At 53.7% G+C, this 68986-nt stretch overlaps 3 protein-coding genes across 10 annotated transcripts in view; 1 reads left to right on the top strand and 2 right to left on the bottom strand.

The window, feature by feature from the left end:
- TRNP1 (TMF1 regulated nuclear protein 1) overlaps positions 1–3579 on the bottom strand; it is an 8230-nt gene extending 4651 nt beyond the window's left edge. For 2 of the 6 annotated variants that reach the window (XM_062190722.1, XM_062190720.1), the window contains exon 1: positions 2655–3579. In XM_062190722.1, coding sequence (XP_062046706.1) covers positions 2812–3495 — 684 coding nt within the window. In that variant the 5' untranslated portion in view covers positions 3496–3579 and the 3' untranslated portion in view covers positions 2655–2811. Of the gene's footprint in view, positions 1–2025; positions 2216–2654 lie in introns of all 6 variants that reach the window. The other 4 variants (XM_062190718.1, XM_062190717.1, XM_062190721.1 and 1 more) reach the window with 3 other exon arrangements.
- A 26825-nt stretch (positions 3580–30404) lies between these two features.
- KDF1 (keratinocyte differentiation factor 1) lies at positions 30405–39358 on the top strand. 3 transcript variants are annotated; one of them, XM_062193193.1, is made up of 4 exons: positions 30405–30443; positions 36746–37816; positions 38273–38347; positions 38830–39358. In XM_062193193.1, the coding sequence occupies exons 2-4, from the start codon at positions 36778–36780 to the stop codon at positions 38910–38912; spliced, it is 1197 nt and encodes a 398-aa protein (XP_062049177.1). In that variant the 5' UTR covers positions 30405–30443; positions 36746–36777; the 3' UTR covers positions 38913–39358. The 3 variants fall into 3 exon arrangements, with proteins under 3 accessions (XP_062049177.1, XP_062049175.1, XP_062049176.1); XM_062193191.1 differs by having other exon boundaries at positions 30428–30503; XM_062193192.1 differs by lacking the exon at positions 30405–30443 and adding an exon at positions 32622–32769.
- A 2146-nt stretch (positions 39359–41504) lies between these two features.
- On the bottom strand, positions 41505–65416 carry NUDC (nuclear distribution C, dynein complex regulator). The gene is made up of 9 exons (XM_062190714.1): positions 65222–65416; positions 61419–61496; positions 44234–44437; positions 44085–44150; positions 43569–43685; positions 43288–43482; positions 42439–42522; positions 42227–42345; positions 41505–41787 (listed from the first exon to the last, which is right to left on the bottom strand). The coding sequence occupies exons 1-9, from the start codon at positions 65300–65302 to the stop codon at positions 41736–41738; spliced, it is 996 nt and encodes a 331-aa protein (XP_062046698.1). The 5' UTR covers positions 65303–65416; the 3' UTR covers positions 41505–41735.
- Between the last annotated feature and the right edge of the window lie 3570 nt (positions 65417–68986).

Genomic DNA, 68986 nt, shown 5'->3' with positions numbered 1-68986 from the left:
GATCCTCGCGGACACTGCAGGCTTGCAGCCTCATCTCTAGGCGGCCACCTCGGTTGCCAGGCGGCGGCAGGGCCGGGTGTTCGGCTCACTTAGACATGTTAAGAGCTCAGATGCTGAGCGCCAAACGAACAACCTCTTTGCAAGGAAGCCCCTTCCCCAAGCGAGTCCCCAGAACCACCACTACCCGCTAGTTCTGCCAGAGGTTTATAGTTCAAATTCCAGTTAGCCCCGGACAATCTGGAAGGACATGGGTGGGGGCGAGAACGCTGGGGACCGAACCTGTCCCAGGCCACGCCCCTAAGACTCACACAGTAGCCCCACACTGCCCTCTGGTGGCGGCGCCCACACACTGCTGGGGCAGCCAAGAGAGGGAAGGGCTTATCCAGGTGAAAGGGGGGGGCGGGGTGTCTCAGACTGGCAGCCTGAACTCCCAGCCCCAGGCATCAGCCTGAAGAAAGGCCCCTGTTACCCTCATTTCCCTTTGCTAAGATCCCAGATTCACTGGTGGCCATCAATGTCCTCAACGCCCAGGCCCCCCCAAAGATCCCCATGCTGTCCACGGGGCGGGGTGTGGGAAGATGGGAGCTAAGTCCCCTACCCAGGGGATAAGTTACTAACAATGGCATAGCAACAGTGCTCCAGCAACACACAACGCCCAGCGGCTGCCCCAGGATGACAGCCAAGGAGGGCTTCCTGGAGGAAGGTGGGAAGACAAAAGCCTGGGTCCCAGCCTGGTGCCATCAATGCTTGTGGACTGAGGGGGAAATGCAGCCAGGCCAGGACATTTCTGGGGGGAGCTCTGGGGGGACCGGAGGGGAAGGGAAGGTGACTTTGTCAGCTGGCTGAGGGGTAGTGGGCAGTATGCTAGGCAGGAGCTGGGGTTCAAGTCACCATGCGTGGTAAGCCCTGGCCGAGACCCCTGGTGGAGAGCAGGGGGCAGCAGCATTGCTCAGGTCACCAGGTCCAGGTGCCACGTGCCCAGAGTGGTGTCTCTAATTCTCTGCCCTCCCACCCCAACCCCAAATCGGGGGAAAGCTGATTATCAACAAATCCCAGAGCAGAGCGAAACGGTGGCTGCCCAGAGCACTTTACACCATTAGCTAAAAGCTCCCCTGCACCCGGTGCCCTCCCGTGCAACCCAGAAACCAAACAGTCCTGGCTGCAGCCCAGCACTGCGGCCTGAGCTCTCTCATCAGGTCACTCCCACAGAGCGCCCTCCCTGGGCCTCTAGACCCCCCATGGACCCAAACTGTTCCAGAAAGCGCTCCTTCTCTGGGGAGACCAGAGGACGCCAGCCCCCACCCCCGCCATGCTCCCATGACCCTGCTGAGACCCCACCCCACCCTGACCGCTCTTCCCAGGCTAAGACCTGGTTCAGGGACGCCTGAATACTGGCTGAGAAACCAGCCCCAAACTCTGGTACCCCGGGAGAGGACCAGCTGATGGGATAGCATCTGGGGAGGGTCTTGGAGCGGAACCAGCATCCCAGGCCTCTGACAATAGCCCCCTCCTCCTCCACCGCATTTCCAGGCCCCAACATGAGGACAGCCAGCCAGATCCAGAGAGGAGGAACGCAGCAAGCACCAGAGAGGCCAGCATAGTCCCAGGTCACACAGCAGCCAGCAGCCGGGCCAGCGCCCCCCTCGCCCCCACCCAGGACACACACAGGCCTGGGACCCCGCTCTGCCCCTTGCTGGCCTGTGACCTTGAAGGATCCCCTCTTCGCTCCACAAAGGGAGGACTCTACCCCTGGCTCCATGAGCAAAGCAGTGCCCAATCCTCAGTGCGAGTTAAAGAATGGAAGTGCCCGCCGGGACTCCACCTGGTGTTGGCCACCCCATGGCCCTTCTGGGAGGCGACCACGCGCATGCACTTCACGGACCACAGGTGAGGCTGCCTGAACTCGGCTGTGAGCAGCAGAGCCGCAGCTGAGTGGGGGAAGGGCTGAAGGACATCTGGACAGGAAGAGATCTCATTTCCAGTCTGGCCCTTTAAGGCCCCCTCTTCTGGAGGCTGATGCCATACCTGCCGCTTGGGGCCCGCTGAAGGCCATCGCCTGGCTCCAACCTGGCTCCAGCCCCGACCCAGCCAACCTAGAGCCAAGCTGGGGTGGGGGGCCCTGGGCAAGCAGGTGCCAAACTCCTTCTCGGTGCTGGGAGTCGGGCTGTGGCCTCAGCACAGTTGCGGGAGTCCTCAGCCTCTCTGGGGATTCCATCTCCACAGATGAGAAACAGGGGCCAGAGGAGGAGAACTCAGTCCTGCAGCCCCGGGCCGGCCCCCGCCCCATCCTGAGACCCCATCATTCTGCCTTCCCCAGGGGCCGGCAGAAAGCTGCCTCGGGGGCCAGGCTTCTCATAGCCCCCAGGAACCTAGGGCAGGGAAGGCAACTGGCGCTGGGGGTGGCGGGGCGACATCCGGACCGCGGGCTCCAGCAGGGGCAAGTCTGCCACGAAGCCCCTCCTGGGGTCTGAGCGCCCCCCCGGCTCTCACCGTCCAACTCTCTAACGGGGATTTAGGACCAACACCCTACTCGGTCCGGTGGTCAGGGAGGGGCGGAAAAGCGGGCAGCTTCATCAAGAACCCCGCAGACTCCAGAAGCCCCAGGAAGTGGGGGTCCCGGGCCCTGCACCCCCCGCCCCGCCTTGCGAACGCACCAGCCGCTAAGACCGCACCTCATGCTTCTCTCCTGGGCCCCTGGCCCCCGGACTGTATCCGCCTGTGGTCGACCTGTTCATCCACGTAGGTGTCGCCGTCCATCCATCCACCATGCGAACGTCCCGTCCAGGGTGGCCAGGGGTCCAGGCGCTGGGGTCAGCGCTGGGGGGAGGCGGGGCCGCGGGGCGGGCTGCGGCGAAAGGGCGAGTCGGGCTCCGGGCCGTGGCCGCGCCGCAGGCGCCCGGCGCCCCAGGGCACGCAGCCTCCGAGGCCGAGCGCGGAGGCGAGCAGCGCGGGCGGGCGGCCCCGGCGGCCGCGGCGAGAGCCCTTCTTGAGGCGGGACCCGTGCGCCGCCAGGTAGAGCTCGGCCTGGGCCACGCCACCGCTCAGGCGGCCCAGGCTCTCGGCGCGGTGCGCCAGGCGCAGCTCCGCCGCCAGGAAGACGCGGTGCAGCTGCAGCACCCGGCTCTCCAGCTCCGACACCAGGCGCCGGCGGCCCTCCACCTCCAGCAGCCGCCGCCGCGCTTCGGCCAGCTCCAGCGCGCGACCCCCCGGCCCCGCCGCCGCGCCCGGGCCGCCGCTCGCGCCCCCTGCCGGCCCGGTGACCCCCGCGCCCGCGCTAGCGCCCTGGCGCCAGCGCTGCAGCTCCTGCCCCTCGGCCGCGCCGGCTGCTGACCCCTGGGTCGCCTCGGGCTGCTGCGGGGCTGGGGTCAAGGTCGGAGTTGGGGGCGGGAGCTGAGGGGATGGCAGGGACTCCCGGGGCGGTGGCGGCGGGGACCCGGGTTCTGCGGTCCCTTCCTGGGCCCCCGGGCCGCAGGCGCTAATGCGGCAGCCCGGCATCCCCCGCCCCCGCAGGTCTGCGCCCGCCTGTCCGCGCGCGCGGGGAGGTGGTGGACACCCCGCACCCGGAAAGCAGAACGCGACCGCAACCCCCAGCACCGGCGCTGCGCCCGCCGCCGGTGCGTCTTATAGAGCACGGGGCGGAGCGATGGCCAGCTCGGCCAATCGGAGGCGGGCATGCCCTGAGCCTGCCTCCCGGGCCCCCGCGTGCGGGGCGTGCCCCAAAGACGGCTAGCGCCGCTGCTTAGAAATCACCGCACCCAGTCTCCACGCGGGGCACGCGGGCCGCGCTTTAGCCCGAGACCCCGCTGAGGGACAGCGAGCGCCGGGATTCAGGCTCAGCAAGTTGCCTCCCTGAGCTGCGCCCCTCCCCATACCTGACGCTGCCACCACGGCCAAATCTGTCCTCCGTGGTCTCCCAGGCCACAGGATCCACCCGGCCGGGCGAGGAGTGCACGCGGCGGGGTGGCTGGGGTTCTGGGGGAGGGGCACCAGGCAGACCCTTCGCAGGCAGAACGGACGCCACAGCGGAGCGGCGGCGCCACCCACCCCCCAGGAGCCCTAGGACCCCCGGGGCATGCCAAGTTCTTTCCCGCTCTGGAGCCCGCGTGCGCCGCCCCGCAGATGTCCCCACACCTTTCGCGAGGAGAAAGCAAACCCTGAAGGTGTGGCGATGCATTGCCCAAGGTGGGCTGGCGGCCACATCGGGTACCTGCCAGCGGGGGCTTCGGGTGCCTGGGGTAGCTGGCTCTGCGCCTCCTTATCTGGGACCCTAATCATCCCCGCAGAGTGGGTAGGGGTGACCCTGTCACACCTTTTCCAAACACGGTCCCAACGCCTTGGCCCTGCCTCTGTTTGCGCGTGCGAAGGCTCTGTGGGGATGGGCGCCGGAGGGCGAAAACCAGCTTTCAAACCGACTGTGCGGGGCTGCCACCTGCCTGGGGCGAGTGAGGACCGTGGGGGACCCCTGCCCCAGCTCTAACAGGAGGCCCATGGGGAGCCGGGAGCCTTTGAAGAGAACAGAGCCTCATCCCTGCCCCCAGGTTCTGAGTGCTTTCAGGTGCCCTAGACTGAGTGACAGGGAACACGTGGGCGAGACAGCTCGGCTCCAGAGAGGCTGGGGGGCGGGGGACACGCCGGGCTCAGCAAAGAGGAGGGAGGGCACTTAGAGGGAGTGAGGGGGAAGGCGCCCAGTGACCAGTGGTGGAGGCTCACGGCGTGGGTGGCTCGGTGAGGGGAGAGGGCTCAGTGACTCAGTGAAGGAGCTGGCGCGGGGAGGGGGGCTGGTTGGGCATGGGCGGACAGGTGTGGTGAGGCCCGCGGTGGAAGGGAGGCTCAGGGAGAGGAGCCAGGCCCCCTCCCGCACCCCGCCCCCGAGGGATGCTCTCACTTTTCCCGTCTGCCTCCTGTTCAGCCACCTCCGGGTCTTTCTCTGAGCTGAGGTCCCCATCCCATCCCGGTGGGGAGGTGGGCAGGTGGGGAGGTGGGCGGTGTGCTGGTGTTTTGCCTGCATCAGGCAGATCACTGCTCCTAACTCCTGGGGGAGGAAACAAGGGGAACAAGACCAGGGCTCACCCCTACCCCACCATCAGCCAGGTCCAGAGAACCGGTCAGATCTGATTTAAAAAAGAAACCCTCGCACTGCCCACCGGGGTGACTCAGCGAGTAACCTCTCCGGTGGGAAAAGGTGCGCAACCCTGTGTCCCAAGGCGTGAGGTGTTCAGCTGCCTTTTCCTGCTGAGAGAGGAAGAGCCCCACCCCCACCCCCACCCCCGTCACCCAGCAGGTGGGTGGCCAAGCAGGGGTCCAGCCCCAAATCATCCCTCCCCTCCCTGCTACTCTCCAGCCCCGTCCCCTGCTCCTCTGCTCTGCGGCATTTCCCACAGGCCACGGGGGTGTGTGTGTGTGAGACTAGCAGTGATTGCCAGCCTCTCCCCTGCCCTGGTCCTCCCACCACCAGAATGCCCCATTGTTAAGCACAATGCTGGGCCCTATCAGACAGTCAGTAAGCATTTGTTTGAATGGAACATAACACAGGGCTGGCGCTCACTGTGACTAGGAGTCCCCTTCTCCACTCATTCATTTTTTATTTCACTCGTTCAACAGTTTGCTTCCTGCCTCTGCTGGGCTGGCCTCTGGAAGCCCCTGTCCCGGGTGAGTCTGGGGGCACACAGCAGGGGATGGCACTTCGGTGGGATTTCCGCCCTGATGAGGGAAGCAGAGGTGGTGGGGACGCGGAGCAGCACTGGGCCCAGATGGACCGGGAGGGTTTCCTGTGGGAGGTGATATTTCAACTGAGACCCGAAGGATGTAGAGATGGTGGGCGGAAGGGACACTGTGTGCAAAGGCCCAGAGGTGAGACAAGTTTGGCATCTGCCGGTTTCCTTAGCTGAGCTCCACACTCTCAGGAATGGGCAGGGGCCACAGTCCTCCGCCTGCTGGTACGTAGCCACCCTGGCAAACACATTTGGAATGAGGGATACATTTTATAAAATTTATTTATTTGAAAGAGAGACAGAGATTTTATCCATTGGTTCACTCCCCCAAATGGCCACAACAGACCGGGCTGGGCCATGCCGAAGTCAGGAGTCAGGAGCTCCATCCAGGTCTCCTATGTGGGTGGCAATGTCCTTCGCATCCTCAAATGACTCCTCAAATTCACTCCCCAAATGACCGCAATGGCCAGAGCCAAGCTGATCAGGAGCAGAGGAGCTTCCTCTGGGTCTTCCACGTGGGTGCAGGACTTGGGCCATCTCCCACTGCCTTCCCAGGCCATAGTAGAGAGCTGGATTGGAAGTGGGGCAGCTGGGACTTGAACCGGCGCCCATATGGGATGCCTGTGCTGCAGGCTGGGGCTTTAACCTGCTGCGCCACAGTGCTGGCCCCCAGGGAAAGTATTTTTAAGCTCTATGGATTATTGTGGTTTCTTTTTCTTTTTTCATAATAATGTTGATTACAAAAACCAGGCTGGTGTGGGGACATGGGGACAGACCAGTCCATTTAGCCTAGGTGGCTCAGGTGCAGTGCCTGGCTTTTTCACGTTGATGCCACACTCACTGAGGGTGGCGGTCACGGCCTCCATGGTTAGTTAGGGTGTGCTTGGGGTCCTTGCCCTTGCTCCAGGAGCTGCCGGGACTAGTGTCCCTCGTTCCGCAGCACTGGAGGGCGTGGTCGTTGGCAACATCTGAGACAAACCTCCGGGCAGTTGGAAGGTTGAGCCCAAGGGCGCCTGTCTCTGCACTAGGACAGCAAGCGGGCAATCCTCTAGCTGCAGCGAAAGTCACCAGAGGCTTGGGGAACGCCGCTGGCTCCCAGCTCCCTTGGCCGTGCTGGGCAGGCCCTAAACCCTGTGAGCTGCTTCAGCCATGGCCCGCTCCAGGGCACTGCTGCTGACACTTGGCCTCCTAGCCGTGCTGACCTGGTCTGTGCCCCCCACCGTGGCCCAGCCCCAGCACCTCCCTGCTGTCCCCGCGGGACTAGCCTGATCTCCAGAGCAGTGCTGGTGGGCAGTTTGGGTGGAGCTGAGACCCTGGGTGCCTCGGGGCCTGCACCCCAGCCACTGCAGCTCATTGGGCTGCTCTGTTGTCTTTTTCTGATCTACATAAAACGTACACATTCCTGTTGTAGAAATGCTGGAAAATAGGGAAAATACTAGAATATTTTTTTAAAGACTAGAGAGAGAAAGGGCCCTGAATCCAGAGAGACTCGTGTCTGAAGTCCTTTCCCAGACATGCGAGCCGTTGGAAGGCGCTTTTCTCTGAACATCCGGGTCCTCATCTGAGAAAGGAGACTGCAAGCCGTGGCCCAGACAAGGACACTGACAGATGCAAGGTCTCTGCCTGAGCCTGCGGTCTGAACCCGGGACCCTGCGAGAGAAGAGGCAACACAGACAGATCAGATTCCAGAGTCCCTTCCCCTCCCGGCGCCACCCCCACCCCGGGAAAGCAGATGGCAGAGACAGAGCCCTGGGGAGGGGACAGTGAGTAGAGCTGTTCCCCAGCTGAGAGTGGGGTGAGGCAGGGGGCAAGGCCCGAGGAGTCCATTTCCATCCCAGTCTAGAAGATTCCAGGCCTCTGCAAGGAGATCCAGCCCCTCCCTTTCAGTCTCTTCCTGGCAACCTGGCCTGGCACCCTCTAGGATATGATCTCAGTTTAATAATTTAGCAGATGCAGACAAAGATAGCAGCTCTGAAAATAACCCCGGCAGGGCCCGGCCTGCAGCTCCCCTTTCCCCAGTGGACTGCCCTGCCCTTCCCCGCCTCTCCCCTGCACACGGTCCGGTGCCCCTGACCTGCCAATGGACACCTGACCCAACGCCTCCTCCTCTGCCTCCTCCCTCCTCTTCCTCTCCATCCTATTAGGAGCTGTCCCATTGATTATGTCTCAAAGGGATCTTGTCCGAGAAGCCAGGAGACACAGGTTTCATTCACTGTGTGAACCTGAGCAAGTCCCTTCTCTCTGAGCCCCTGTTCCTGTGTTTGTAAAAGAAGGCCTCTGGATTCCTAAATGTGGCAGGAACCGAAAGGCCAGGGTAGGGGCAAATTACTTGGGCGGGGTGATGGAGGTCTCCCCGGGGAGGGCCCACCTGTGGTGTCCGTGCCGTGCCGCCAGCTGCCAGCTGTTCTGCTGCTCCATCCAGAAAGCTCAGGTTTTCTTTGTTTTTAATTTCTCTTGTGATGAAAATTTTGTCCTAGTTATTATTCCTAGAATAAAAGACTGTGACTTGTGTTCACAAAGAAGGTAGCAGGTGCCATGTGGGTTTTTTTTTTTTTTTTTTTATGCTTCATCATGTTTCTGACAGGTAGGAATTATACCCTTTCCCACTTGAAGCACTGTGCAAATCACACCAGCTTTAGGGTCTCAGTTTTCACATCTCTGCAGCAGTCAGGTGTTGGAGGCTAAGTAGGACGAGGTAAGTGCCATAAGGGCCACGACTGTGTCTGCCTGCACTGCACTTGTTCAGCAGCATCATCAGGCACCTACCAGGGACCAGCCTCTGCACAGGGTGCTAGGGGCACATCCGTAAAGAAGAGGCACCTAGGTGGGTGTGGTGGGGCATTGGGCTCGGCTGCCGCTTGGAACCCTGGCATCCCATATCTGGTGCTGGTTCAAGTCCCAGTAACTCCACTTCTGATCCAGCTCCTTGCTAATGTGTCTGGGAGGCAGCAGATGATAGTTACAGCACTTGGGCCCCTGCACCATATGGGAGACCGGGTTGGAGTTCAGGGCTTCTGGCTTTGGCCTGGCCTAGTCCCTGCTGTTGCAGCCATTCAGGAAGTGAACCAGTGGATAGAAGATTTTCTCTCTCCCTCTTCCCCTCCCCCCATTTTTTGTCACTCTGCCTTTCAAATAAATAAATAAATGTAAAAAAGAGGAGGGAGAGAGAGAAAGGAACAATCCCTGTTTCCATGAAGCTTACATCTCAGGAATCAAAATAATCAAATCTTGTGCAGCACACCATAAAAGAATTACAAAATAGCTGCTGTTATTTGCATAGTGCTTCCTCTGTGCTGGTGCTGATCCTGTGATGTGCTGTCACCACGTACCCAATTCACAGATGTGGAAACCGGAGGACAGGCTGGTGAGTGGCTGCTGCTGCACGGTCAAAGAGCAGCTGACCCACGCCAAGGACACGACGCCCAGGCCGTCTGCCTCCAGAGTGCTTCCCTGGCAATCACGAACAAGCAAGGAGTGTGTGACATGACAGAAAAGGGAGGGCTTCTCCTTAGGAGGTGACGTTTCAGGAAATGGGCGGGAGTTGGTCATGTGGAATTACGGAGATTTCCCAGCAGAAACACAGCAAGTGCAAAGGCCTTGAGACAGAAAGCCCACTGCCTTCAGAGCCCATGAACCAGCAGGGAAGTGGGGAGGCGGAAGGTCAGAGATGCAGACAGCCTTGGGTGAGCGTCCCAGATTTTACTGTTAGTGCAGGGGAAGCCTTTGAAAGATTAGGGTCCAGGCTCAGCCTGGTCTGATCTGTTTTTGAAAAGATCGCACAGTTACTGTGCAGAGAATGAAAAGGCGCAGGAGGGGAATGGGAGGACCCCCTAGGAAAGAACTGGGATTCAGTAGACGGAGCGCCGTGCCAGGCACGGTGGCGCAGGGCAGGAAGAGGGCAAGTTTGAGTATCAGTTTGGGGAGACCTGTGGATGGATTAGTTTGGGGGTGAGCATTGTTCTGGGTTTGCAGATGAAGCGGTAGAGTGGATTATCCACGAGTAATTGATTTATAATACGCATTTTCATGGACTTTTAAAAATATTTGTTTGAAAGGCAGAGTGACAGAGAGGAAAAGACAAAGAGAGATCTTCCATCTGCCAATTCATTCCCAAAATGACCACAACAGCAGGTGCCAGGTTGAAGCCAGGAGCTGGGAATTCCATCTGGGTCTCCCACGTGGTGGCAGGGGCCCAAGGATTCGGACCATCTTTCTCTGCCTTCACAGGCACATTAGCAGGAAGCGGGATCAGAGGCAGAGCAGCCAGCACCGTGACATGGGATGCTAGCTGAAGCCCTCCGTGGACTTTTTGATGATCCTTCATATGTGTGGATTTCACACATTTTTGCTCCAAAATATACTTATCTTTTAATTCCATTTTTGAAGAACTTCTGAAGTTTCCTCACATACCTTGCAAGGGTGTGCACATCATTCAGTTGCAAAGGTGGAAATGCTGTCTGAAACAATTGGCACCAACACAGCATTGAGATAGCCCAGTGCGAGTGATTGCCCACTGGAAACTGAGCGTCTAACTTGTGAAATTGTGTTCATCACATGTCTGATGTGGGAAGGCAAAGCTCAGCCAAGAAATAATACAGAGGTGAAAACAGACACGTACATTTCTGGAAAAGGTCTGCACACACAAGAGAAAGGCAAACCTGGCAAAGAAAGAATTTACGCTTTAGGGGCCGGTGCTGTGGCGCAGTGTGTTAAAGCCCTGGTCTGCAGCCCCAGCATCCTATACGGGCACCGTTTCAAGCACTGGCTACTTCTCTTCCAATCCAGCTCCCTGCTAATGCACCTGGGAAAGCAGCAGAAGATGGCTCAAGTGCTTGGACCCCTGCACCCATGTGAGAGACCTGGATGAAGCTCCTGGCTCCTGTATGGCCCCCTTGTGGCCATTTGGGGAATGAATCAGTAGATGGAAGTCTCTCTCTCTCTCTCTCTCTCTCTCTCTCTCTCTCTCTCACTCTGCCTTTCAAATAAATAAGAAAATAAATCTTAGCCATGAGAAGCCTGCAGGTGTATGGATGCTTCTGGAAACCGGTATTGGTGAGTCATCAGTGTGGAGGTGGTATGTAACGCCGCAGGACAGGATGAAGGGCCCTGGGAGAAGGTGTAGATAGAGAAGTGGACAGAGGACAGTGGCCCGAGGCTCCACCACCTGTAGAGGTCAGGGTGATGTCGAGGAAGCAGTCAAGAAGCGGGCAACAAAGGAGGAGAACAGGGAAGTTGCCGGGAGCACCTGTGCATGCCGTTGGGAGTGATGCAATAGACAGGTAGCCCTGCTGCTCAGCAGGAAGTGGGCAAGAAAAGCAAGAAAACCTGCCTCTCAGGGCCGGCGCTGTGGCACAGCAGGTAAAACCGCCACTGGTGATGCCTGCCTTCCATACGGCACCGGTTCGTGTCTTGGCTGCTCCACTTCCAATCCAGCTCCCTGCTAATGGCCTGGGAAAAGCAGTGGAAGATGGTCCGAGTGTTTGAACCCCTATGCCCATGTGGGAGACCTGGATGAGGTTCTTGACTCCTGACTTCCACCTGGCCCAGCCCTGCTCATTGCGTCCATCTGGAAAGTGAATCAGCAGATGGAGAATAGTTCTCTCTCTCTCTCTCTCTCTCTCTCTCTCTCTCTCTCTCTCTGACTTTCAAATAAATAAGTAAATCTTGAAAAAAGAAAGCAAGAAGGAAAGCCTGGCTCTCCAGGAAGTTCACTCCTGCCACGAGCCCTCATTAATGCTTGCTGTGTGCCAGGCGCTGTAGCAGCAACACAAGTCGCCTCGGATTGTGTCACACACAAGCAGGAAGGAAGCAGGCAGGGCCGTGTGGCCCCGGGGCTGCATGGGACGAGGAGCCCAGGGTGACTGTGCGCCTTGTGCTCTTTGCTGTCCCGTCATCCATGGGTCCTCCTTTCGTTAGCAGAGCCTTTCCATCTGGGGAGAGTTGCCTCTGTGACATGTTCAATGCTTGGTTTGTGCAGAGGCGGAGGCCAGCCCACCGCCAGGGCTTGGAACCCTGGCCTGGCCAGTGAAACTCAAAACTAGGATATTTCCTGGACCTGATAGGAAAGAGAAACTCTTTGCTTGGGAATCGTTAACCAAACAGATAATAAAGCCGAGTTGCCATCTGCCACAAGGAAAGTGCCTGCCTGAGGCCGAGGCCACCTGGCAGGGGAGCCCAGAAATAAAGAGCAAGCTGGGAGCGGGAGGATCGCTCGAGCACCTGGTGCCAGCTGTACCTGAAGCTAGAGCTTCCTACCTTCTGCATTCTCTTCAGCCATTTCAGATGCTCGCTGATGCAGAGGGCTTGAGAGACACAAAGGAGCCAGGCTGGGCAGGGCCAGGAGGTGCAATCCGGGTGGAACAAACAGGAAATGCAGATTTTGCAGAAGAAAGTCTAACTCACTAGGCAGCACCGCAAGGGGAGTTCGTTCCTACAGCCTACAGATGAGCCCACCTGGCCAGAGAGCCCCAGAACACTTGACCATGTCTAAAAAAAAAAAAATTCTGGTTGAGACTCACCAACTGACAGAGCGCCAGGACCTGCAGGCATTCTGCTTCCAGGGAGCCGAGATGCAATCCGACTGTAAGGTGCAAGGAGAAAGCACGCCGGGGAAATGTGCCATTTGGAGTTCCAGCAATTTGTTGAGTTTCTTTTCTAGGGAGTTCCATTTTAGACAAGCAGACATTGCGAGTGGGCAGCTGAATTTATGTGTCTGGGATGCAGGCAGGGAGGTGGCACTAGCAAGAGGAGCCTAGGTTTGCCAGCATGGCCCTGCTGCCCTGCCTGGCGTGCACAGCAGCCCTGGTAGACCGCTGTGACAGCTCCTGCTGGGGGCAGTCAGCATGACAGTGTAGTCTGCACCACCCAAACCCCTCTCCATGCACTGCTCGAGCCCCATTCTGTGCACCAACATCTCCCACTGCAGCATGGGCCAATGCACCACTGCCCCTTCCATGTAACTTCCAATGCTGCACCTGGTAGAAATCTCCAATACGGCTGCAGTCTGTGTCCTTGTGATGACCTTTATATAATGATGGTCATTATAATGTCACAATAATAAAAGAACCATGGCTGACACTCCCACTCCAACCATGCACCTGACACCATAACACTTGAGATTTCCAAAAAAGAGACAGAAATAGGCAGGCTTAGCCCCGCCCTCAACTCCACCATCATTAAGTATTCAATTAAGCCCCTCCCAAGACACCAACCCCTATGCTTCCAGGTATAAAAGGACAGCTCATGGGGCCAGCGCTGTGGCATAGCGGGTAAAGCCGCCACCTGCAGTGCTGGCATCCCATGTGGACACCAGTTCAAGTCCTGGCTGATCCACTTCTGATCCAGCTCTCTGCTATGGCCTGGGAAAGCAGTAGAAGATGACCCAAGTCCTTGGGCCTCTGCACCCGCATGGGAAACTCAGAAGAAGAACCTGGCTCCTGGCTTTAGACAGGCCCAGCTCTGGCCATGGCAGAGTAAACCAGCAGATGGAAGCCCTCTCTCTTTCTCCCTCTGCCTCTCTATAATTCTGCCTTTCAAATAAGTAAATGAATCTTTAAAAAAAAAAAAAAACGGACAGCTCATTCTCTCTCAAGTTGACTTCCTCCTTGATGTGTGCTTTTGCTTTAGATAAATCTTGCTTGTTTTCTCACCTTTATCTATGTATTTTCCTTGAATTATTTTTCTTTTTTTTAAGATTTCATTTTATTTATTTGAGAGGCAGAGTTAGAAAGAGAGAGAGAGGTCTTCCTTTGACCAATCCGAAGCCAGGAGCCTCCTCCAGGTCTCCCACACTGGTACAAGGGTCCAAGCACTTGGGCCATCTTCCACTGCTTTCCCAGACCATAAGCAGAGAGCTGGATCAGAAGAGGAGCAGCCAGTTCAGACTTGAATCAGTGTCCATATGGGATGCTGGCACAGCAGGCAGAGGCCCAACCCACTATGCCACAGCACTGGCCCCGACCTTGAATTCTTTTTTGAGTGCAGACAAGAACCTGGAGCAAACCTAGCCAGAGGTCACCCCACAACATCTGGAGCTCCAGAGAGAGGGCTGGGCTGCACACAGGAATTTGAAATTATCAGCAGGTGGACACATGTATTCATTCATTTAATATACATGTATATATGAATATGAATATGAGAGACAAAAAGAAGCAGACACAGAGAACTCCATCTGCTGATTTACTCTCCAAATGCCTACAACAGCTAGGGCTGACAAAAGCCAGGAGCCAGGAATTCAATCCAGTCTCCCATGTGGGTAGTGGCAGGGATCCATCGACTTGAGCCATCACCTGTTGCCTCTCAAGGGTGCATATTAGCAAGAGGCTGGTCCGGAGTGGAGCCAAGACTTAAACCCAGGCACTCTGATATAGGATGTGAGCATCTTAACATGAGGCCGAACGCCCACTCCCAATAGTGTGTATTTAATTGGACAACACGATTGTAGGATCTGTGGGGTTGGAGAAAAGGCAAAGTGGCGGGGACCGAGCACCGAGCCTAAGCAGCCATGAGAAGCGGCCACATCTTTGCTGCTTTCTCTCTATTCTGCTTTTGCTGTCAGAAACTCAGATGTAGTGGAAGCCACTGAGAACCTTAAGGACAAGGGCCTTACTGTAGGGAGAGTAGAGCCATGAGTCACTGTTCAAGGATTAAATTCCAATTCATCCTAATTCCAACTGATACAGCAATAAAATTAGCTGTATCAGCAACTCGTGACACGACTGATCAAGAAAAAGAAAGAGGGCCTGCGCTGTGGTTCAGTGAGTTAAACCCTTGGTCTGCAGTGCTGGCATCCCATACGGGTGCTGGTTCAAGTCCCGGCTGCTCCTCTTCCTATGGCCTGGGAAAGCAGTGGAAGATGCCCCAAGTGCTTGGGCCCCTGCACCTGCGTGGGAGACCTGGAGGAGGCTCCAGGCTCCTGGCTTCAGTTTGGTTGATGGAAGACCTCTCTCTCTGTCTCTCCCTCTCTCTGTAACTCTGCCTCTCAAATAAATAAATAAAATCTTTTTTTAAAAAAAAGAACAGGCTGGCGCCGCGGCTCACTAGGCTAATCCTCCGCCTTGCGGCGCCGGCACACCGGGTTCTAGTCCCGGTTGGGGCACTGGTCCTGTCCCGGATGCCCCTCTTCCAGGCCAGCTCTCTGCTGTGGCCAGGGAGTGCAGTGGAGGATGGCCCAAGTACTTGGGTCCTGCACCCTATGGGAGACCAGGATAAGCACCTGGCTCCTGCCATCGGATCAGCGCGGTGCGCCGGCCGCAGTGCGCCTACCGCGGTGGCCATTGGAGGGTGAACCAACGGCAAAAGGAAGACCTTTCTCTCTGTCTCTCTCTCTCACTGTCCACTCTGCCTGTCAAAATAAATAAATAAATAAATAAAAATAAAATAAAAAAAAAGAACATAGATGTAAATGTCCTAAGCAAAATATTTACAAACTGAATCTAGCAATGTATTTAAGAGGTCATACTTCATGACAAAATTGAGTTTATTTTAGGAAACTTGATTCAATAACAGAAAATCTATCACTATAATTAAGCATGTTAATATACCAGAGAAGAAAAGCCAAGTAAACATTGCAACTTGTACAGAAAAAGCAGCTGATAATTCAATAATCTTTTCTATTAAACATTCTTTGCCAGCTAGACACAGAGCACCATGAACCCCAGACAGCACCCCCTCCTGGGCTAGGGGAGTAGCTACATGTATGATTTGGAATTTGTAAAGAAAATTTGTCTCTTCTCTCCACCCACCCCCCCCCACCAACCCCGGCAACTTACTTGCATAAACCTGATTTTGAAAAAATGGAAGTACTTCTGTGGGTTCCTAGAAGTTTTGTGGGTTCCAGATCCTATGCCTCCTGCACCCAATGGACAAATCAGCCTCCAAACAAGCAAATGAACACATCTTTTTCAGGGTGACTCTGGGGGGAGAAGCGGGTACAGGGTGCTCAAAAGGCCTGGAGGTCCCATTAAACGCAAGATGGGTGTCTGGATGTTCATGATATTTTTATTTGGCACATATTATTTTATGTAGAATTACATATTATTTTATATGTATGCATATACACACATATATGCTAGATATATTTCACAATTTTTATTTCTCATTTATTTTCAGAAGTATTCTATTTGAGGTTTTCTTATTTATATTTTTTAAATATATTCATTTATTTGAAAGGTAGTTAAAAAGAGAGGGAGGTGTAACTCTACCTCTCAAATAAATAAATAAATAAATACCTTTAAAAAGATAGAGAGACAGAGACAGAAAGAGGTCTTCCATCTGCTAGTTCGCTCTCCCCAAATGGCCACATGAGCCAGGGCTGGGCCAGACTGAGTCAGGAGCCTGGAACTCCATCCTGGTCTCCCAAGTGGGTTGCAGAGGCCTAAGAGCCCAAGCACCTGGGCCATCTTCTGCTGCCTTCCTAGGAGCATTCGCAGGGAGCTGGATCAGAAGCAGAGCAGCTGGGACTCAGACTGGTGCTCAGATATGGGATGCCAGCATCACAGGCAATGGCTTAACCCACTGCTCCACAATGCAGGCCCCCACAAAAACATTTTTAGTAGAGAGAGCAAAGGGGACTGGCATCATGGCACATTAGGTTAATCCTCCACCTGAGGTGCTGGCATCCTATATGGGCGCCGGTTCTAGTCCTGGCTGCTCCTCTTCCAATCCAGCTCTCTGCTGTGGCCTGGAAAAGCAGCAGAAGATGGCCCAGGTCGTTGGGCCCCTGCACCCGCATGGGAGACTAGAGAGAAGCTCCTGGCTCCTGGCTTCGGATTGGCGTAGCTCCGGCTGTTGCGGCCATTTGGGGAGTGAACTGACAGAAGGAAGACCTCTCTATCTCTCCCTCTCACTGTCTGTAACTCTGCCTCTCAAATAAATAAGTAAATAATCTTTAAAAAATTCAAAAAATAATAAATAAAGAGAGCAAAGGCAATGGGGATTAAGGTGGTGGAGCTTACTGCTCTGGTCTAGGAGAAGATAGTTTTAAAAAAGTGGAGAGAGTGCAGTCTCAGGGAAGAGTTAAGGAGAATACAGCAGAGGAAACTCTACGCAAATTGGAGGGATACAGTGGACCTACGTGGAGGGCGTGGACGCCCACAACTCAGGACCCCAGCAGCTGAGAGCCTTGGCACCAGTGTTGGAGAGTGAGTGAGACTGGATCACAGCAGCCCAAGCCACTGGCACTAAAGCTGCAGGAAGAGCCTAGAGGGAACCTGGCTTGGAGCCCCATGGGGGATAGTGTACCTGCCAAACTAGAGAGGACAAGAAAAAGGGGGGACACCTTTCTCTCTCCCCAATCACCCTGCAGCAACATCCTGTAACAAGTTGGTAGAGAGCAGGTGCTGTTTTGGACATATGTAACAGCTGCACCAGCAACCAGCCGAGTGGAGACTTCTGAGTGTGGTGGGGAGAACTTACAGGGGTCTGTGTGCTCATGACTGTGGGAGGCTTGTGTGCCAGGACTATGAAAACACTGAGGCTGCATGGGAGGGCTTGGTGTGGCTGGGTCTCTGGGCAGCCACTGTGGAAGGCTCCACACACTCAGGGCTCCCTGGTTACCTGGTGAGGGACACTGCTGGGAATCTGAGCTTACAATGAGGACTGCATGGATCCCTTGTGTGGTCCTTGGGGCAGAGCAGATGAATGTTATATCCACGGGGGCTAGTGCTCAGGCACTGGTCTCCTTTCAGGGGAGGAGCTCAGCTGAGCAGAATAAACCTCCCTTCTGATTAAAAAAAAAAAAAAGAGCAAATTTACCATGCCAAACCTGGGTCTGTCACCTCAGACACGCCCTTCACCCTGGAGAACTGAACAGAGCTCCCTGGCTACACCCACCGCACACCTCCAGGTATTCAATGAAAGCAGACACTCCAATAATCTACAGAGGCATAGTACAAAGATAAAAGCTGCCACAGTGAAAAAACAAAGAAGAAACCAAGGAATCGCTCCATAAATGCCGAAGAACAAACACACCAATTCAAGAAACAAGAATAAGGAAGATAATATGACGCCCCCAAAAGAACACAACACTTCAATATTGGATAGTGAAGATGATGAGATTGAAGAAATGCCAGAAATGGAATTCAAAAAATTGATCATAAGATTACATAGAAGTAATCAGAAGCAAATGCATGAACTACAGAAATCTGTACATGACACGAAAGAAAATTTCTCCCACAAGATTGAGATATTAAAGAGAAATCAGAATGGGGCCTGTGCTGTGGCATAGTGGGCAAGGCCACTGCCTGCAGAGCCAGCATCCCATAAATGGTGCCGGTTCAAGTCCTGGCTGCTCCACTTCTGATCCAGCTCTCTGCTATTCCCTGGGAAAGCATTAGAAGATGGTCCAAGTCCTTGGGCCCTTGCACCCATGTGGGAAGACCTGGAGGAAGCTCCTGGCTCCTGGCTTCAGACTGGCGCAGCTCCAGCCATTATGGTTATCTGGGGAGTGAACCAGTGGATTGAAGACCTCTCTTTCTGCCTCTCCTTCTCTCTCTGTGTAACTCTTTTTTTTTTTAAATTTTTATTATACAGAGTGCTGTACTAATATGCAGGTTCTGCATAAAGCATTAAACAGCTTATTGATGACTCAACAAAATAATACTATTTGAGAAGCAGAAAGAGAGGCCTCCCATCTGCTGGTTCACTCCCTGAATATCCACAAAGGTCAGGGCTGGCCCAGGCCAGAGCCTGCAGCTGGGAACTCAATTCAGGTCTCCCAGGCGGGTGGCGGACACCCAGCCACCTGAGCCGTCACTTCTGCTTCCCTTGGTCTGAATTAGCAGGGAGCTGGAATTGGGAGGCAGGGCTGGGAGTTAAACCCAGGGACAGGGACTTCTGGTAAAACCATCTCTGTGTAACTCTTTCAAATAAATAAATAAATATTTTTTTAAAAAGAGAGAAATCAAAATGAAATCTTGGAAATGAAGAACTCAATAGAACAAATAAAAATTGTAGTGGAAAGCCTTAACAACAGAATTGGCGAAGCAGAAGAAAGAATATCTGACTTAGAAGACAAAGCACAGGAGATTATACAGTCAGACAAAAAACAAATAGAAATTATAAAACTAAAAATCACCAATGGTAATCTACAGAATATATCAAACAACCCACCATGGGGTTTCTAGGAGTTCCTGAAGGCATGGAAAGAGAGAAAGGATTAGAAGGCCTTTTTAGTGAAATAATAACAGAAAACTCCCCTAATTTGGAAAAAGAAACAGACATTCAGTGCACAAAGCACACAGAACTCCTAATAGACATGACCAGAAAAAATCTTCACCACGACACATTGTAATCAAACTCACCACAGTAAAACATAACTAAACGATTCTAAAATGTGCATGAGAGAAATGTCAGATCACATCCAGAAGATCTCCAATTAGACTCACAGCGGATCTCTCATCAGAAACCCTACAGGCTAGGAGAGAATGGAGAGGTGTATTCCAAGTCTTAAGAGAAAAAAAAGTGTCAACCCAGAACACTGTACCCTGCAAAGCTCTCATTTATGAATGAAGGTGAAATAAAGACCTTCCATAACAAACAGAAATTGAAAGAATTTGTCACTACCCATCCAGTCCTGCAAAAGAAGCTTAAGAATGTGCTGCATACAGAAACACAGAAACATGATCATCCCTACGAAAGAAGGTAAAGGAAGAAAATCTCCCAGTAGAAGTGCAAAGGAAATCCAAAGTAAAAAAAATAGGAATGTTTGTAGAAAACTGGCAGCGCCAAGTCATTACTTAGCAATAGTCACCTTGAATGTAAATGGCCTCACTCTCCAGTTAAAAGACACAGACTGGCTGAATGGATTAAAAAACAAAACCCATCTATTTGCTGCCTACAGGAAACACATCTCACCAACAAAGATGCATGTAGACTGAAAGCAAAAGGATGAAAAAAGATAGTCCATGCAAACAGAAACCAAAAAAGAGCTGGTATAGCCATCCTAATATCAGACAAAATAGACTTTAACACAAAAACAATTAAAAGAGACAAAGAAGGGCACTATGTAATGATTAAGGGATCAATACAACAGGAAGATGTGACTATAATAAATGTATATGCATCTAATTAGAGGGCACCTTGATATTTAAAAGAAATGTTAAGGGATCTAAAGGGAGACATAGACTCTAATACAATAGTAATGGGGGAGGGGCCGGCGCTGTGGCACAGCGGGTTGACACCCTGGCCTGAAGTGCTGGCATCCCATATGGGTGCTGGTTCAAGACCTGGCTGCTCCACTCCCAATCCTGCTCTCTGCTGCGGCCTAGGAAAGCAGTGGAGGGTGGCCCAAGTCCTTGGGCCCCTGCACCCGCATGGGAGACCTGGAAGAAGCTTCTGGCTCCTGGCTTGAGATCAGCGCAGCTCCGGCCATTGCTGCCAATTGGGGAGTGAACCATCAGATGGAAGACCCCTCTCTCTCTCTGCTTCTCCTCTTTCTGTGTAACTCTTTCAAATAAATAAATAAATCTTTAAAATAAAAGATACCAGAGTTTAAACATTTACCTGAGTTTAAAAAAAATAGTAATGGGGGACTTTACAGAGTTGGGGTGAGGGGAGAGAGATCTTCCATCCTCTGGTTCACTCCCCAAATGGCTGCAACTGCCAGGGCTGGCCCAGGCTGAGAGAGCCCCCCAGTAACAGAGCCTGGGTTTCCCAGCAGCCGGATGGAGTGGGGGGCTCTGAGCTGGTGTGAAAGAACAACAGCCCATTCCTTGAACGTGTGCACCTCACCTGTGTCTGCTGCTTTCCTCCCTCCATTTCAGAACCTCATGGTGCCCATCTCCACAGCCCTCTGCTGTGTCTGGGATCACACACCCCCACCTTGCACCCGCCCCATCTCAGCCCAGGTGTCAGCCACAGTACAAAGAGCTCAGGCGCCAGGAAAAAGAAGCCTTCGGTGTGAGCACAAACCCTCCCGCCCCCTCCAGCTCCCTCTGCCCCACTCCTCCTATCCACCCCACCCCCCCGCACCCCATACAGCAGTGGCCCTACCCCAGACAGACAAGCTGGGAGTAGGCAGGTGTCTCTTCCCCCATGGGGGTCAGAGCTCGCTAGCTCGCCTGTTGTTGCACTGCTGAGCTGGGTGGCTTCTCGTGACAGAGTGCTAGGGACCCTTGGGGCCAGTCTGGAAGATTGGGACAAGTTCAATTTAAGCTTTAAGTTCCCCACCTCCCACCTATCTCCCAACTTTAACCCCCAGGGGCTAAACCTGGCAAGTTTACCTCCCTTCCCTACTCTGCAGGGAACCTGCCTAGACCTCTGGCCTTGACCTCTGACCTCTGGTCTCCACAGAGTTTCCCTCCATCCTTCATCCCTGAGATCAGACCCATATTTTGGCCACCCCTCAGACAGCATGAATCCCTGAGGTCAAGGCTGGGGGCTCCATCCTCAGACTGGGGGGTCCTTAAGGGCGAGTCTGAGTCTGCCCCACCCATGTCCATGTCATCACCTCCCTTTCTTTTTTTTTTTTTTTTTTGGACAGGCAGAGTGGACAGAGTGGACAGTGAGAGAGAGAGAGACAGAGAGAAAGGTCTTCCTTTGCTGTTGGCTCACCCTCTAATGGCCGCCACAGCCGGCGCACCACGCTGATCCAAAGGCAGGAGCCAGGTGCTTCTCCTGGTCTCCCATGGGGTGCAGGGCCCAAGCACTTGGGCCATCCTCCACTGCCCTCCCAGGCCATAGCAGAGAGCTGGACTGGAAGAGGGGCAACCGGGACAGAATCCGGCACCCTGACTGGGACTAGAACCCGGTGTGCCGGCGCCGCTAGGTGGAGGATTAGCCTGTTGAGCCACGGCGCCGGCCCATCACCTCCCTTTCTGTCTCTGCCCACAGAGAGAGGAGACAGGGCATGCTTAGGGGAGGTGGCGCAAGTCCAGGACAGAGGGAGGGGCGCTCCCATGCAGCTCCCTCTCCCCCTTCCCTCTGAGCTGGGTGGAAAGAAGTCCAGGACGTGGTGAGTTGGATCTGGGAGGAGTTACTTCTCCCTGCTGAGATGAGCCAGTTTGCTCACCTATAAAATGCAAAGAATGCTCTCTGAAGCTGGTCTGTAAGAGGTCACTTTTACCCCTGCACTCCCAGCTGGCCTCTCCCTGCTCCAGCTCCACCATCTTGTCTTGCCTAGCACTCCTCCACCAGGAAGCACTCCTGGGATCGCGCCTTCCAGACCTCCGGCTTTCAGTGCAGTACCAAGCTCTTGCTCTGTCACTGTAGTGGCACCTCTGGGTACACACTGTGAACCCCCCAAGGTCATAGCGGGTCTTATTCCTCCCTGGATCTCCCCAGGGCCAGGCACAGAGCAAGGGCTCGGTGAGACCGCCCTCTGGCCTCACTGCCCCCGCGCCACCACACCTGCCAGGTGTCTGTGCTGCCATTGGCTATCTCCAGCCCACTTTCCTCCCCAGGCTGTCATCTGGGGGGTCTTGGGGTAGGACACAATCTTACCACCCCCAGACCCCAGCAAACTCAGCCAGTGCTCTCTACCCTTGAACTTCATCAGTTTCCTTGGGCCACTGCCACTTTTTTTTTTTTTTTAAGACTTACCTATTTATTTTGCAGAGTCACAGAGTAAGAGAGACACAGAGAGAGAGAGAGAGAGAGAGAGAGAGAGAGAGAGAGAGAGAAAGCGCACGCTCTTCCATCGCTGCTACACTCCCCAAATAGCTGTAACAGCAGGGGTTTAACCAGGCCAAAACCAGGGGTCCAGAACTCCATCCAGGTCTCCCACATGGGTGCAGGGGCCCAGGCACTTAGACCATCTCTCGCTGCTTTCCCAGGCACATCAACAGGCAGAGCAACTGGGACCTGAACCAGCACTCGGACATGGGATGCCAGCACTGCAGGTGGCAGCTTAACCTGCTGTGCCATGATGCTGGCTCCAGGTTGGGCTAAACTGTTACACTGCTCAGCCAGGTGTCCAGATGTCCGTCTTCTGCTGTGGTCCCCTCCCAGGTTCACTGCAGGCTTCGGCCAGCGGGGCATCGAGAGCAGGGAGCAAGCAGAGGCGTTAAGAGTTTGCACACTGGAGCTCGTCTCTTGCAAGCCAGCGGCCCCACTGTGAAGACTGGCAGAGGCCAGGGGAGAGGTGAAGCCACCCCGGCAATCCAGCCCCCACCCAGCTCCCAGGTGAATGCAGCCGCCCACAGGAAACCAGCACAACCGCTCGGCTGAGCCCCAAGCAACCACAGAATTTTTACAAGTCTGGCAGTTTGAGGGGCGGGGTTTATTTATCAGCCATAGGTCATGAAACAAGGGGCACCCTGAGTCCTCTGCCTGCCTCCCCTCTACATCCAGACCTGGGGATCCATGCCCAGAATGTGTTGTGGGCCAACCACTGCTCCCCATGTCCGCTGGCACCACTGTCTCGGCCCTAGATGGCTGGACGCCCTGCTTCCAGGCTTACCCGCCTGTGGTCACCATCCAGTGACCAGAGTGCAGCTTTTGAGGTATTGGTCAGATCCAGCCACTCCCCTGCCCAAGACTCTGGAGAGGCAGAGCTGGCATCACCTTCCCCACACCCAAACCCCCCAGTCCCCATTCAGTCTCCCCCTGGCTCACCGTACTCCAGAAACACTGGCTTCCTTTCTGTTTCTTGAATATGCCAAGCTGTCCCCTACCGCAGGGCCTTTGCACCAGCTGTACGCTCTGCCCAGAAGATTCTCCCTCCCCTTCTTTACGTCTAAGTCATTCAGTTCTCAGCTAAAATGTCTCCTCCTTGGGAAGGCCGTTTACAGAAGAGGAAACTGAGGCTCAGAGAGATGAAGTTATTGCCCAAACTCACGCCGTGGGGAAGGCGGGCCAGGGTGACCCTCGTCTGTCTGACCTCCTCTCCAGGGCTCTTTCTGTCACGTCAGTGGTTTAGGAGGTGAGGGTGGTGGTCACTGGCTCCCGAGAGAGGGAGTGGGCGGAGGTGCTCTCTCACTCCTTCCACAAACCCTCGCCCCAGCCTGGTTAGTGTCCCAGGTGACATCAGTCAGCTCTCTTCTGGGGTCGGGGAAAATGGTGAGGCAGATCTAGAGTCCGCTTGGCTCTAGATAGCCCGGGGAGGCAGCCGTCTAGCTGGACTCCTCTGGACCAGCTTCAGAGAGGAAATGAGATTGCAGGGCGGGCAGAGAGTGGGTGGTGTTTGCTCAGCGGCCTGTGCTGTCTGCTGCTCCCCATGAGTAAGCAGGGCAGTCAGCCTAGGCCTGTGTATCTATGACCCTGCGTGGGAGGTGGGAGGGGTTGGGGACGGAGCAGCATGGTGGGGGTGGGGGTGTAGGGAAGCGAAGGGCTAAAGGAATTCATGGATTTTACTAACGCCCAGAACTCCCAGTCCATTGCCCAGAGCTCCAAGCTGCTGAGTAGCAAAGGCAGGACTTGAGCCCAAGTGCATCTTGACGCCACACACAGCCACGGGAAGGACCAGGGGGTCAGCTGTCGCCAGACCCGCTGTGTACTCACCGTGTGGCCTCACAAGGCTGGTCCCTGTCCTGTGCTTCATTTCCGCCTCCATCAGCTGAAGGGATGGGATGAAGGCTCTTTGAGCACAAGAGTCTGCAGAATCCGTCTACCAGGGCTTGAAACCAAAATCACGGCCAAAGGAGCAGCCCCTGCCCCGACCACCGTGTGCAGGGCACTTCCTCAGCACCCAGACTCCTCCAGGCCCAGCACCTGGCCTCCTCCAGGCCCAGCAGCTGGGTGCAATGCCAGGTGGAGCCAGGGAGCCCCTCCCATTCCAGGTGCACCTGCGGTCTCCCACCCAACACAGCAAGTAGCCTAGCGTTCCTGGAGCTCCACAGCCCAGCGCCTCAGAATTCCAGGGCTCCAGCTGCAGGGCCCAGCACCCTTGCTCCTCACCTCCCAGGGTAAGGCTGCCGCCTGAAACGCCAGCATCCCATATAGGTGCCGGTTCGAGTCCTGGCTGCTCCACTTCTGATCCAGCTCCTTGCTTAATGTGCCTGGGAAAGCAGCAGAAGATGACTGTGTTTATTTATTTATTTATTTTTTTACAGGCAGAGTGGACAGTGAGAGAGAGAGACAGAGAGAAAGGTCTTCCTTTTGCAGTTGGTTCACCCTCCAATGGCCGCCGCGGTAGGCGCGCTGCGGCCGGCGCACCGCGCTGATCCGATGGCAGGAGCCAGGTGCTTTTTCTGGTCTCCCATGGGGTGCAGGGCCCAAGCACTTGGGCCATCCTCCACTGCACTCCCTGGCCACAGCAGAGAGCTGGCCTGGAAGAGGGGCAACCGGGACAGGATCGGTGCCCCGACCGGGACTAGAACCCGGTGTGCCGGCGCCGTGAGGCGGAGGATTAGCCTGTTGAGCCGCGGCGCCGGCCGACTGTGTTTATTTTTAAAGATTTGGGTTTTTTTTTTAAATTGCATTCAAGGCCAGCACTGTGGCACATTGGGTTAAGTCACTGTCTGCAGTGCCGGCATTCCATATGGGCACCAGTTCAAATCCTGGCTTCTCTATTTCAGATCCTGCTCTGTGCTATGGCCTGAAAAAGCAGTGAAAGATGGCCCAAGTTCTTGGGCCCCTGCACCTACATGGTAGACCCAGAAGAAGCTCCTGGCTCCTGTCTCTGGCCTGGCCCAGCCCTGGCTGTTGTGGCCATTTGGGGAGTGAATGGGCAGATCGAAGATTGATCTCTCTCTTTCTGTCCCTCCCTCGAACACTACACTTCAAATAAATAAAAATAAAATTTTTTTAAAGTTATGAGTAATGGTGCATCTAGGATTCCAACCCAGATACAGTGACTCTGAAGTTCTGGCAATTTCCACTGCTGTGTGCTGCCCCCTAGTGCCCCTTTGGGAGAAGCACACTGGGCAAACCAGAGCCATCCACGGAGTTGTGGTTTGTCTTACTGTCTCACAAACCCTCAGATTCAACAGGTCTCTCTCTGTCTTTCCTTCTCAGTGTTGCTCTGCCTTTGAATAAATAAATAAACTTTTTTTAAACAAAAGATTTATTTATTTATAAAGATTTATAAAGATACCAAAAGATTTATGTATAAATCTTTATTTATTTATTTGAAAGGCAGAGATGCAGAGAGAGAGACAGACAGATCTTCCATCTGCTGGTTTACTCCCCAAATAGCTGCAATGGCCAGGGCTGGGCCAGGCCGAAGCCAGGAGCCAGGAGCTTCTTTCAGATCTCTCACATGGGTTCAAGGACCCAAAGACTTAGGCCATCTTCTGCTGCTTTTCCAGGCCATAAGCAGAGAGCTGGCTCCAAAGTGGAGTAGCCAGGATTTGAACTGGTGCCCATATATGATGCCGACACTGCAGACAGTGTAACCCGGTGCACCACAGTGCTGGCCCTGAATACAATTTAAAAAAATCCTTAGCAATAAAAACAGTGAATTTTACTATCTGTAAGTTATATCTTAATTTTAGTAAATACTTTTTTTTTTTGACAGGCAGTTAGACAGTGAAAGAGAGAGAGACAGAGAGAAAGGTTTTCCTTCCGTTGGTTCACCCCCCAAATGGTCACTGCGCCAATCCGAAGTCAGGAGCCAGGTGCTTCCTCCTAGTCTCCCACGCGGGTGCAGGGCCCAAGCACTTGGGCCATCCTCCACTGCCTTCCCGGGCCACAGCAGAGAGCTGGACTGGAAGAGGAGCAACCGGGACAGAATCTGGCACCCCGACTGGGACTAGAACCCGGTGTGCCGGCGCCGCAGGCGGAGGATTAGCCTAGTGAGCTGCTGCGCCAGCCAAATAAATACTTATTTCCATCTACTTGAAAGGCAGAGAGAGAGAGAGAGAGAGAGAGAAAGAGAGAGAGAGAGAGAATCTTCCATCTGCTGGTTCACTTTGCAAATGTCCACAGCAGCTGTGGCTTGGCCAGACTGAAGCCAGGATCCGGGAACATCATCCAAGTACCCCATGTGGATGGCAGGGACCCAGTTCTTGGGCATCATCTGCTGCCTCCCAGACAAATTGGCAGGAAGCTGGATTGGAAATGGAGCAGCTAGGACTGAAATCAGCACTGTGATGTGGGATGTGGATGTCCCAAGTGTCAGCTTAACCTGCAGCACCATAGCACTCATTGTACATACCTTAGTTTTTTTTTAAAGATTCATTTTTATTTATTTGAAAGAGAGTTAGAGAGAGAGGTAGAGACAGAGAGAGAGGTCTTCCATCTACTCACTCCCCAGATGGCCACAATGGCTGGAGCTGCGCCGATGTGAAGCCAGGAGCCAGGAGCTTCTTCCGGGTCTCCCATGCAGGTGCAGGGGCCCAAGGACTTGAGCCATCCTGTGCTGCTTTCCCAGGCCACAGCAGAGAGCTAGATTAGAAGAGGAGCAGCCGGGACTAGAACCGGCGCTCATGTGGAATGCCGGAACTTCAGGCCAGGGCTTTAACCCACTGTGCCACAGTGCTGGCCCCCATACCTTAATCTTTAAAAAAGATTTATTTATTCATTTGAAAGGCAGAGATACAGAGAGAGAAGGAGAGAGATGGAGGGAGGAAAGAGAGAGAGAGATCTTCTATCCACTAGTTTAGTCCCCAAATGGCTAAAATGGATGGAGCTGGGCTGATTCTAAGCCAGGAGACAGGAGCTTCTTCCAGGTCTTCCTTGTGGGTGCAGGGACCCAAGCTCTTGAGCAACCTCCCATTGCTTTCCCAGGCACATTAGCAGCAAACTGGATCAGAAGAAAAGCGGCCAGGACTCGAACTGGTGCCCATATGGGATGCAGCACTGCAGGTAGAGGTTTAACCTTCCATACCACAGTGCGGGCCTTGAACGTACTTAATTTTTAAAGAACGAATAAATCAATAGGGAAAAAACTACATAAGACTCTAGACTCACTTGTTTTCTTCACAAGATTTATTTTATTTATTTGAAAGGCTGAATTACAGAGAGAGAGAGAGGGAGAGACAGAGAGATCTATTTGTAGGTAGGTTCACTCCCCAAATGGCTGCAATAGCCAGGGCTGGGCTGGGCTGAAGCCAGGAGCCTGGAACTCCATCTGGGTCTCCCACATGGGCGGCAGGGACCCAAGTACATGAGCCATCATCCACTGCTTTCCCCGGAACATTATCTGGGAGCTAGATCAGAAGTGGAATAGCTGGGACTCAAACCGTTGGTCATAGGGGATACTGGCATCATAGGCAGAGGCTTAACTCGCTGTGCCACTGCACTGGCCCCATGTTAGCATTTTTACTCCTTGTTACCCATCGTTGTTGTTAGCTGAGCTGCTGCGCCATGCTGTTGCCATTCTCTCTGCCTAGCATTCTGTGCTCATGAGTGGCTCATTCTAATATTTTTTTTCCACTTATAAGTTAGGCTGAATCATATAAATCTGTCATGTTTAAGATAAAAAAAAAAAAAAGACGGGGCCAGTGCTGTGGCACAGCAGGTAAAGCCTCTGCCTGTGATACCAGCATCCCACATGACTGATGGTTCAAGTCCCAGCTGTTCCACTTCTGATCTAGCTCCCAGCTACTGTGGGTAAAAGCCGCTGCTGACATTGTCGGCATCCCATACAGGCACCGGTTTGAGTCCCAGCTGCTCCACTTCTGATCCAGCTCCCTACTATGGCCTGGGAATGCAGAAGATGGCCCCAGTCCTTGGGCCCCTGCTCCCATGTGGGAGACCTGGAAGAAGCTCCTGGCTCCTGGCTTCAGATGGAAGTCATTGCGGCCACCTGGGGAGTGAACCAGCGGATGGAAGTGGAAGACCTTTCTTCTCTCTCTCTCTCTCTCTGCTTCTGCCTCTCTATAACTCTGCCTTTCAAATAAATAAATCTTTTAAAAAATATCAAAAAAGATAAATTAACAGCAGTTTCATACGGCTGAACCTAACATTATGCCTAAACAGAGTAGCTCCAGTGTCTGAACTGTGTGAAAGGGATCCCATTCCAGATGTCATCTTCTGGCTTTGCCTTTTTCCACTCAATATCATCTTATTGCGCACACCGGCCGAGTGCTGGCTGTCATTCCTTTTCTGTTCATGTGTGTGGGGGCTCCACACGCCTGCATCATCCGTCAGCGGCACTGGGCTGCTTCTGGCTTGAAGCTACCACCCCAAACTGTTTCTACTAATTCTTGTCCACGCTCCTTCTCGGCACACCTGTGCAGATGCTTCTTACGGCCGTACCCTAAGAATGAACCTGCACCCCATTTCCCGAGTGCCACACGTCCCTGGAGGGGATGTGGAGGGGAGTGGCTCTGCTGGAAACTGATCACCTGTGCCTAAGTCTATCCACTTTGCATGGGTCATCTTGCTACTCCTCCCAGGGGCAGCTACCCTTGTCTCTGCAGATGAAGCTCAGAGAAGGAGGGTTCTTGCTCAGTCAGATGGTTTGTGCCCATTGCCTGAGCAAACAATTTCTTCCTCTCTAAGCTTGCCTGAGCAAACAATTTCTTCATCTCTAAGCTTCAGTTGCTCCACCTGTAAAATGGGAATGATAACATCTGCCCCGGGGCCAGTGCTGTGGCATGGCAGGTTAACGCCCTGGCCTGAAGTGCCTGCATCCCATATGGGCGCTTCTTACGGCCGTACCCTAAGAATGAACCTGCACAAAGGTTTTTACCTGCACCCCATTTCCCGAGTGCCACACGTCCCTGGATGGGATATGGAGGGGAGTGGCTTTTTAAAAATATCAAAAAAGATAAATTAACAGCAGTTTCATACGGCTGAACCTAATATTACACCTAAACAGAGTAGCTCTGTTTAGGAGGGTTCGAGATCCGGCTGTTCCACTTCCGATCCAGCTCTCTGCTATGGCCTGGGAAAGCAGTAGAAGATGGCCCAAGTCCTTGGGTCCCTGCACCTGCGTGGGAGACCCGGAAGAAGCTCCTGGCTCCTGGCTTCGGATCAGCACAGCTTTGGCCGTTGCAGCCAATTGTGGGAGTGAACCAGTGGACGGTAGACCTCTCCTCTCTGTGTCAACAAATCTTCAAAAAAAAAAAAAACACACAAAAACCACCTGCCCCACCCCACCCCACCAGTGGAGAGATTAGATAATGCTGTGCAAGGGGCTTAGCATGGGTCCTGGGATGCTCCCTATAAGTCACTCACTTATTGGTGAGATGGTTATTCAGTTCTTATTAAGGGGAGCAGGGACCCAGGACAGCCCGAGCCGGGACTGCCTGCCTTCCACAGGTGTCCCGTCTTGCAGACAGAGACCCCAGGGAGACAGCATCTACGGCGCCTTTGGCCACCTCTGCTGAGTGGGGCTGCAATGCCCGGCCCCAAAGCCGAGTCACCCTCCCCACCTGTAGATTTCCCGGAACAGATGAGGTGAACTGCCCGGCACACAGAGGACCCAGGGCCCAGGAAGAAATCGGAGGCCAGCCGTTCACTCAGTCAAGAGTGTTTCCTGAGTTCCTGGTCTGTGCCAGGGCCTGTGCGTGGGCACTGGGGACAGACACAAGGCCAGACCTTCCTCAAGGTCACAGGCTGACAGGAGACAGGAGTCAGGAAAGCAACGGTGTGCTGGGCATTGTGATAAACCAGTGCAGTTCCATAACGGAGACCCAGACAGAGTCCAGGAAACCGCCTCGGAGGAGGCCTGCCAGGGTGCTCCCTGGACCACCCGCCCATCTGACAGAAGAGGAGACTGAGCCCAGCACCTGCCCATCACGCTCCGCCGGCCCGGCGCCCCAGCACAGGCCGCAGGCCCGCCCAGAGTCCCGGGGCGGGGCCTCGGCCCAGGTGCGCGGCGCCGCGGCGCTTCGCGGAGACAGGAAGTGTGTCCCCAGCGGCGGCCCGTGCCGCGCTCCCGCGAGACGCTCACCTGCGCCCCAGGTGAGCGGCGAGGGGGGCGGGGAAGGGGCTGAGCTGCAGGCGGCTCACCTGGCGGGACAGGTAAGCCCCGCGCGGGCCCGAGTGGGCGCGGGCCGGGGCGTCGTCAGCGTGGGGAGCCCGCCGGGGCTGCGCACGGACGGGGGAGGGTCTCGGGCCCGGCTCCTCGGGGCCACCCTCCCACTTCCGGGGTGCGCGGGCCAGGGAGCGGCCTGAGCAGGCAGGCGCCCGGGCTGGGCGGCCGCAGTGGGGTGAGAGGCCGCGTTCGCTCTTGGGGCCGGCCGGCGCGGGGCACGGTCGGACGGACCAACCCCGAGGAACGACGTCGGGCGGGCGAGGGGCTGGGGCGGCCGGCGGCGGAGGGCTCTGCACCTGGAGAGGCTGGCGCTCGCCGAGTGCGGTGCCTTTGCGGGGGCTGGGCCGGGCTGGGAGCAGTGCGGGGGTCTGGATCCCCCGCCGAGGGCTGCGCCTTCAGGGTGCACGGATGCCCCGCGTCCGAGCCCACGGCTGTGTGATGAGCAGGGCATGGGCGTAGGGCAAAGGCCGGTGCGGCGGGGCCTGTCCCTGGGGACGCTGGACGGAGGGGCGGTCCCAAGGCAGACCCCCGGAATGTGTGTGTTCGCTCCTGGGTGCCGGCACTGCGCTAAACCCGCTTCTTGCGGTCTCTCACTTAAACCTCCCTGGGGGCCCGCCAGGATACTCATCTCTTTTTCCAGACGTGGGAGCTGCAGCTCACAATCTTGCCTCTGGCCACGGTGCTTATAGGATTTCGGAGGTGGGGGCAGGAGCCAGGGATGCAGCCTGAAGGGAACAGGCGGGGTTTGACTTTTGAGGAGGACTCGGAGGCTGGAGGGGAGCAGGTACCTGTGTGCGGCACTGCCCTTCTCCCACGCCCTCACCCCATCCTGCCAGCACTGAGGGTGTGTGGCAGGGAGAGCAGCAGGTGGGCCCCAGAGCTGCCGGAGCTCAGTAGGAGGCCTGCCCCGACCCTGTCAGCTGGGTAGGTGTCCCTGGCTGTGGCCTACCCTGCTTCGGGTGTGTGTGCTAAGGAGAGGCATGACTTGTTCACAGAGCAGCCGCGGGGGCTGCACAAAGTGGGGTGGGGAGCCCTCTGGCCCCTTCTCTGCTGTTTGTTCAGCATTTAGCACAGTGCTGTTATATGTGCTCAATACGTAGTTGCAGGATTTATTTAATTTTTATTTAACTTATTTGAAAGGCAGAGAGAGAGGGTGACCTCCCATCCACTGGTTCTGCAAATGCCCGCCACAGCTGGTCAAAGCCAGAAGCCTGGAGCTCAGTCTGGCCTGGAACCCTACCACTTGATCCATCACCCGCTGCCTCCCAGCAGGTGCACGAGCTGGGACTGACTCTAGCTAGCACTCCGATATGCAGTGCAGTTGGGTTGATCTAGCCAGCAGTGCAAGTCTTCTGGCTTTGAGGACAGCAGGGGAGGGAGGGGGTAACTTCCCGATCCCTTTACAAAGCCCAGGAACCTCTCTATTCTATGTGGCTGTAGAGGGGTGGAGCTGCCCACTTTCCTGACCACAGTCTGAGCCTGGCAGGCTCAGGGCTCCCGCTGTCCTTCCCATACAGCTGGGAGTGGGTGGCTTTGACTGTCCCTTCCCTCACAAGGAACTTGTGGCATTGGAAAACAGAGCCGAGTCCTCTTTTGAGAGAAGGAAGGGGTGGCAGATAGGAGCCTGGGACCAGGCTAATGGGTGGCTTAGGCAACTTTAGGACTGTGTGTGCTTCAGTGTAGTGGTAATAAAGCCTTAAGAGAAGTGTTTTATCACACCCGGAGCGCTTAGGACAATGTGAGCTCCTTCGCAATGCAAACTCCTGAGCTTAGGGAATTGTGTCTACTGCTCTGCTCTTGGGTTTCAGAACAGCACCCGGCACACAGTAGACCCTCAGTGAACGTTTGCTAACTGAGCGAGTGACTGACTCCATCCTCAACTGGACATTGCTCCAGCCACAGCGAGGATTTTAACTGCATGCCCCAGTCACCTTGTACAGTTTCCGTTCCCACACCTTTGGAGACAGGATTCCTCGCTGCCCCTCCCCCTCCGGTCACCCTCAGCACCCAGGTGCCCCTCCTCTCCACCCAGAGGCCCCACAGCAGCACCTGATGTGCCTGCCCTGTTGCAGACACCCAGAACAGAAGGAGCAGCACAGTCTCCGCCCCTGAGCAGCCGCACAGGCCCTGGGGAGATAGGCTTAGCCTAACCTCGAGTACAAGGCCGTCCCAGCTAACAGAGCTTGGCAGAAGACCTCAGGAGAGCAGCTCCCGTCTGACCAGAGGTCCTGGAGGGTCCTTGGAGGAGAAGTGGTGAGTGGAGCCAGGGGACGGGTTGAAGAATTGTAGGAATAGAGAGCCCTGTGTTGCAGCCGGTGTTGCAGCCCAGCCGGGTAAGCTGCCACCTGCAACACCGCAGCATCCCACGTGGATGCCGGGTCAGGTCGCACCCAGCTCCAGGCGCCTGGCTTTGGTCTGGCACAGCTCAGGCCACTGTGGCCATTTGGAGAGTAAACCAGCAGATGGAAGAGCTAACTCAGTCTCTTCCTCTCTCTCTGCCTTTCCAATAAATTAATAAATAGAGAGGGGCCCATGCTGTGGCACAGTGGGCAAAAGCCGCTGCCTGCAGTACAGGCAACCAATATGGGTGCTGGCTCAAGACCTGGCTGCTCCACTTCTGATCCAGCTCTCTGTTATGGCCCGGGAAAGCAGCAGAAGGTGGCCCAAGCCCTCAGGCCCCTGCACCCACATGGGAGACCCGGAAGAAGCTCCTGACTTACTTCAGATCGGCCCAGCTCTGGCTGTTGCAGCCATCTGGGGAGTGAACCAGTGGATGGAAGACCCATTTCTCTCTCTGTGCTTCTGCCTCTCTGTAACTCTGCCTTTCAAATAAATAATTCAATCTTTTAAAAATAAATAAATAAATAAAGAGTCCAAGAGACAGATCTTTCATCTGCTGGTTCCCTCCCTAAATGTCCACAATCGGCAGGGCTTAGACCAGGCTGAAAGCAGGAGCCAGGAACTCCATCTGGGTCTCCCACATGGGTGTCAGGGGCCTAAGCGCTTGGGTCATCTGCTGCTGCTTTCCCAGGTGCATCAGTAGGGAGCTGGCTTGGAAGTGGAATCGCCGGGACTTGAACCAGTGCTTATATGGGATTCTAGTGTCACAGGGGCCAGCTTAACCTGCTGTACTACACTGAGAGCCCCAATAAATAAATACCTAAAAATATTCAGGAAATTTAACACCATATACTACTGTTAAGTAATTTCCAGTGTATTTTCTTTTTTTTTTTTTAAGATTTTATTTATTTAAGAGGTAGAGTTGTAGACAATGAAAGGGAGAAACAGAGAGAGAGGTCTTCCGTCTGTTGGTTCACTCCCCAAATGGCCGCAATTGCTAGAGCTGTACCAATCCGAAGCCAGGAGCCAGGAGCTTCTTCCTAGTCTCCCATGTGGGTGCAGGGGTCCAAGCATTTGGGCCATCTTATGCTGCTTTCCCAGCCCACAGCAGAGAGCTGGATTGGAAAAGGAGCAGCCGGGACTAGAACTGTCGTCCATATGGGATGCCGGCGCCGCAGGTGGAGGATTAACTTACTGCACCATAGTGCCAGCCCCTCCAGTGTATTTTCTAATTTCACCAATTATCCACATTATCTAGTTTGCATTTTTTTCTCTTGATCCACAATTATGTTTATTTAGTTTTTATTTTTATTTTTTTTAATATTTATTTTATTTATTTGAAAGAGTTACAGAGAGAGGTAGAAACAGAGAGAGAGGTCTTCCATCTGCTGGTTTCTTGATCTCTCTTAGGCTCTCCTCCCTCTTTTCCTTCTTCGCCCCTTCCCTCGGGTCTATCTGGTTTCCCCACCAATAAACCCTTTCTCTTAAAAAAAGAAAGAAAAGAAAGTACAGGATGAGGCCGGTGCTATGGCGCCAACATCCCACATGGGCACCGGGTCGAGTCCCGGTTGCTTCGCTTCCAATCCAGCTCTCTGCTATGACCTGGAAAAGCAGTGGGAGATGGGCCCTGCACCCACATGGGAGACCCGGAGGAAGCTGGTGGCTCCTGGCTTCAGATCAGTGCTGGCATTGCAGGCAGCAGCTCTACTTGCTATGCTACAGCGCCGGCCCCTAAATAAAACCTTTATTTATTTACTTATTTAATTATTTGAAAGGCAGAGTTACACAGAGGCAGAGAGAGGTCTTCCATCTGCTGGTTCACTCCCCAGATGGCCGCAATGGCCAGAGGTGTGCTGATCTGAAACCAGGAGCTTCTTCTGGGTCTCCCACATGGGTGCAGTGGCCAAAGGACTTGGGTCATCTACTGCTTTCCCAGGCCATAGCAGAGAGCTGGATCAAAAGTGGAGCAGCCGGAATTTGAACTGGCACCCATGTGAGATGCTGGCACTGCAGGCAGCAACTTTGCCTGCTATACCACAGCACTGGCCCCTAAATAAAATCTCAAAAAAAAAAAAACAGGCTGAGGATAGTTCCGACCTAACAAACCCTTACATGTGATCGGGGATCCTCCCCCGTACACCACTGCATAGACTTCCGGGACTCCCTCAGCCAGAGGGGATTCTCTCATAGTGCCTCATGTGTCCTACATGTTCTGTCTTACAAGGTTTTAAGTGTCTGTTTTCCCTTTAGAAAACCATCTGTGAGTCATCAAAAACAAAGTCTGTAACTGATACATTTTTGGTTCCAAAGTGCCCAGTGTAAGACCAGGCTCAGTGTTTGTGGCGTGAATAGAGTCTTAGTTCTGAGCTTCCTAGCAACCAAATCAAAAGGGGAAAGATGTATGTTGTGACTCAATGTGCTTGTCTAATCAAACGAAGCAAAATAGTGGTTGCCGTTAAATGTGGCTAGGAGCACACTCTGAGTTTGATTGGAATATTGGAGGGGACCCCAAACCTTCCCATGTCTGATCTGAAGGATGCAGGAAGGAAAGGGATGGCAGTGATCAGGTTCCCCAGCAAATCACACGGAAGAGCATTTGTTGAGAAGCCTTGGAGGCTCTGCGTGGGCCCACCAGCAGGAGACACTGGGGAGACTGCTTCTCCCAAAGGGAGATTCTAGATCTTTTTTGTGGCAAAATACACGTTCACATTTTTAAACCATTTTTAGGTGTACAGTCCTGTGATTGAATACATTCATATTGTACAGCTACCACCACCATGCATCATGCCTGTTTGTGTTTAAAAGATTTATTTATGTATTTATTTATTGGAATGACAGAGTGATGGAGAGACAAAGAGAACCTTTATCTTCTGGTTCGCTCCCCAGATGTCCACAACAGCCAGGTCTGGGGCGGGCTGAAGTCAGGAGCCAGGGACTCCATCTGGGTCTCCCACACGAGTGGAAGAAACTCAGGTACTTAGGTCTGCTGCCTTCCCAGGCATATTAGCAAGGAGCTGGATCAGAAGCAGAGTACCTGGGACTGTAACCAGCACTACTACTACTACTACTGCTGCTGCTGCTGCTTCTTATTTATTTATTATTTATAAGACTAAGACTTATTTATTTATTTAGGCAGAGTTAGAGGAGAGACAGAAAGAGATTTTCCACTTGCTGGTTCTCTCCTCAAATAGCTGCAGTAGCCAGGCCAAAGCCAGCAGATTCTTCCGGGTCTCCCAGGTGGGTTCAGGAGACCAAGCACTTAGGCCATCTTCTGCTGCTTTCCCAGGCACATCAGCAGGAAGCTGGATTGGAAATGGAGCAGCCAGGACAGCGCCCATGTAGGATGCCCGTGCAGCAGCTTAACCCTCTATGTCACAACAGTGGCCCCATAAACAGTAATTCCAACCTGCTGTGCCACAACACTGCTCCTGTTTGTTTTTAAATAACATCCCAGGGAGTGTGAAGTCCCAGGAAGTGAGGGTTTATGGGCATACTTCACGGCACAGGTCTCAGAAACCAGAAGCTGGGTGGACATTGGGCTTAACCGTCACGACTCCACTTGGGAAGCCTGCATTCGCGTCCGGACTCTGCTCCTGATTCCAGCCTCTGCTGGTGTGTACCCTGGGAGGCAGCAGGTGGTGTTCAAGTGGTTGAATGTCTTGTCACCTCACCCACGTGGTAGACTCAGGTTGAGTTCTCCTGGCTTCTACCTGGCTCATCCCTGGCTGTTGCAGGCACTTGGGAAACAAACCAGTGGAAAGGACCTCTCTCCCTGCCTTTCAAATCAACTAAATGATAGATAGAAGCCAGTGTCCAAAGCTCTGCTGATGAGCCCTAGGGTTTATCCCTGACCTATGAACCTGACTCCTTCCTGGCTTGTTCCCTGCAGGTGTCTGGCTGTAACAAACCATGCGATGAGCCATGCCCCGCCCTGGACACCCCCGCCCATCATCTGGGCCACCACGTTTGGGACCCTGGGAGCAGCCAACAGAATTATGCCTGGAGACATACGATAAGCCAGCCCAGCCTCTGCCAAGCCACCGAGCCCGTAGGCCAGACCCCAAGGACCCTGGCCATTATGGCCCCGAGAGCATTACCTTCATCTCTGGCTCCGCTGAGCCAGCTGCCGAGCCCCCTGCCTGCTGCCTGCTCTGGCGACCCTGGGTGTGGGACTGGTGCCGGGCTGCCTTCTGCTTCCGCCGCTGCCGAGACTGCCTCCAGCGCTGTGGAGCCTGTGTGCAGGGCTGTAGCCCCTGCCTGTCTGCTGGGGACTCCGCTGAGGGGGCTGCCGAAGCCAGCTGGGCCAAGGAGCACAATGGTGTGCCCCCAAGCCCTGACCGTGCACCCCCCAGCCGGCGGGATGGCCAGCGACTCAAGTCAAACATGGGCAGCAGCTTCAGCTACCCTGACGTCAAGCTCAAAGGCATCCCTGTCTATCCTTATCGCAACACCCCGTCCTCAGCCCCTGACGCGGACTCCTGCTGCAAGGAGCCACTGGCCGAGCCCCCGCCCCTGCGGCACAGCCTGCCCAGCACCCTGGGCAGCAGCCCCCGTGGCTCCGAGGAGTACTACTCTTTCCATGAGTCGGACCTGGACCTGCCGGAGATGGGCAGCGGCTCCATGTCGAGCCGGGAGATTGACGTGCTCATCTTCAAGAAGCTGACGGAGCTGTTCAGCGTGCACCAGATCGATGAGCTGGCCAAGTGCACGTCGGACACGGTGTTCCTGGAGAAGACCAGCAAGATCTCAGACCTCATCAGCAGCATCACGCAGGACTACCACCTGGACGAGCAGGACGCCGAGGGCCGCCTGGTGCGCGGCATCATTCGCATCAGTACCCGGAAGAGCCGCACCCGCCCACAGACCTCAGAGGGGCGCTCCACGCGGGCTGCTGCCCCCGCTGCCCCCGCCCCTGACAGTGGCCATGAGACCATGGTGGGCTCGGGTCTCAGCCAAGATGGTAGGTGGGGCCCCGCAGGGCTAAGGGGCGGGAGTAGGGGAGGCTGTGACCAAGGGAGGGATGGACCCAAGTCTTTGGCCACTGTGGGCCTACCCCTGCACCAGACCCCGTTCTTGACTTCAGCTCCCGTGTTTCCCCCTCCCCTGCTCCTAGGCTGACTCTTCCCAGGGAGGTCTAAGAAAGGCAGATCCCGGGAGCTCTCTGGCCATTGCTGTGGTGCCCAGAAAGGACAGGCTCCTTCTGGCCCCTGCTCCTGGCTGCCAGAGTAGCTTCCTGGCAGAGAGTGGGCAGCAGGACCTGGGGACTCATGGGTTTGAACCGCTGGTCTGGCATTAAAACCTGCCCCCACCCCCACCCCCACCCCCCACAGGGTCTCTAAGCCCTGCTTCTTGGGCTTCCCTCCTCTGGCTGGCCGGGGGTTTGGGTGTGATAACAACCGTTCCTTCCCTCCCCTAGAGCTGACAGTGCAGATCTCCCAGGAGACCACGGCGGACGCCATCGCCCGGAAGCTAAGGCCTTATGGAGCCCCAGGTGTGGTCCTGATCTAGAGTGCCTACCCTGAGGGCCCCTCACCCAACATCCTCCTGGGGTGGAGAGGGTGGGATCAGAAGGGGACAAGGGGCCTGAGCAGCCAGAACCATCCCATCCTGTAAGCTGGCTTACAGCACAGCAGGTGCTGGAACAGGCCAGGAGTACTCGGACCCCAACCCTTAAGCCCAGGCTCTGGAATGGACAGCAGGAGGGCAGAAGGCCATCTGCTGTGGTGCTGAAAGGGCACCCTGAGTGGCCTTGGCCCTCACAACCCTCTGGGAGCAATCATTACTCTTTTACAGAGGGGGAAGCTAGGGTTGAGAGAGGACAAGGAATAAGGAACTGAGTGCGTCTCCCAGTCAGGATCGAAGCGACTCGGGCTCAAGTCCCGCTCTGCTGCTTCTCAGCAGGCTTCTCCTGGCCCTGGGGCCTGGTGAGTTCTTTCCCCTCTCAGCCTGTTTCCTCCTCTCCCTTTCCCCCAGGGTACCCAGCCAGCCGTGACTCGTCTTTCCAGGGCACGGACACAGACTCGTCTGGGGCACCCCTGCTCCAGGTGTACTGCTGACCCCAGCAGGCCCAGCGGCACCACCCTCCAGGGAAGAGCATGGCCTGCAGAATAGAGGGCCCAGGACGCCCCGTCTCAGGGAGGCTGGGCCAGGAACCTGGTAGTGTGCGCTCTGGCACTCTGGCCAACTGACTCCTGTATCCTGGTTCCCACACCCTAAGGCCTCCCCAGCTAGCCTGACCCCGGCCCAGGCTTGCTCCTTCCAGCCCATGGCTTTCGGTGGCTCTCCAGAGAAAACAAAGAATTCAGTTACCTTCCAGGATTGAATCCTGACTCTATCCCGTAATATGGCACTTGTACCAATCATGCAAACTTCTCCCTCCCAGGGGGACCCTCCAGCTAAAAGCAGTAAGTGGACTGGGTTGGGGGCGGGCAGGGCCCACTCCACGTCGTTCTGTTCTGTTGTTTGACTGTTCTGTTAACATGACCATAGTTGGCGGTACAAAGGTGGCATCGTCTTCAGTCCCATTTGCCTGGCCTTACTGCTACCCAGAGTGGGAGATGGACGTGGTTTAGTGCTGCTGTGGGGTTGAAGTCGTGAGGATGAAATGGGGGCAGTGCTGCTCCTGGAGCTCTGGAGCCAGCAGTGGCGAACAGGAGGAAGGTGGTTTTTGTTGCTGAGCTGTTCTGTAGGCCCATGGACTGCCCTCCGATCCCAGTCCCTGGCCTGCAGGCTGGCCCACCCCCAAATCCCTGACGGTCATTCCCAAACCTGCCTTGGGGCTGCTGCTCCCCTCTGCCAACAGAGTGCTGTGGGTTTGTTACTCCAACCCTGGAGTGGGAGCAAGAACTCAGAGAAATAAAAAAAACCTTGTGGGTTACGTAGCTACTAACTGCGGCTCTGGAGCTGGAAGCTGACCTTGGGGCAGAAGCAGGATCCTGTTTGGACACCAGAGCCCAGCTGGGTTCAGAGGCATCCTGCTTAGCTGCCCCCATGGGCCAGGGCAGATCCACCAGCCCGTTGCTGCGTCATGAAGCAGCCGGAAGATGTTCAAGATCCCCTTACATTAAAAACAATGTATTTTATGAGAGGCAGAGACAGTTCCTGTCTGCTGGTTCTCTCCAAACGCCCTCAATGGCCAGAACTGGGCCAAGCCAAAGCCAAGAGCTCAAGCTGCGTCTCATGTGAGTGGCACGGACCCAACCACTTGAGCCACCACTGCTGTCTCCCAGTGTCTGCGTCAGCAACAAGCTAGAGCTGGGACTCAAACCCAGCAACACCAATATGGGCCATGGGCATCTCACCCACACGCCTACCCTCCCCACCCTTCTTACTGTCCCCACGGGCATCCTTTCACAAGAGACAGCTGAGCTATATTGCTTACCCCGGATGGTCCCTTAGGGGCATGACCTCAGGAAAGCTGGGCAGCACTGCAGGCACAGGCGAGTGTGACTGCAGCCCCTCCTTCTAGCCCTGCCCGAGCAGTGTCTTCCAAATTCAGCCTTGGGACCCACTATTTGCATTCCCAGAAACAAGAGTTTATCGGGGAAGCATCTAGTTCAAGTCCTTTAGGATTTGGCTGGGAGTCCCGTAGAGTCAGACACACAAGTACTTCACAGCCCAACAGTTCTGCTAGGCTGTATCCTGAGGCAGCTTTGGCATACCTGAAAAGGGGACGTTCAGAAGGATTTTCCTAGAAAGATCCAGACATCAAATTTCTCCCACCTTTGGGTATGAAGGTCCACCTCTCTGGACCCTGGCTGACATCACCTAAAATCTTAGCTATGTGCATGATTCCTTGGCAAAGTCCTGAAGAGCAAACATGCTGATGGGGCCCCAGGATCAGCATCACTGGGGAGGTTGCTGGGTCTTGCAATCTTGCCTCCTTCGCCCAACCGAGACCTACAGTCAGGGTCTGTAGGTCGACTAAGTCCCCAGGTGATCTCTGTGCTTTATTGAAACTACTCATTACTTTTTGTTTTTTGTTCAAGACAATTTTAGCCTATCATCTGACTGGCAAGCCACTGCTAATAAAATAGAAATGGAAAGCAAAACAAAACAAAAAAAGTTTATCAAGTTTGAGGAAAAGACAAACCAAGTACTGCATAGCCTCGGAAATCCTTAACAAACTGTTCTGAAATTTTTGGAGGCAGACATTCTGTGTTCCAGAAGTTCAGGGGTCACCTTGGCCCACAGAACGGAACACTCAGACACCCAGCTAGACCCTCCCATAGCCTCTGCGGCCTCTCCATCGAGAGGCCGTGCCCCCAAACCACACGGAGAAGAGAACTGAGGCTGAGGTGGTCCCTGGGTCCCTGGGACTAGGCAGTGCCACCCCAGCCCTTGCTCCCTCGTGCCCCTGGGAACACCTGGCTCAGCGGAGGACAGCCCCGCTGCAGGGGGAAGCTGCCCGAGGTGAAGGGCCCCTCTGAGAACCTGACACATGCTCCAGTCTCTGTAGCCAGAAAAACTCACCTTTGCTCAGACTCCTAGACAGAGGAAAAGCCTTGACTTAATCTTGTCTTTAAACGAGAAATTGAGGCCCAGAGAAGGGCAAGAACTTTCCTTGGGTCACATGGCAGAATCTGGGCTCGAAGCCAAACCCTAGCTCCCAGCAGCAGCGTGACAGGCCTGTGCCCCAGGGAAAGGCCAGAGGGAGGACACAGGTGGAGCCAGGTAAATAGCTTTAATGTGTAACATTGGCCAAGTGGGGAGGACAGGACCCCCACCAGGCCCTCTCCCATGATGCTCGGGGACCTGTGTGCCTGGGCCAGCCCTGTGCCTGCCTCAGCCCTGAGGCTCCCAAGTTCCAGGGAAGGGAGAGGAAGGAAGTCAGATGGCTGGGTCTCGGCCTCAAAAGTTCAGGGAGGCAAATGCAGGAGCTAGTTGAATTTGGCCTTGGAAAAATCCATCTCTGGATGCTGATCCATGAATCTGGGAAGGGAAAAAAGGAATGAAGTGAAACAGGCAGTCCTTTCCCCAAGCTTCCCTACTCCCCCTCACCCCCAATCAGGTCTAATCTCTAGAACCTTGAGCCAGGCCGGGCAGGGGCAGGGCCCCAGGTGTCTGAGGCCCATTCCAGTCCCTGAGACTAGCGGCCAAGGTGCCAACACTGGCACTGTTTCCCTGTAGGTGGCAATGACCATGTGTTATACCTTCCTACCTACCGTGAGCTGGCCTTGCCCTCAAGATGACCTCACCGAGTGATCAGGTTAGGCAAGCCAAGGCCGCCAAGCTATAAACTTGGCCGGCTCATTCCGGAAGGGGGCAGGGCAGCTCCTGAGTCCTACTTGGTGGTCCACTCACTGCTGTCACCCAGATCCAAGCCCCCAGGCACCCACCCTCCCTGTGCCCCCCTCTCTGAATTGCTCACTTTTTCAGAATCTCCTGTTTCTTCTGCTCATCCGAGGTGGGCAGTCCCATGGACTTCTGCCTCTGGTCATACATCATCTTTTCCACCATGCTTCGAGTTTCACTGTCCAGGTCTGACAGCTGGGGGCAGGCAGTGACACAGATGGGTGAAGCTTGGAATCAGCCAGGCCCCTCATCTCCCTGTCCAAGCTCTCCCACGCAGCCATGGCTCACCTTGGAGTTCTCGGGGTTAATCTTCTTGGTGTTGATCTCAGGGTCACTGGACACCAAGCGGCTCCACCACTCCATCTTATTAATCTGTGAGAAGGGGCAGGAGGGGGCTTGCTCTGTGGGACTCACCCCTCAATCCCTGCAGACCAGACTCCTTCCCAGCCACAGCCCGCACACGAGGAGCGTGCCGGGACCAGGAGAACAGATGGGCAAGACCTCTGCCCTCCCAGCGGCTCAGGCAGACAGACACAGAAGCAAACAGTTCCAGGCCAGTGTGATGAGACTGAAGGGCAGGGGGAGGGCTGTGAGAAACAACAGTGTACTGGACAGAAAATGGGCAGGGGAGGACATCCCAGAGGGGAGAGTAACCAAGGGCTAGGGCATGGAGGGGTGAGAGGTGGCCAGCAGCACCCAGCTGGGCCGGGACAGGACATCCTGTGCCCCAGGAGGCTGTGCCAGGCCCCGCCCTCTACAGAGAGCAGCCTTCTTCCCTGGTGCCTGTGTCCCAAGGGGCGGGAACCGGAGCCTTCCCGAGGCCCAGACTCTTCTACGATTTCTCTGCTGCTCCCTTTCCAGCACTTAGAACAGTACCTGGCACAGAGTAGCTGTTCAAATATTTGTTGAACTGAATGCACGCACAACCCTCATGGGAATCACTGGAGAGTGCTTCCATCCTGACTCCACCCACCCGCTCCTAGCGAGAGGGGCCTGGACAAATCTCTGGGCCCGTTTCCTGACTCTAGAACAGTGATAGACTGTGGGGTTCAATATGCTAATTCCACCAGGCCCCCAGCTCTCAGCCCCTCCTCCTCCCAGCATCAACACCCAGGCCGGGAGTTGGGCCGCACACACCTTCTCCAGATGCACGGTCACCACCTTGCCGTCCTCGATGAGCCACGAGCTCTCCTCCACCTTCACCTCGTTGTACAGCTCCCCGTCAATGATGGCCGGCTGCCCCTTGAGCCCCACGCGGAGATGGCGCCGCTGGATGTCCACCACCACGTCCTTCCCCTTCAGCCGGAAGTTCACGCAGAAAGGCACAGCCAGCTGTGTGGAGCAGAGGAGGAGGGACCACTAGGGGCTGCCAGACACCAGGCTGGCTCCCTGGCTTCCGCCCCGGACCCCGCACTCACGTCCAGCTCCGACAGGGTCTGGGTCCAGCGATAACTGGGCAGGTCTGCCCCGTTGCCGAGGTTGGGCTTCAGTTTCCCTTTGTCCTTCTCGTCTTCCTCCTCGTCCTCCTCAGCCTCCTGCTCGCGGTCAGGGGTGCTTTGCTATTTTCTTGGCACAGACTGACTTCCCCGCCCCCCAGGCTGCAAAGCAGAACCTGCTCCCTGCCCACTCAACACAGAGGCAGATCCCCAAGCCCTGGATCCCTGGGAACCAGAGGTAAAACCTGACCTGACGTCTGCCGAGAAGAGCCCAGGCTACCTCACCCCACAGAACAAAGCTCGTGGCTGGGTCACAGAGCCAGCCCGCCTCAGGCTGCAGTGCCCAAGCTTAGGACCAGTGGGGTTTGCCTCTGCTGGCCCAGCCAGTCCTTTGGCCACTGTCTCAGAGGAATCCTCAAAGACGGGAGGGAGGGGCGCACAGAGAAAGCGGCAGGCTAGAGCGTCCCCGGGCCCCTGGCTAATCCCAGGGCACCTCACCTGCTTCCCTGGAGAGCCAAGGCTGCCATTCTTGAGCTGGGCCTCATGGTTCTCTGCATCTTTTTTCTGTGGTAAAAGACACAGCGGTGGGCAACAAGGCCCCCAATGCCAGCGGGGATCTGGAAGGGAGAGCGGGGGGCTCTCCTCACCTGGTCAATCTCCAGCTGCAGCCGCTCTGCCTCCTCATCGGTCAGTTCCTTGATCTGGGGCCCAGGGGCCTCTGACTTGGCTTCCTTGGCCAGCCTGGCTGCCCGCTCTGCCTTCTCCCGCCGCTCGGTCTCCTGGCGAGCTCTCTTCTCCCGCCGGGCCTTCTGTGCCAGCTGGTTGTGGTGGTTGAAGGTCTGTGTGATGAGCTGGGGCACAAGAGAAGACAATGAAGCACCACAGCAGGGGCCGCGGCCCAGGCCTGGGTGCCGCCGCCTCTGTCTGCTGCAGGGCGCCCGGCAAAGCACTGCACTCACAACTCAGGTCCCCATCTGCACAATGGGGTGATACACCCATCTCACAGAGTCCTAATGAGAATACCTACGACGTACCTAGCTCAATACATAGTGGCTACTTTAAAAAAAGTAAAGTTCGGGGCCGGCGCTGTGGCTCAACAGGCTAATCCTCCACCTAGCGGCGCCGGCACACCGGGTTCTAGTCCTGGTCGGGGCGCTGGATTCTGTCCCGGTTGCTCCTCTTCCAGGCCAGCTCTCTGCTATGGCCCGGGAAGGCAGTGGAGGATGGCCCAAGTGCTTGGGCCCTGCACCCCATGGGAGACCAGGAGAAGCAACTGGCTCCTGCCTTCGGAACAGCGCGGTGCACTGGCCACAGCGCGGCGGCCATTGGAGGGTGAACCAATGGCAAAAGGAAGACCTTTCTCTCTGTCTCTCTCTCACTATCCACTCTGCCTGTCAAAAAGTAAAAAAAAAAAAAAAAAGTAAAGTTCGGGGGCCAGAGTTGTGGTGTAGTGTGTTAAGCTGCTGCCTGCAGCAACAGCATCCCATATTGGCCCCAGTTCAAGACCTGGCTGCTCCACTTACAACCTAGCTCCCTGCTAACGTGCCTGGAAAAGCAGAAGAAGACGGGCCAAGTGCTCAGGCCCCTACACCCACATGGGAGATCCGGAAGAAGCTCCTGGCTTTGGCCTGGCATAGTCCTGGCCGTTGCAGCCATTTGAGGAGTAAACCAGTAGATGGAAGACCTCTTTGTCTTTGTCTCTCTCTCTAACTCTGCATTTCAAATAAAATAATAGAGGCCAACACGGTGGTGTAGTGGGTAAAACTGTTCTGGGTACCGGTTGTAGTCCCAGCTGCTCCACTTCCAATCCAGCTCCCTGCTAATGGCCTGGGAAAACAGCAGAAGATGGCCTAAGTCCTTGGGCCCCTGTACCCATGTGGGAGACCTAGAAGAAGCTCCTGGCTCCTGATGGGTGCAGCTATAGCCATTGCAGCCATCTGGGGAGTGGATTAGCAGATGAAGACCTCTCTCTCTACCTATTCCTCTCAAATAAATAAATAAATCTTTTTTTTTTTTTTTTTTTTTTTAATTTTTGACAGGCAGAATGGACAGTGAGAGAGAGAGAAACAGAGAGAAAGGTCTTCCTTTGCCGTTGGTTCACCCTCCAATGGCCGCCACGGCCGGTGTACCACGCTGATCCGAAGGCAGGAGCCAGGTGCTTCTCCTGATCTCCCATGGGGGTGCAGGGCCCAAGCACCTGGGCCATCCTCCACTGCACTCCTGGGCCATAGCAGAGAGCTGGCCTGGAAGAGGAGCAACTGGGACAGAATCCGGCGCCCTGACCGGGACTAGAACCCGGTGTGCTGGCGCCGCAAGGCAGAGGATTACGCTGTTGAGCCATGGCGCCGGCCTCAAATAAATAAATAAATCTTTAAAAAATTTTAAAAATTCAAAAAACTAAGAGGGTCTTCAGTCTTTTAAGGCCCTGTTCCTTAGGGCTGGCATGTAGCAGTGGGTTAGGCTGCCACCTACAATGCTGGCATCCTACATGAACACTGGGTTCGAGACCTGGCTGCTCCACGTCAAGTGCTTGGGCCCTTGCCACCCACAGGAGAGACCTGGATGGAGTTCTGGGCTCCTGGCTTTGGCATGGCCCAGCCCCAGCCCCAGCCCCAGCCATTCTGGCTATTTGGGGAGTGAACCTGCAGATGGAGGATCTCTGTGCCATTCTCTCCATAATGCTGCCTTTCAAATAATTAAAAAAAAAAAAAAAAAAAAAAAAAAAAAGCCGGCACCGTGGCTCACTAGGCTAATCCTCTGCCTTGTGGCGCCGGCACACCAGGTTCTAGTCCGTCGGGGCACCGATCCTGTCCCGGTTGCCCCTCTTCCAGTCCAGCTCTCTGCTGTGGCCAGGGAGTGCAGTGGAGAATGGCCCAAGTGCTTGGGCCCTGCACCCCATGGGAGACCAAGAGAAGCACCTGGCTCCTGCCATCGGATCAGCGTGGTGCGCCGGCCGCAGCGCACCTACCGCGGCGGCCATTGGAGGGTGAACCAACGGCAAAAGGAAGACCTTTCTCTCTGTCTCTCTCTCACTGTCCACTCCGCCTGTCAAAAATAAATAAATAAATTAATTAATTAATTAAAAAAGGCCCACTCTTCTGATGCTCTCTTGCCTGGGTGCGTCTTTGCCTGCAAGACCCCACTTCAGCACATGCAGAAGGCCACATCAGCAGAAACAAGAGAGCTTTCCTGAGGGCAGAGGCTGGTCTGTCAATTTCAAATCCTTTCTCTCCCATTACGCCCTCTACCCCGTACCCTGCAAGCTGGCCCCCTCCACTCAAGGGCTCCCCCCACACAATCCGACCCGGCGACCTTGGGTAAGTGAGCTGGGACTCTACTGAAGCCTCGGTTTCCTCATTTGCCACAAGAACTCTGACAGCACCCACCAAGAGCCTGGCACAGGCTGCCACTGGGATGCCTGCAGCCCATACCACAGTGCCTGGGTTTGAATCATGCCTCTAACTCTCCATTTCAGCTTCCTGTTAACGCATACCCTGGGAGGCAGCAAGTATTTGGGTCCCCGCTACCCATGTGGGAGACCTGGATGGAATTCTTGGCTCCTGGCTTTTGTCTGGGCAAGCCCTGGATGCTATAGGATCTGGGGAATAAACCAGCAGATGGGAGCTCGCTCTCTCTCTCTCTCTGCCTTTCAAATAAATAAATAAATTTTTAAAAGAGCCTGGTATGGTTTATATCACATCATAGTCACATAGACAGTGTAGGCTTCCCAATACCCTAGGACTGGCTGCGGCTGGGCCTGTCAGCTGCGGGAACAGAAGTGCTATGGCCATGGTGACAGCAGTGTCTCTGGGGTGTGATTCTTCAGCCCTGTACCAGCATCACCTGAACCACTCAGAAATGTACTTCAGCAGCACCAGAAATTCTAGAATGTGGTCCAGCGATTTTGATTTGTGACAAGCCCTCCTGGCCAATTCCCTCATTGACAGGCCCTCACCTGACAGGCACTCTCACATCTAACTCCTTGGTTTATCCCTACCTGGGTGCCGCTATTATTTCTAAAAAGCAACCCTGGCATATGGTATCTGCCTAGAACGTCCCTGTCCCCACTCCCAGGGCACCTGAGAAACCAGACTAGTTCTCAGGTGCCCCAGGAGAACTCGGGTTCTTCAACAGGCCCAGAACACACCCTTAGGAAATGCAGGTCTATGCCACCCGCACACAGCACGCGCGCACACGTGCACACACACACACACACCTGGAGGCCTCCCTGGGTGCCCACCAAGTGACCACTGATCAAGAAACCAATCTTCAAGCAGCTCTGAGCCAGAGCTGGAAGGAAGGAGTCCACCCAGAACTCAGGTTCTGCCAAACATCCCATGGTTTCCCACTCATCTGATGCCAGTCCCTCCAGCTTCTCCCAAGCCCTCGCCCCACAGCTCTGCAAGGTTAAAGGGCATTAAGAACACCCCCTTGAAACACACGAGCCGACAAAACAGGAGCATGTGTGTGACAGAGAAACGAGCCACCTGACAGCCTTTCCGCTGTGCAGAAAAACAAAGGTCAGAAGACAAGCACGCCAGCACAGGCTATTCCACCACAGGGCCTTGGCCCTAATCCCGAATCAGGGAGACCTTGAACTCAAATCAGTTACCAACCACCAGCCAAGGAGAGGAGGGGGCAGGGCCCTTCCCTCTCACTGAATCACGTCCCATCCCGTTTGTCCTGTTCCTTCCTGGTTCCTAAAGGGTAAGTTAGGGCACAGCAGAATTACCAGAGTCAAGGCCAATCACAGCAGCTCTGACCCCTCCTCCCAATCTCCTCCCGCTGGCTTTGCTCAGGCCCACGTCCAGCGACAGACACGCACTCGGGTAGGACAGCCAACCCAGAGCTGCCTCTGTCAAGCTTCAGCCTCTGGACACATCTCAGAACCGCACAGTCTAGCAGGGTGGGGAAGGGGCGAGGCAGGCCGGGCCTGCCCCACAGACCACCTAGTGCGCACAGCTTCTCCCTGACCAGGCGTGGTGACGGGGGAGCAGAGTGGCAGAGCAGACCTGAGAGCTCTTTAAGCTGAACCCAGAGGCAGGAGATCCCAAACCTGTCCCTCCCGGTGGTGGTAATGATGCAAGTGTCCCCCTCCATATATGAGGGAGGGAGACAATTCACTCCAAAGATTAAACAACAGTGGTGCGTTTGGGGCTCACCCACTTCCAGGGCCCCTGGGAATAAGAACAGAAAGGAAGGGGCCGGTGCTGTGGCATAGCGAGTAAAGCTGCCACCTGCAGTGGGAGCCAGTTTGAGTCCCAGCTGCTCCACTTCCAATCCAGCTCTCTGCTATGGCCTGGGAAAGCAGCAGCAGATGACCCAAGTCCTTGGGCCCCTGCACCCATGTGGGAGATCTAGAAAAAGCTCCTGGTTCCTGGCTCCGGCCTGGCCCAGCCCTAGCCGTTGAAGCCACCTGGGGAATGAACCAGTGGATGGAAGATACTCTGCCTGTGCTTCTCCCTCTGTAATTCTCAAATAAATAAATAAATCTTTAAAAAGAAAAAAAGAACTAAAGGTATCAGCTACGGAGATGCCTAGAGGAAAGGCAAGGAGAAGAACAGACAAGCCCTCACCAAAGGCAAGGATGACCCAAAATGTCCCCAACACCACAACAACCAGCACATCCCTGGGGACCACTGCTGTGATCCCCGTGCCACCGCGGGGTTTCCCAACTCTCGCCCACAAGCCAGTGCCCTCGGCAACTTTCTCTTCCTCCTGTGGTTCTTGTCTTGGTAGTGGCACTACTGTTCCTCTGGGTGCCAAGAGGAGAGGCAGAGTCATCTGTGAACCACACAGAATGCGCCATGCCCTCATCACCGCAGGCTAAGCCCGTGCTCCACCCAGGAGCCTGTGCCTCCAGCAAGAGTATCAGCAGCAGGTCTGCACCACAGTGCCTGTGACACTGGCACCCATATCAGAATGCTGGGTGGAGTCCTTGCTGCTCTGCTTCTGATCCAGCGTCCTGCTAACCCACCCAGGAAGGCAGCAGGTGATGGTCCAAGCCACTCACACGGGAGACCCAGATGGAGTTCTTAGCTTCTGGTTTTAGCTTGGCCCATACCTGGCTGTTGGGGCCACTTGAAGAGTGAACCAGGGAACTGGTGCTGTGGTGCAGTGGGTTAACGCCCGGGCCTGAGGCACCGGCATCCCATATGGGTGCCAGTTCTAGTTCCGACTGGTCCTCTTCTGATCCAGCTCTCTGCTGTAGCCTGGGAAAGCAGTAGAAGAATGGCCCAAGTGCTTGGGCCCCTGCACCCACGTGAGAGACCAGGAAGAAGCTCCTGGCTTTGGATCAGCGCAGCTCTGGCCATTGCAGCCATCTCAGGGAGTGGACCAGGAGATGGAAGACCTCTCTCTCTGTCTCTACCTCTCTCTGTAACTCTGTCTTTCAAATAAATAAAATAAATCTTTATAAAAAAAGAGTGAACCAGAAGATGAAGATCTCTCTCTTCCCTATCATTCTGCTTTTCAAATAAAGAATAACTGCAACGACATGGAACATAATCTGTGCACTGCGCAGGCATCTGGCCCAGTGGTTAAGACACGGCTTGGGAAATCTGCGTAACGTATGGGAGTGCCTGGGTTTGAATCCCAGCTCTGCTCCTTACATCAACTTTCTACTAACATGCTCCCTGGAAAGCAGCAGGCGATGGCTCAAGTATGAGTCCCTGCTACCTATGTGGGAAACCTAGGCCAAATTCCAGGCCTAGTCATGGCTGTTGCAGGCATTTGGGGAGTGAACTAGTGGACAGAAGTTGTCTGTCTCTTTTTGCCTCTTAAACAAATAAAATACCTAAAAAAAAAAAAAAAAACAAAACAAAAAAACCCTATGTATGCAGGGAGAGCACTGTGGCACAGGAAGTGCAGCTGCTGCCTGTGACACTGACCGCCCATGTCACAGTGCTGGTTCCAGTCCTAGCTGCTTGGCGTGCAATCCAGGTCCCTGCTCATGAATCTGGGAAATGACAGTCAGATGGCCCCGATGTCGCTGCCACCCACATGGGAGACCTGGATGGGAGCTCCAGGCTCCTGGCTTTGGCCTGGCTCAACCCTGGGCATTACATTTTGGAAAATGAACCAGCAGGTAGAAGATGTCTCTCTGCCTCTTCCTCTCTGTCACTCTGCCTTTCCAATAATCTTTAAAATACACACACACACACACACACTCTGCATTCATGACAACAGTGGGAAACACACTCCCCCCGCTGCAGCCTCCCTCCCAACCTTAAAGACGCTGGGGAACCATGTACAGTGACGGGCTCTCGCTGTACATCCTCTCAAGGTAACCAAATGGTTAATTAGATTTTCAGCTCACAAAGGAAGAACAAAATACGAGCATTTTGCCAGCCTCTAAGAACATACTAGTAGATTGAGGTATGACCAGTGCCTGCTGACCCGACAGAAATGGCCACATGCCACAGGCCTCCTGGTGGAATAGAGCAGTGCGCCTACGAAGCAGCCCTGGGGAGAAAGGAAACCCAGTGGCTCAGACAGAGCCTCTGGCCCTAACCACCACCACACAGGAAACCCAAAGGAAGAACACACCACTACAGAACACCGTGGGGACCTGGGATTACAGTAACAACAAGTATTTGGTCTCTGCACCAGGTCCAAAGAATCTAAATCCTTTGGAATCACCCAAGTATAGGAGGGTCTTCCACAGAGGCAGTTCTTGGTAAGTAGCTTCAAAAATAAATAAATAGATAAATAGATAGATAGATAGATAAAAGACCAAGACAGGAGAATGGGGCTGGAACTTTCAGCCTGACCCACCCATCTCCCAGAAGGGGAGAAGCCTGGAGATGCAGCTCAGCACCACTACCAAGGGTTTCCTCAGCCTGCCCACACTAGGAGCCTGCCATCGGAGTCCCTGCCAAGGGGGCTGGAGAGCGCACACATCCAGGCACCGGGAGGGAAGCCTCAGCTGCTCGCCCACCTGACCCAGACCTGCCCTCTGGAGCCCTTCCATATGGCTGGGACTGAGTTGTAGCCTTTAAAATAAACAGTAACAGTAAGCAAGGCACTTTCCTGAGATCTGTCATTCTAGTAAAGTGAAGGTGCAGGGCTGGCATTGTGGTTAGCAGGTTGGGCTGCCATGTGCAACACTGGCATCCCACATGGGAACTCTGCTTTCAGTCCCGGCTGCTCCACTTCCGGTCCAGCTCCCTGCTAATGCACCTGGGAAAGCAGCAGAAGATGGCCCAGGTGCTTGGGCCCCTGAACCCATGTGGGAGACCCAGATGGAGTACATGGGTCCTGGCTTCAGCCAGCTCAGGCCTGTGCATTGTGGCCATTTGAGGGGTGAACCAGTGCATGGAAGATCTGTCTCTCTACCTTTGCCTTTTGGGTAAATAAATCAATCTTTTAAAAAAACAAAAGTACAATGGGTACTCTGGGGCCTCTGAGAGGCACGTCTCGGGGGCAGGTGAGGGACTGAGCTCTCAGCCTGTGGGGCCTGCACCAACACTGGGCAGTCAGTGCCAGAACTGAACCACACGGCATCTATGTCTGGACAACCGCAGAATTGGTTGTCGGGTGGAAGAAAAAGCACACATATTTGGTGTCATACATTATGAGTAAAACTAGCTCATGGTACACAACAAGCAAAATCTAGACTGGGAAATTTGCCAGGACTAATGACCAGGTCTCTTCAATAAATGAGTTACAAGGGAACAAAGTTTCAATGTATAAATTCCTATCAACCAGCATAAAGCCTAGAACTTTGTTTGGATTGTCTACCAAAAAACATTAGTAATCAAATAACACAATTAAGGGAGCAAGCACTTAGCAGAGTGGCGGACACCAGGCTTCCGCAATGAAGATCTGGTCTGGATTCTTCCGCAATGAAGATCTGGTCTGGATTCCTGGTTCCAGCTCCTGACTTCAGCTTCCTGGGAGGCAGCACTGATGCCTCAATTAACTGGACTCCTGCTACTCAGCTGGGAGACATGGATGGATTCCTGGTTCCTGGTTTCAACCTTGAACACCTAGCATTTGGGGAGTAAACCAGTGGATGGGAGGCCTCTGTTTATCGTTTTCTGTGTGTCCATTTTTTTTTCCCAATGGACAAAGGATTTGAACAGACATGTTTCCAAAGATGATGAACAACGGTCAAAAAGTATATGAAAAGGTGCTCACCATCACTAATCATCAGAGAAGTACAAACCAAAACCACAAGGAGGGGGCTGACACACATCATGGTGCAATGGGTTAAGCCCCTGCCTGTAACACCAGCATCCCATATCAGAGCAATGGTTTGAGTCCCAGCTGCTCCACTTCTGATCCAGTTCTCTGTTGATATTCCTAGGAGAACAGCAGAAGATGGCCCAAGTACTTGGGACCCTGCCACTCATGTGGGAGACCTGGATGGAGTTCCTGACTCCTGGCTTCAGCCTGGCCCAGGCCTGGTTGTCACAGTCATTTGGGAAGTGAACCAGTGAGTGGAAGACCTCTCTTCATATCTGTCACTCTGCCTTTCAAATAAATTAATACATCTTAAAAAAAATTACATAATTCCACTCAAGAGGTATCTGAAGTAGTCAATCACTCAGAAACAAAGTGCAATGGGGTTACCAGGAGGAGCTGTTCGGTGGGTGGTTTTGTTTTTTTTTCCCCATAAAGATTTATTTATTTGAAAGTAAGTCAGAGTTACAGAGAGGCAGAGACAGAAAAATGAGAGATCATCCATCTACTGGTTCACTCCCCAGATAGCCCCAACAGCCAGGGTTGGGTCGGAGTCTTATCTGGGTCTCCCATGTGAGCAGGGGCCCTAATACTTGGAGCCATCTTCCACTGCTTTCCCCAGGCCATCAGCAGGAAGCTGGATTGAAAGCGGAGCAGCCGGCCCATGAATCACTGCCCACGTGAGATGCCGGTGGCCCAGGTGCTGGCTTTTCCTGCCACAGGTACAGAGTTTCAATTCTGTAAGAAGAATAATCCTGCGGGGCCAGCGCTGTGGTGCAGCGGGTTAACGCCCTGACCTGAAGCGCCAGCATCCCATATGGGCGCCAGTTCTAGTCCCAGTAGTTCCACTTCCAACCCAGCTCTCTGCTATGGCCTGGGAAAGCAGTAGAAGATGGCCCAAGTCCTTGGGCCCCTGCACCCACGTGGGAGACCTGGAAGAAGCTCCTGGCTCCTGGCTTCAGATCGGCGCAGTTCTGGCCATTACGTACAATTGGGGAGTGAACCATCGGATGGAAGACCTCTCTCTCTCTCTCTCTCTCTGCCTCTGCTCTCTCTGTGTAACTCTTTCAAATAAATAAATAAATCTAAAAAAAAAGAACAGGAATAATCCTGCAGGTCTGTTTCTCACTGATGTGTGTTTCACACTGACGAACTGTACACTTCAATATAATTTAGATGGTAAACTTTATGTGGTTTACACTACAATTTTATAGAGAATATAGTAAGAAAGCATCAAAGGAAATCAGAACTCTGAGCAAATATTTGGTAATGTTTCAAAAATTGTTACTTCTTTTTGGAGGAGTCGATACTTCACTCCTCAAATGCTTGGAATAACCTGGTTGGGCCAGGCCAAAGCCAGGAGTCAGGAACCCAATCTGGGTCTCTCATGGGAACCCAGCTACCTGAGCTATCACCTGCTGCCTCCAAGTGTGAAGGTGGCATTAGGAGCAGAGCCAAACTGGAACCCAGGCACTCCATTATGGGATGCTGGTGTCTTAACTACTAGGCCAAACACCCCCCCCCCCCCCCAATAAAATGTTTTCAAAGAGCTACAACTCACTGTTACCAGAAATTTCCAATAGTAGTCATGCAGCTTTACAGGAAGAAAGGGGCTTCTCATTGTTTTTTTTCCCCCCTCAAAATTTATTTATTTGTTTGAAAGGCAGAGTTAGAGAGAAGTCTTCCATCTGCTGGTTCACTCACCATATGGCCACAACGACCGGGGCTGTGCCAGCCTGAAGCCAGGAGCCAAGAGCTTCTTTTGGGTTGCCTGCGTGAGTGCAGGGGCCCAAGGACTTGGGCCATCTTCTACTGCTTCCCCAGGCCATAGCAGAGAGCTGGATCAGAAAAGGAGCAGCCAGAACTCGAACCGGCGTCCATATGAGAAGCCGGCACTACAGGCAGCAGCTTTACCTGCTATGCCACAGCGCCAGCCCCCTCTTCAGTTTCTTTAACGTAGGTTTTCTAGACCAAAGTGAATTTGAGCATCTTTTTTATGAATTTCCTCTTCCTGGAAATCCTCATTTTTCCATTTATTCTTGTCAATTTTTAAGAGTTCCCTCAAATTAAATCAACTTTTCCCTATTGCTCTTTAACTGACTTTAGATCATACGCTTCTTTTACTAAATGAGGATACTTCAAAGAAATTTTCTAAAACTTCTTTTCTCTCTAAAATATTAATGGGGGCTGGCATGTGGCGCTGTAGGTTAAGCTGCCAGCTGGGACACCAATACCCCACAAGGGCCAGTTCGTTCAAGTCCCAGTTTCTCCACTTCTGATCCAACTCTCTGCCAACGCGCCTGGGAAGACAGCAAAGTACCTAAGTACCTAGGCCCCTGCTACCCATGCAGGAGACCCAGATGGAGCTCTGGGCTCCTGGCTTCAGTCTGAACCAGCCCCAGCCATTACAGCCATTTGGGAAAAATGAAATCAGCAGATGAAGATCTCCATCTGTAACTGCCTTTCAAATAAATAAATAAATCTTAAAAAAAAAAAAAAAAACACCAATGAAGTCTTTATGTATTTGTTTATATGAGAGGCAGAGACATACAGAGGGTTTCTATCCACTTTTGGTTCACTCCCCAAATGCCCGTGACAGCCAAGGAACTCAGGCCAGGTCTCTCACGTGGGTGCTAGGAACTCAGTTACTTGAGGCATCAGGAGGCGGCTGGAGTTAGCAATCATCCCAGGTGTGGAATGTGGGACGTGGGCATCTTAACTGACAGGCTACGCGCCCACCCACAGTTTCAATCTTGGGCCATCTTTTCTTTATGGCTGCTCATCTTTAATACTGAAAAGCCTCCCTGACCAAGGACTGCGCAGTTTCCTACTTTTCTTTGTAGGAATTTTCTTGATCTGGAATTCATCTTTATACATAAGACATATGGTACCATAGTTCAGTAGCATGACTTAAACCATCCTTTGTCTACTGAAAGGAACTGGTTAGCAGGTTAAATCCTCATGCTAGATCTCACTCCTGGATTCTCTCTTCTCCTCGGTATGTCAACACCATGGTGACTGGATCACTACGGCTTCACTCAGTCCACATTTCTCATCCACTGTTCCTAATCACAAAAGCTGCAACTAGTGTTTGGGTATTTTGTGTAGGTCTGTGGCATCAAGACACATCAACCTTTATCTCTACCACTGGATATGAAAACTGATCCACATTTCCCTGGGGAAATATTCACGTGTCTGATTATGATCCGCTGCTCCCGACTCCTGGACTGGGGGACTGCATACAATGTACAGTACAGGCACTGGACTGCTTCCCTAAAATCCAGAAGCACACATGGCCCCAACGAGTCCAAAACAAGGGTTGTGAATTTGAATTCTAATTTGTATCTAATATGCCAACCACTTCATCTGTATTACCTTTGTAAAAAATGCTAACAACCCCCATGAGTTAAGAAGAATTCTCCTCAGGGTGGTGCTGTGGCATAGTGGATAAAGTAGCCACCTGCAGTACCAGCATCCCAGTATGGATGCTGGTTCAAGTCCTGGCTGCTCTCTCAATCTTGCTCTCTGCTAAGGCCTGGGAAAGCAGAAGATGGCCAAAGTCCTTGAGCCCCTGTACCCACGTGGGAGACCTAGAAGCTCCTGGCTTCTGGCTTTGGATCGGCATAGCTCAGCCATTGCAGCATTTGGGGAGTGAACCAGCAAATGGAAGACCTCTCTCTCTCTTCGCCTGTGTCTCTCTGTAACTCTGAGTTTCAAATAAATAAATGAATATTTCAAAAAAAAAAAAAAAAAGAATTATCCTTCTTTACAGGTAAGAAAAATTAGGTTACAACTCAGTGACTCAGGCCGGCGCCGCGGCTCAATAGGCTAATCCTCCGCCTTGCGGCGCCAGCACACCGGGTTCTAGTCCCGGTTGGGGCACCGATCCTGTCCCGGTTGCCCCTCTTCCAGGCCAGCTCTCTGCTGTGGCCCGGGAGTGCAGTGGAGGATGGCCCAAGTCCTTGGGCCCTGCACCCCATGGGAGACCAGGATAAGCACCTGGCTCCTGCCATCGGATCAGCGCGGTGCGCCGGCCGCAGCACGCCTACCGCGGCAGCCACTGGAGGGTGAACCAACAGCCAAAAAAGGAAGACCTTTCTCTCTGTCTCTCTCACTGTCCACTCTGCCTGTCAAAAATTAAAAAAAAAAAAAAAAAACAACTCAGTGACTCATCCAAGGACGCACAGCTGGAGTTGGGAGTGGGGGAAACCAGATTCAAACCCACATCTGCCTGACTCCAGAGCCCATGCCCTTAACCATGCACTTGGAAGGATGTATCTGGTGGCTCTGCACATTCCTACTCAACACAACGGTTACTGTGTTACAAAGACCAACCAGGAAGGCTGCACAAATTTCTGCCTGTCTGAGAATCTGACCAACACCCCGGGAAAGAGCTGAGAACACAACAGGCTCTCAGAGAGACAACACTCAATATATGATAGCCAGGCCAGCGCCGCGGCTCAACAGGCTAATCCTCCGCCTTGCGGCGCCGGCACACCGGGTTCTAGTCCCAGTTGGGGCGCAGGATTCTATCCCGGTTGCCCCTCTTCCAGGCCAGCTCTCTGCTATGGCCCGGGAGTGCAGTGGAGGATGGCCCAAGTGCTTGGGCCCTGCACCCCATGGGAGACCAGGATAAGCACCTGGCTCCTGCCATTGGATCAGCACGGTGCACCGTCTGCAGCGCGCTGTCCGCAGCAGCCACTGGAGGGTGAACCAACGGCAAAAGGAAGACCTTTCTCTCTCTCTCTCTCTCTTTCTGTCCACTCTGCCTGTCAAAAAAATATATATATACATAAATGATAGCCATCATCACTCCCATGACATTTATTTATTTGAAAGACAGAGTTACAGAGAGAAGGAGATGGAGAGATGGAGAAAGAGAGAGAGAGATGTCTTCCATTCACTGGTTCACTCCCCAGTTGGTCGAAATGGCTGGAGCTGCACCAATCCAAAGCCAGGAGCCTGGAGCTTCTTTTGGGTCTCCCATGTGGGTGCAGGGGCCCAAGGACTTGGGCCATCTTCTACTGCTTTCCCAGGCCATAGCAGAGAGCTAGATCAGAAGTAGGGCAGCCGGTACTTGAGCCGGTACCCATATGGGATGCTGGCACAGCAGGTGGCGGCTTTACCCGCTATGCCACAGCACCGGCCCCATGACGTTTCTGAAACATCAATTCTTACCTCTGCACTTTCTTCCCACTACCTCTTACTCTCCTTTATGAACTCAAGCCATCACCTCCTAGGAAAGCCTTTCCTGGGCTGGAGTTGTGGCACAGCAGGTTAAGTCGCCACCTGCAATGCTGTCATCCCATACAAACACTGGTTTGAGGAGCCGGCACTGTGGTGGTAAAGCAGTCACCTGCAGGGCCAGCATCCTATATGGGTGCCAGTTCGAGTCCTGGCTGCTCCACTTTCAGCCCAGCTCCCTAATGATGTGCCTAGGAATGCAGAAGATGGCCCAAGTCCTTGGGCCCTTGTACCCACATGGGAGACCTGGAGGAAGCTTCTGGCTTCGGATTGGCACAGCTCCAGCCATTTGGGGAGTGAACCAGTGGATGGCTCTGCCTCTGTAACTCTGCCTTTCAAATAAATAAGTAAATCTAAAAACAAAAAAAGACAAAAAAAACGATTTGAGTCCTGGCTTCCCTGCTTTCAATCCGGCTCCCTGCCAATGTGCCTGGGAAAGCAGTAGAAATGGCCGAAGTGCTTGAACTCCTGCCACAACAAGGGACACCCAGATTGGAGTTCTGGGCTTAGCCCAGACACGGCTGCTGTAGCCACACAGGGAGTGAACCAGCAGGTGGAAGATCTCACCCCCTCTATGTAATTGCCTTTCAAATAAATAATTTTTTTTTTTTTTTTTTTTATGACAGGCAGAGTGGACAGTGAGAGAGAGAGACAGAGAGAAAGGTCTTCCTTTTGCCGTTGGTTCACCCTCCAATGGCCGCCGCGGTAGCGCGCTGCGGCCGGCGCACCGCGCTGTTCCGATGGCAGGAGCCAGGTGCTTCTCCTGGTCTCCCATGGGGTGCAGGACCCAAGGACTTGGGCCATCCTCCACTGCACTCCCGGGCCACAGCAGAGAGCTGGCCTGGAAGAGGGGCAACCGGGACAGGATCGGTGCCCCGACCGGGACTAGAACCCGGTGTGCCGGCGCCGCAAGGCGGAGGATTAGCCTAGTGAGCCGCGGCGCCGGCCCAAATAAATAATTTTTTAAAAAAACCTTTCCTAGGGTCCCAACCTAGGTTAACCCTTGTTTATATTCCCAGAGCTTCCGTTCTATAATCCACTTTTTTTTTTGAACAGCTACAAGAAACATGGAAACAAAGACCATGGCTGCACTCACTTCAGTAACCCCCAGGGGTAGAGCGCAGGCCCTGACACAGCAAATGTTCAGTGTTTCATGAACATCTGTTGCACAAACAAATGCTAATGCTGTAAGGCAGCCCAGCCCACAGAAAAACCAGAGGTGCTCGTGCTAAAACAGAAACAATATTTGAGCTAGGAGTCTACTTTCTGCCCCATGAATACTGAAAGGACAGGGAATTGGTGGGAATCTGACCAGGTCACACAGCCACACCAAGACGCTGGGATTCCTCCTCCCAGGCTGATGGGTGACACCGGAGCCTCAGAGCTTCAGGACCTTACCAAGCATGCTGCTTGCTGCAACTAAAGCTCCAGGAGGCAGTCTGCACCATGCCTCCTTCCTATTACAACGTACTGAAGTTTAAGTGAAAACAAACATTAAGTGTAAAATCAGCGGTCAGTGTTGTAGCATCGCAGGTAAAGCCACAGCCTGTAGCACCAGCACCCACATGAGTACCAGTTTGAGTCCTGGCTACTCCACTTCTGATTCAGCTCCCTGCTAATGTGCCTAGGAAAGATTGGGCACCTGCACCCACTTGGAAGACCTGGATGAAGCATCTGGCTCCTGGCTTTGGAATGGCCCAGCTCTGGCCATTGCGGCCATTTTGGGGAGTGAACCAGCAGATGAAAGATCTCTCTCTCTCTCTCTTTAACTCTGCCTTTCAAATAAATAAATCTTGATTTCTAAAGAAAAAAATTAAAATCACAGTTCAGTGAGGGACCAGACTCATGATTATCAACCTTCATAAACACAATTACAACTTAAGGAGTCAGAAAGTTTAAGGTCTCAGAACCACTGCTACAAAATGCAGTCTCCAGGGGCTGGTGCGTGGCATAGGAGGTTAAGCCTCTGCCCGTGGCGCTGGCATCCCATATGGGCACCAGTTCATGTCCCAGCTGCTCCTCTTCCAATCCAGCTCTCTGTTATGGCCTGGGAAAGCAGTGGAAGATGGTCCAAGTCCTTGGGATCCTGCACCTACAAGGGAGACCTGGGCAAAGCTCCTGGCTTCAGATGGGCCCAGTTCTGTTCATTGCAGCCATTTGGGAAGTGAACCAGCAGATGGAAGACTACTCTGTCTCTCCTCTGTCTGTAACTCTACCTCTCATATAAATAAAAATATTTTTTAAAAAATGCAGTCTCCAAATCCTTGAACTCTGTGTTATAGCATCTGGGAAGACATGGATTGGCAGTGTCCGAGATGTTCTCAATTTCTTTTCTTTTTACCCTAAAGATTTACTTACTAATTTGAAATACAGAGTGACAGACAGGAAAAGCCAGGAACTCCATCCTGATCGCCCATGTGGGTGGGGAACTCCATCCTGATCGCCCATGTGGGTGGTAGCAACCCAAGCACTTGGGCCATCATCTGCTGCCTCCCAGGCACATTAGCAGGAAGTCAGATTAGAAGCATACAGTCATCAGGACTCCAACTGGACACTCTGATATGGAATGCAGGCGTCCCTACTGGCAGCTTAACCCGCTATACCACAATGTGTAGCCCAAGAGTTTTCCTAAATTTGTCTTCTTTTTTTTTTTTTCTTTGACAGGCAGAGTTAGACAGTGAGAGACAGAGAGAAAGGTCTTCCTTCCGTTGATTCACTCCCCAAATGGCTGCTATGGCCGGCGCGCTGCGCAAATCCGAAGCCAGGAGCCAGGTGCTTCCTCCTGGTCTCCCATGTGGGTACAGGGCCCAAGCACCTAAGCCATGCTCCACTGCCTTCCCGGGCCACAGCAGAGAGCTGGATTGGAAGAGGGGCAACCGGGACAGAATCCGGCGCCCCAACCGGGACTAAAACCCAGGGTGCCAGCACCGTAGGCAGAGGATTAGCCTAGTAAGCCGTGGCGCCGGCCCTAAATTTGTCTTCTATGCCTCCATTCTTAACTTTTGCCCACTCTCACCTCCCAGCTAGGTAATTTAGTTAAAACCTGCTTAGTGGACAAGGAACCAAGTAGCAGGTGCCAGGGGAGGAATAGACAGGCCTGGTTCTCCCACCACTCAGCTCAAGACTTCACACAAGGTGTAAAACATCCCTGAGTCAATGTGCTCATTTGAAAAACAGGGACATTTAACACTGCCCCTCTCACGGACCTGCTGAAGAATCTGGGACAATAAATGGACAAAGTACCAGCAAGGAGTGGGGCTTTCAGAAAGAACAGCTGCCTCCTTCCCTCAGCCCTCGCCACTGGCACTGCACGTCTGCTGAAGGTCATTCCACCCAAGAAGGCCTGCTGAACCTTCCTTCTGAAGGGGCAGGCCCGCCAGGGACAGAGTGCCCCACACTCACCTTCTCCGCCATCCCCTCTTCTCCACCAATGAAAAAGTCTGTTTTGCGTCGAAGGAAGCTGAAGAAGGTGTTCACAAGCTGAAAGACAGGGGGAATAGTCTGAGGTTACGGAGACATCGCGCAGGGAGCAAGGGCACAGGGGACAACTTCCTTAGTGCAGGAGGGGACCTGGGCCTCTACGGAGGAGAGACCCTTCCCTGAGGGCCCCCTTTGTTACTTCCGCCAGGAAGCACACCCCAATCTCATCCAGACCACCTGAAAAACAGAATTCTCATTTCTCATGTGCATGCAGGTACGGCTCATCCTTGTGTGCCAGAACAGCCCGAGAGTGTGGAACACACTCCTGCAGTCAGGGCACGAACGGTCTGGGTGCCTGGGTCCAGCCTTCCTCTCCAAGAAGTGAAAAGCCCACTAACACCACCAGCTGGGGTTGGCACTGTGGCGCAGTAGGTAAAGCCATGGCCTGTGATGCCCAGAGTCCTAGTGGGCGTTGGTTCATGTTCCAGCTGCTCCACTTCTACCCAGCTCCCTGCTACTGGCTGGGAAAACAGCGCAAGATGGCCCAAGTGCTTAGGCCCCTGCCACGCCTGTGGGAGACCCAGAAGTTCCCGCTCCTGGCTTCAGCCACCATGGCCATCTGGGGAGTAAACCAGAGTTTAGAAGATCTCTCTTTCTCTTCCTCTCTCAAACTCTGACTTTCAAATAAATAACTAAGTCTTTAAAAATTGAAGGGAACAAATGAAGCTACTTCAGTGCAGGCTAACATGGACTGACACTGGCTGGGGCACGAATGTAACCAAGCAGGAAAAAGCATGGCGTCGAGCATCAGCGTTGACATGTAAGGATAATGGAAAAACAGATAATGGTGGTATAAGAAAAACTGAAATCCAGCCGGCGCCGTGGCTCACTTGGCTAATCCTCCATGTGAGGCGCCGGAGCCTGGGTTCTTGTCCCGGTTGCTCCTCTTCCAGTCCAGTTCTCTGCTGTGGCCCGGGAGGGCAGTGGAGGATGGCTCAAGTGCTTGGGCCCTGCACCTGCATGGGAGACCGGGAGGAAGCACCCAGCTCCTGGCTTCGGATCGGCGCAGCGCCGGCCGTAGCGGCCATTGCCATTAGGGGAGTGAATCAATGGAAGGAAGACCTCTCTCTCTGTCTATAACTCTGTCTCTTTCTAACTCTGCCTGTCAAAAAAATTTTAAAAAAGAAAAAAAACTGAAATCGATACATAATTTCTTCATTATACACATTTCCCATAAACCTTTTGAAGATTCTTCATATATTAGCCTTGGAACCTTGGGGAAGTTTCCCAATTCGATAGCTGCAGGATTGATTTCTAGGGACATTGTGAAGATTAAACAAGATCGTGGAGGGGAGGCCCTTAGCAGTGTCTGGCAACCAGCAGAGACCCACCCTCATGAGCAGGAATGTGAACCACACTTATTGTCCACATCCACAGCTTGGGCACCAGATACCGTTCGGAGTAGAAACAGTCCCTGGTGTAATTTTGCAACTTTATGATGGTGCAAAAGCGATAAGCATGTGGGAGAAACAGTACTTCAAGCTTCTGATTTCTTCCCAGGCAAGTGATAAAAGGCTGGATGATGGGTGCCAGTGCTGTGACATAGTGGGTGAAGCCACCACCTGCAGTGCCAGCATTGCATGTGGGCACCAGTTCTAGTCCCAGCTTCTGATCCAGCTCTCTGCTAAGGCCTGGGAATGCGGTAAAAGATGGCCCAAGTGCTTGGGCTCCTGCACCTAGGTGGGAGACCCAGAAGAAGCTCCTAGCTTTGGATCAGCCCAGCTCTGGTCATTGCAGACATTTGGGGAGTGACCCAGCAGATGGAAGACCTCTCTCTGTCTCTCACTCTCTCTGTAACTCCCTCTCTTAAGTAAATAAAAAAACTCTTTAACAAGAAAAAAAAAAAAAGCTGAATGATGCTCTCGTGATGCTGGCCAGCAGCAGCAAGCTGTAGCCCACGGCCAGCTGGCCACCACCAAGGGCAAGAAGCAATACTACAGGTGCACTGTGTTGCTAAGCTACGACCTTCAGCTGGCTAGGCACAGTAAATGCATTTTCAACTTACAATGTGTTTACCCAGATGCGATGCCATCCTAAGTCAAGAAGCAGCTGTATGTGCTCAGTAAAGCTCCTGCTGCATCAAACAACCTAACAGTAGCCTAAGCTCAGCACAGACACAGTCCTTTTATTTGCCCAAATCTGACACTGGAACTCATTCAATGGTTTCAATTCCTGCTACCAGATCCTTTTCCGATTTACTCAAAAACTGAACCCCCTCCAAAATCCCGTTTTGTGTCAACAGTGTAGGGGAGTGCAGATACGGAGCCTTTTCACATTTGCAAATCAGAAACACCCTCCTCTCCTCAAAGGGCCTATTAGTCCTGGGTTACCAAAAGCACTGCAGGTTAAAGAATGGGAATGAAAATCTGTCTGAAGGCCAGTGCTGTACTGTAGTGGGTAAAGCCACTGCCCGCAACGCCAGTATCCCGTATGGGCACCGGTTCAAACCCCGGCTGCTACACTTCCGATCCAGCTCTCTGCTATGGCCTGGGAAAGCAGTAGAAGATGGCCCAAGTGCTTGGGTCCCTGAGCCAGTGTGGGAGACCCAGAAGAAGCTCCTGGCTCCTGACTTTGGATCGGCTCAGCTCCAGCTGTTGTGGCCATCTGGGGAGTGAACCAGCAGATAGAAGACCTCTCTCTCTCTCTCTCTCTCTGCTTCTTCTTCTCTGTCACTCTTTTAAATATATAAATAAATCTTTAAAAAGAAAAAGAAAATCTGTCTCAGTGGGATACAGACTCAGCAATGCTCTGCGGGAAGCACCTTGGCCTAAGCAGTCTGGTCCTGTCCTGGCCCTCAGCTGCTGTATGGAATGGGAGTTTCAGATAAATCTTACTGCTTTTCTACCAACAGCTTTCTGTTCTTGTCCCCGCAAAAAAATAAACCCTTCAGATTCTATGCTAATTTGTCCTTATCATCCAGGCATTATGTGCAATTCTGTCTGGTCACTCAGTAAGAATCAGGCTTCTGCAATGCTTTGTAGGCTTTGTAGGCATCGTCAGGACAAGGCCAGGGCTCTGCTCACCTCTGTACCCCCAGGACCCAGTCCCATGAGTCTGAAACACATTAATCAAACACTTGTTGGACCAACAAGTCTGAGGACGCATTGTCTTCGAGACACTGCTCTTACACAATTCAGGCAGCTCCGTCTCAGAGACAAGGAACCTGGGACTTGCAGAGGGGGCCAGGCCCCAAGCAGGAAGGCGGTGGGAACCAACCGTGCACACAGGCCTCCCATCCCTACTCTAGGTCCAAAAAAAAAAAAAAAAGCCCACGTGCTACCACCGCCCAGTCCTCCCACCACACACTCCCAGACTCGCTCCAAGTCCTAGAAATTGCCAATCACAGGTGCAAATCTGAGATGGCTCTCCCTAAGGGGTGTTCCTCTGGGAGCGGCCATCATCAGCTCCGCCGGAAGCATGTGAGACCCAAGAGGGGGCTCCTACGACTGGGCGAATTCCGGGGCCGGTGCAGGGACGCGGAATGGCTGCAACGGGAACTCCCGAGGGGAGCTGCACCGGGGACTGACACTAGACCTGCCCGCGGGGAGGCCGGACCGGAAGCTGGAACGTGCAGGGCGCGGAGGGTGGGGGTCGGACACCCGCGAGGCCCAGGGCAGATTTCGGCCCTGGAAAGCAGGCAAGGGCGAACGGAGCGTGGTTAGGGCCGCCGGTGGGTAGGCGGGCGCCACTGGGCCAGGCCGGGACCACGCCGCGCGGGCGGTTACCTCCTGCACGCCGCCCTCGTGCTGCTGCGCCATGGCCAGCAACATGCCGTCGAACCGCTCCTCCTCCTGCTCCCCGCCCATCGCGCCGGCCCCGATCCACGCCCCGAGCTCCGCACTCGACTCCCGCGCTCTCCCGGTTCCCTCGGGTCGCTTGGGCCCAACGGCTCCGGTCGTCCGCCTTCTGCAGCGGAGCCGGAAACACGCACGCGCCCTCTCTCCCTCTCCTCCCGCCTCCCTTCCGGCCCGCGACCATTGACCGCGCGGCAAACAGCCCGCTTCGCCGACCATTGGTCGGTTTGGAGAGCCAATCAACGAGCGCGAACGCGAGGTGGTGGGCGGAGCCGAGGGGCCCGGGAGTTTGGCTTGAGTTGCTATGGTCACCAGATGCTTTAGAGCTTTCTAGAAAGCAAGTCTGTTGGAATTGGAAGTTTAAAGGGCGCAAGCCCTGCGCGGCCACCTTGTTAATGACCCCTCAGCTTGTAGGACAGTGGAACTCCAATTGCCTTTAGCCATCTCTTCGTAGCCTACCGTGCAGCAATGGCGTCCAGAGAGAAGGGACCTGACCCAAGGACAGCCTTAGGGGCTGGCACCAGGAGCTGCACCCCGGCAGGGTCATGGGCATTTAAACTGCAGCCGCCCAGGGCCCCTGTTTAGGAGAAATCCACGCTTGGCTTGAGATGTTTATTTTTTGTCTTTTGAGATTTTTCATTTTTTTAATAAGGAGCCATAGTTTAATTTTACACTGGGCCCAGCAAATGACCTAAGCAGTGCTGTTGTTGACTTTAACTCCCGTGAGAGAGGGGGACAGGACCCAGCTGTCTAAAGCGAGCCTGAGTCTCTTCCTCTTCCCCTCTTCAGGGATTCTAGTTTAGAAATTAACCTTTGAGGCCGACACCCTGGCATAGCGAGTAAAGCCGCCACCTGCTGGGCTGGTATCCCAAATGAATGTAGGTTCAAGTCCCAGCTGCTCCACTTCCGATCCAGCTCTCTGCCATGGCCTGGGAAAGCAGTGGAAGATGGCCCAAGTCCTTAGGCCCCTGCGTCCACGTGGGAGACCCGGAGGAGGCTCCTGGCTTCAGATCGGCACAGCTCCAGCTGTGCTGCCATTTGGGGAGTGAACTCTCAGATGGAAGACTCTCTCTCTCACTCTCTCTGCCTCTCCTTCTCTATGTAACTCTGATTTTCAAATAAATAAATCTTTAGGCCGGCGCCGTGGCTTAACAGGCTAATCCTCCGCCTTGCGGCGCCGGCATACCGGGTTCTAGTCTTGGTTGGGGCGCCGGATTCTGTCCCTGTTGCCCCTCTTCCAGGCCAGCTCTCTGCTATGGCCCGGGAGTGCAGTGGAGGATGGCCCAAGTGCTTGGGCCTTGCACCCGCATGGGAGACCAGGAGAAGCACCTAGCTCCTGGCTTTGGATCAGTGCGATGCGCTGGCCGCAGGGCCATTGGAGGGTGAACCAACGGCAAAAAGGAAGACCTTCCTCTCTGTCTCTCTCTCACTATCCACTCTGCCTGTCAAAAAAAAAATTAAAATTAATAAATCTTTAAAAAAAAAAAAAAAGAACTTATCCTTTTTAGTTCCTGCATCACAAATTTCTTTCCCTGTGATCTGTCTCTTCAGTTTACAACATGCTTAAAATAACTTATTTTTCACAATTCTGTGAACCTATTTTTTCCCATCAACCCAATTTTCTTTTATTTTTTAAGATGTCTTTATTTGAAAGACAGAGTGACAGGGAGTGGGAGAGAGAGATCTTCCATCTGCTGATTCACTTACCATGTTCCCACAACAGCCCATGGTCTTGGCCAGACCAGAACCAGGAGCCTGGAATTCCATCTGCATCTCCCAAGTGGATGACGACTTTGGCGGTCCTCTGCTGCCTTCCCAGGCATGTTAGCAGGAAGCTGGATTGGAAGTGCAGAACTTGACCCAGGCTTGTTGCTCGCTCGCTCACTCTGCCTTTCAAATAAATAATTGAAGAATGAAAAAATGGCCTTTGTCTGATATCATTGAATTTTACTACATAACTTACCAGTAAAATTGGTCAAATTATTGACTTCTAGAATAGGTGTTGTAGTGCAGTGAGTTAAGCCACTGTTTGGAACGCCCACATCCCCTATCCAGTGCTGGTTTGTGTGTCCCAGCTACTCCACCTCCCATTTAGCTTCCTGCTGACAACTTGGGAAGGCAGCAGGTGATGTCTCAAATAGTGGGGTCCCAGGGCCAGCGCTGTGGTGCCCTGGCCTGAGGCGTTAGCATCCCATATGGGTGCCAGTTCGAGACCCAGCTGTTCCACTTCCGATCCTGCTCTCTACTATGGTCTGGGAAAGCAGCAGAAGATGACCCAAGTCCTTGGGCCCCTGCACCCGCATGGGAGACCCAGAAGAGGCTCCTGGCTTCGGCCAGTTGGGGAGTGAACCAGCAGATGGAAGATACCCCACCCCCCCGCCTCTCCTCTCTGTGTAACTCTGACTTTCAAATGGATAAATGCATCTTAAAAAATAAATAGTTGGGTCCCTGCCACTCATGTGGGAGGCCCAGATCGAGTCCTACCTCCTGACTTCAGCCTGACCCACTCCCAGCATTCAGGGAGCAAACTAAGAGATTCAAGATTGCTGCCTCTCTCTGTTTCCCCACCCCCTCTGTCACCCTGCCTTTCAAATAAATAAATAGCTGGATAAATCATTTTTTTTAAAAAGTATGGACTTATTAGGTTCCAGTACTAAACAAACTTTATAAAATTTTGTACTTCACCCTTCCAATACCTCCTGTGCTATAAATGCTGTTTTTATCCTTATTTGAAGGAAAAGAAAACAAGGACAGAGAAATGAAGTCACACACTCAGAGTCTCACCGCTGAAAGAGTAGAGTCATTATTCAAATCCAAGCAGCCTAACCAGAATCCATACCTTACGGAGCTCTGCCTCCCTGAGCTGGCATTCTGACTTCATTCACCAGTCAGGCACTTGTTTGCTGTGACTGCTCCCCAAGAAATCAAGGCCTGATCTTGGACTCTGATTAATTCACCAGGATAATAAATGATCCTGGTGACCAGTGAGTCTCCCCTAGAAACCTCTGATTCCATCTGCATTTGAACATTACCAACAGCAGGTAAGCAGGTGGATTACAACACTGTGTGCTAAGAACTCTGTTAGGGATGTGGAATAGACTGGCCAGGAGTTATCCAGAGAAAGGGAGAGGCATCTCAGGCTGGTGGCAGAACAGAGAAAACCTGGAGGCATGAAGGTGTGTGTGATATATTCAGGGACCAAAAAGCTTCCCAGTGCTGAGTCTCCAACTCCCAGTTGCAGTTTCTTTCTTTCTTTCTTTCTTTCTTTCTTTCTTTCTTTCTTTCTTTCTTTCTTTCTTTTTAAAGATTTATTTATTTGAGAGGCAGAGGAAGACAGAGAGAGGTCTTCCATCAGCTGGTTCACTCCCCAAATGGCCGCAATAGCTGGGGCCGGGAGCTTCTTCCAGGTCTCCCATGTGGGTGCAGGGGCTCAAGCACTTGAACCATCTTCTGCTGCTTTCCCAGGCCATAAGCAGAGAGCTGGCCCCCCAGTTCCAGGTCTTGTGAGGCCCAGGCACTCCCAGCTGTCCCCTCCGTCAATCTAAGGCCTCCATACGTAGGAGGAAATATGTGCCCATGGTCCAGGGAGTGCAAAGCATTTTCACAGAAGTTATCTGATGAGCAGTTATTGCCATTCTTATGATAGCAACAATTGTTGACCCTGCCTGGTGATGATATCTTCACTGTTGCATAGCA

This window comes from Lepus europaeus, chromosome 5 (assembly GCF_033115175.1).
Source record: "Lepus europaeus isolate LE1 chromosome 5, mLepTim1.pri, whole genome shotgun sequence".
NCBI lineage: Eukaryota > Metazoa > Chordata > Mammalia > Lagomorpha > Leporidae > Lepus > Lepus europaeus.
Note: the sequence above shows the minus strand (reverse complement) of the source record. Positions and strands in the feature narration are given on the sequence as shown.

Bases quoted from the DNA above. Each gene is read 5' to 3' on its own strand.
- KDF1 (XM_062193193.1), top strand. From the start codon at position 36,778: ATGCCCCGCCCTGGACACCCCCGCCCATCATCTGGGCCACCACGTTTG. The intron at 37,817-38,272 runs GTAGGTGGGGCC...TCCCTCCCCTAG, and splicing joins CTCGGGTCTCAGCCAAGATG to AGCTGACAGTGCAGATCTCC. The intron at 38,348-38,829 runs GTGTGGTCCTGA...CCTTTCCCCCAG, and splicing joins AAGGCCTTATGGAGCCCCAG to GGTACCCAGCCAGCCGTGAC.
- NUDC (XM_062190714.1), bottom strand. From the start codon at position 65,302: ATGGGCGGGGAGCAGGAGGAGGAGCGGTTCGACGGCATGTTGCTGGCC. The intron at 61,497-65,221 runs GTAACCGCCCGC...CCTGTCTTTCAG, and splicing joins ACGAGGGCGGCGTGCAGGAG to CTTGTGAACACCTTCTTCAG. The intron at 41,788-42,226 runs GTGAGCAATTCA...TTCCCTTCCCAG, and splicing joins AAACAGGAGATTCTGAAAAA to ATTCATGGATCAGCATCCAG.